The sequence below is a fragment of the Papio anubis genome, chromosome 2 (assembly GCF_008728515.1).
Source record: "Papio anubis isolate 15944 chromosome 2, Panubis1.0, whole genome shotgun sequence".
In the NCBI taxonomy this organism is placed as follows: Eukaryota; Metazoa; Chordata; class Mammalia; order Primates; family Cercopithecidae; genus Papio; species Papio anubis.
The window spans coordinates 95,377,416-95,449,504 of NC_044977.1; the positions used below are offsets into that span (position 1 = coordinate 95,377,416).

General features: G+C 46.4%; 1 protein-coding gene and 1 pseudogene across 1 annotated transcript; both read left to right on the forward strand.

Annotated features, from left to right (window-relative positions):
* Positions 1 to 13,588: 13,588 nt before the first annotated feature.
* LOC116274081 lies at positions 13,589 to 13,794 on the forward strand (annotated as a pseudogene).
* Positions 13,795 to 38,205: 24,411 nt separating this feature from the next.
* On the forward strand, positions 38,206 to 40,760 carry TMEM158 (transmembrane protein 158). The gene is given in 2 exon segments (XM_003894557.5): positions 38,206 to 38,266; positions 38,269 to 40,760. Coding segments are annotated over 2 exon segments (891 nt in total). The 3' UTR covers positions 39,099 to 40,760.
* Positions 40,761 to 72,089: the final 31,329 nt, after the last annotated feature.

Here is a 72,089-nt window from a genome sequence, read left to right on the forward strand (position 1 = left end):
TACAACAAGAATAATACAAATTCAAGAAAACAATACAGTATAACAACTATTTATATAGCATTCACATTGTATTAGGTATTATGAATAATCTAGAGATGACTTAAAGTATATGAGACTCCTCTGTAAAATAGGTATATATTTTTAAAAGTATATGGGAGGATGTGTGTAGGTTATATGCAAATACTACACCATTTTATAGAAGGGACTTGAGCATCCTCGGATTTTGGTTTCTGCAATGAGTCCTGGTCAATCCCCCATGGATACCAAGGAACAACTGTGTGCATTAGTTATACATATACCTATGTGCATGTGTATATATACATATATAACCAATCCCCTGAGGATATGGAGGAGATAGATAGATAGATAGATAGATAGATAGATACATAGGTGGCCGGGCGCGGTGGCTCACGCCTGTAATCCCAGCATTTTGCGAGGCCGAGGCAGGCGGATCACGAGGTCAGGAGATCGAGACCATCCTGTCTAACACAGTGAAACCCCGTGCCTACTAAAAATACAAAAAAATTAGCCGGGCATGGTGGCCGGCGCCTGTAGTCCCAGCTACTCAGGAGGCTGAGGCAGGAGAATGGCATGAACCCAGGAGGTGGAGCTTGCAGTAAGCCAAGATCGCACCACTGCACTCTAGCTTGAGTGACAGAGCGAGACTCCGTCTCAAAAAAAAAAAAAAGATATAGGTATTCGCAAAATCTCCATAGCAATGAAATGGTCTGCAACAAAGCAAAGTAAAAGAATCACCTGTGATTCAGAAAAGCAGGAGGAACCTGAGCCTTTGAAGGTAAATAAAGACCAAGCCAAAGGGCACTTCACACCTTGAGGTCATCTTTAGGGAAAAGTAGCCTAGGATTTCCTCATAGGGAAGCAGACAGTAAGGGGAAGAGGTAGGAATGAACAGTAGACCAAGCCTTAGACCTGAGCAGTAATAGATCCAAAGCCACAAAATTTTGCACAAACCCAAGACTCAGAGGGGATTACACTTTGAGGAAAAGGGTGGAGTTAAAGGTATCCTACCTAGCAGAGGCTGACTTCAAGAAATATTGACTCAGAATCAGTTCTGGTAGAGGAGGAAAAATGAAAACTTCTGAGATTTGAAGGCAAGTGGCCAACCCTCCTGTAGCTGTGACGTCTGAATGTACTCTGAAATATACCAGAATATCCCAAAATAAGAATTTAGAAGGACCCAGGTCCACAGTGCCCAAAGCTCCTGACAGAGGCAATCATGTACCCACAACACAGCCCTCATAAAATTCCCACTGGAAAAGTCCCATCATAAATGAACTCATAATATAAAATCAGAAAACGCCCAAGGAAGCAAGCCATCATGAGTAAGTGCCAAAAGAAAAAAAAAATAGAATTATTAAATATAAACTATGATTTTAATGTGATTAAGTAAATAACAGAGATAATTTGAAACTAAGTAAGAAGCAGGAGCTTATAAAAATAAGCAGACATTTTAAAAAGAACCAAACAAAACTTCTGGAAATAAAGAATGTAATAGAAATTAAAATCTCTGTAGAAGAGTTGAAAAGCAAAATAGACACAACTGCAGAGAGAATCTATAATTTCAAACATAGATCCAAAGAAAATACACAGAATGCAGCCAGAGACAGAAAGATATGGAAAAGTCTGGTTAAGAACATTAAAGGATGGAGTGAAAAGGTCCAATATAGATCTAATCAGGGCTCCAAAAGCAGATAATAGAGAGTGCGATAAGAGGTAATTTTCAAAGATATAATAGCTGAGGGTTTTGGAGAATTGAGTAAAGACATAAATCCCCATATTTAGAAAGTTTTTGAAACTCCCAAACAAGATAAGTCATAAGGTGGACATACTCAGACACATTGTAGTGAAACTACAGAATGTCAAAGACAAAGAGAAGATCTTAAAAGAAACCTGAGGGAAAAAAAAAGACAGATTACTCACAAAGGAGCAAGGATAGATCAAATTTGACTTCTCAACATCAAACATGGAAGCCGGAAGAGAGTGAAATGATGTCTTCAAAGTGGTGATAGAAATAATTGTCAACTAGATTTATAAGCCCAGCAAAACCATTTCTCTAGAATGAGTAAAATAGAGACATCTTCAGTAACGTAAACAGTAAGAGAGTTTGCCACTGACAAATCCTCACTAAAGAGACATCTAAGAGATGTACTCCAGAGAGAAATAAAATATCCTAGAATAAAATAAAATAGCCTAGTGATTTTTCCCACTCCACCAGACCCTCCCTGAAACATTACTTCCTTCCTTCTGCTTTGGAGCAGATTGCCCCTCACTTCCTTGCCCACCTGGAAAATACCTACTCTTCTCCTAGGAATCACTTTTTCTGTGAATCCCTCTCTGAATCCCCACCTAGAATGATGCCTCTTTCCCTTGAACCTCCACTGAACTTTTGGGATTTTTTGTTTGTTTGTTTTTTGAAACAGGGCCCCACTCTGTCGTCCAGGTTGGAGTGCAATAGCGTGACCTCAGCCCACTGCAGCCTACACCTCCTGGGTTCAGGTGATCCTCCCACCTCAGCCTCCCAAGTAGCTGGGACTATGGGCATACACCACCACGCCCGATTATAATTTTTGTATTATTTTGTGGAGACACGATTTTGCTGTGTTGCCCAGGCTGGGTCTTGAACTCCTGAGCTTGAGCAATCTGCCCACCTCACCCTCCCAATCCACTGAACTTTCTATGAACTTTTAGAATACTTCCCTTCACTTATTTATCTATCTTTTTCCCTTCCTACACTGTGATCTCCTTGAGGGAAAACTTTAGGATGAATCTCTATATCCTCGGCTTAGACTATCACTGTTAGCAACGATTATTTCTTGGCAATGGGAATTTTACATCAACAAGCTCATTATTCTCTAGAGAAAGAAAAAAATCAAGTAGGATTCTAAGGCTGATGAAGGATGGAAAAAAAGCAGATGACTGCAGCGGGTAACAAAAAGAGGAGTGGAAAATTGGGAACTCTTAGATGTAGTGATACCCAGGGAATGAAACTGGGCATGGGAGGGGAGTGATGGCAGATGAGTTTTCATTTTAGGCCTTTCTAGTGGTTCAACTTTGTCTCAATCAAGTGTATATGTTTCTTTAATAACCACAACAATAAAAACTTAGCAAATTGTGTAAAACCAAAAATAGAGGACATCCTCGTGAAGCGGGACCTGTTAAGTACATTGTAATTTACCCAGGCCGTGGACACTGTGCAGCATTGAGAAAGGGAAGGTAGTCTCCGTGGATACTGTGCAGCAGTGAGAATGGGAAGGTAGTCTGTACAGAAATGGAAAGAGATCCATGATGTTATGTAAGTGAAGACATTTTAAAAACTAAGTTGATGACCAGTATGGATGTTATGATGCCAATTGTGGTTTTTTAAATCTCTATGAATATGTATATCATCCGACTCAGATCATTTTTTCTTACAAGTGGCAGAGACTCAGCTTTTAAGCAAGAAAAGGAAATGAATTGGTTCCTACAATTACAAAGTCTGGGGGAAGATCTGGAGCTTTAGCTGTAACTCGATCTAGGGGCTCAAAGAGCTCTAGGCTCGGGACGACAGCACCTTGCCCCCAGAGTACCTCAACAGTTCTGGGATGGAGAGGATGGCCCAGCTTGCATATGGGCTGGGGGAGGGGAATGCTCTTAGGACCAGGCCTGGGCCATATCCCAACCCTTGTCCCAGGAGGTGGGGTTAGTATCCCTCAGTTGAGTTTCATAGGCTAAACAAAAAATATAAGCTAGATGGGGAGTGGTCCCCAAAGAAATTGGGTTATTGTTTTCAGGGGACGGTGGAATGGATTTTGGATGGATTAACTCAATTGATGTCTACCACATACACATATGTTACATGATCCTACATGACTGGTAAAAGCTCTGGAAGGAGACACTTAAGCTTGGGTTAGTGGAGAGGAGCAAGTCCCCTTTTTGAGAGGCTTACACAAACCCAGGGGATGACACGTTACTGTACCCCTGCCACTGTTTCTTTCCAGGATCAGTTGTCACAAAACTATCTTGTTCAAAAATTTTGGGCTGTAAGTGGCAAAAACCCTCTCAGATGGGCTTAAGCAGAAGGTAGGGGAAAGTTGCTAAAAGAATCCAAGGGTCCCACAGAATGCTCACACTGTAGAAGAGAACCAGGCACCATTCTCCCCAGCTGCTGGCAGGAAAGACAGAGGCTGTGAAGGACTGCCACTCTTTCCTCTTTTTATTTTTTTAAGTTGACTTTATTGAGGTATAATTTACATAAAATCACATGCACTTTTTTTTTTTTCTTTTGAGTTGAAGTCTTGCTCTGTCAACCGGGTTGGAGTGCAATGGCATAATCTCAGCTCACTGCAATCTTCACCTCCAGGATTCAAGCCATTCTCCTGCCTCAGCCTCCTGAGTAGCTGGGATTACAGGCATGCGCCACCACACCTGGCTAATTTTTGTAATTTTAGTAGAGACGGGGTTTTACCATGCTGGTCAGGCTGGTCTTGAACTCCTGACCTCAAGCAATCCACCCACCTCAGCCTCCCAAAGTGCTGGGATTACAGGTGTGAGCCACCGTGCCTGGTCCAAATGCACATATTTTAAGTGTATAGAAAGGTGACTTTTGACAAATGCCTACACCTATATAATCACTACACCCCCTCAGAGTTCCCTCAGGCCCCTTGCTGTCCAACTCCCCTCACTCCCTGCCCCAGGAAGCCATTGTTCTGATTTCTACCACCTTAGATTTGTTTTGTCTTTCCTAGATCATTGTAAAAATGAAACCATACAGCACGTCCTCTTTTGCATCTCTCAGATGCTCTTTTTGGATATCACAGGGCCCCTGGGCTCTGCGTCTCTCTGCAGGTTTTTGCTGTTCTCTATTTGCCCACTTCCTGTCTGTATATGCCCATGCATGGGGCCAAAGGGGGCCGCCCCTAAATCCCTTTGTCTTTGTCATGTGACCAAGAGTGACCTACCTCATTTCTCAATGACAATCTAAATTTCTGAAAGATAAGATTTAAGGGTCCAGCTCAGGCAGTGTCAGACTGTGTGCCCACCAGCTCTGGCCAGAGGAGCGGGGTCAGAGCAGCCACATGAGACCATAGGGCCCATCCTGTGAGTGCAAAGGTGGCTTCAGGTCTTGGAGAATGAAGAAGATGAGCAGATACCCCTGAAAGAGTCCACCACAATGGAAATTGCTCACTGTAAGTGTCTGGTGGACAGGCGCCCTTTACTGCTAACTAGAAAGGTGGTTTAGAAGCTATAATCAGCAAGCATGCTGATGGAAAAGTTGAGGCTTTGCTGAAAATAAAAAGTCTTCTTGGGCACCTCTAGGGCCCTTTCATTTGGGCAGGAGAATAAGAAAACCACTAGTTACTGGTAAGTATTTGGCACAGGCTGACTCATTACTCCTCATGTGAGGCATGTGAAGTGGGCACTAGTACCCCATTTCATATATGGTAAAAGAGGGGCTCAGAACAAGCCACTTCACTACTCACAGTGCTGTCTTTTCCAGCGAGCAGGCCACAGGAGTGCCCATGAGCAATCCTCAGACTTTCCTTAAAAAAAAAGAAAAAGAAAAAGAAAAAAAAAAAGCAGGCCTGAATCAGCTTTAATAATTAAATGATACTTGATAGCATTGCAGAGTTCTGCTCCTAAGACAGGGCAGAGGGGCCCCTGGAAGATGCTGAAGGTAGGACATTCCCATCACCCACCTCTTCAGTGGAAGCCTCTGATTGTTGGGTTGACCTTGAGCTGTGCAGTGACCCACCAGAATCACTAGAGTGAATCAGCCACTTTTAGAATGCATCTCAATGGCAAACCAGCTGACCTCTGGAATACAGTCCTTTCAAACCCTCCAGGTGCTGCGGAGGGCCTGCTGGAGGCGGCAGGGTAGGGTCTGGCCTCACCGGCATGGATGCTGTGGTTGGCAGCAATAGGCCAGCACAGCAGCCTTTCCCCTGAGGCCCCCTCCTGAGGCCCCCTCTGGGGCTCCCTCCTGCCCTACCCTTGTATGTTAAGCTATGCCTAGGACAACTTAGTAGAAGGGGATATACAAAACAGTTTAGTGGTGGTACTAGAGGAATGGGATTCTGAGTTATTTAAAAACTTTTCTGTAATAGGGTTATTATTTTTACAGCTAACTTGAATTTCCCCAGCCCTTACCAAACTAGAGGAACAGATTGAGGGTCACACTAGCCGTAATGAGTTGCATTGGTTTGGACACCTAACAGATCGATGGATTGATAAGCGGCTGATTAGACAGCAATATTGTAATGTATTTGAAGCCTCATTGAAGCTCAGAGGCACAGAACACTGAAATCAATTAATAATGTCTGCCGGGGCAGTAACAGTATATGAATTTTGTATTTGTCATTCCAGACTTAGAGACTCCAGTTTGCCTAGGCCTATTATTATTATTATTATTATTATTATTATTATTTCAGACGGAGTCTTGCTTGTTGCCCAGGCTGGAGTGCAGTGGCACGATCTCGGCTCACTGCAAGCTTCGCCTCCTGGATTCACGCCATTCTCCTGCCCCAGCCTCCTGAGTAGCTGGGACTACAGGCGCCCACCACTATGCCCCGCTAATTTTTTGTGTTTTTAGTAGAGACGGGGTTTCACTGTATTAGCCAGGATGGTCTCGATTTCCTGACCTCATGATCCGCCCTCCTCAGCCTCCCAATATGCCTATTATTTTTTAAAATTGAGGTATAATTAGCACACAACAAAGTGCAATGATAGGAGTTCAGCTTGATGGATTTTGACAAACGTCTACACCCCTGGAACTACCACCCAAAACAAGATATAGAACATTTTCATCAGCCGGCAAAGTTCCCTTATATCCTCTTAGTTACTGGGCCCCAGCCACATTCTGATTCCTATCACCATAAGTTTTGACTGTTCTTGGATTGCATAGAAATGAATGTGGACTCTTGTATCTGGCTTCCTTCATTCAGCACAATGCCTGCGAGATTCATTCATCCAATTGCTTATATTGTTAGTTCTCTCTTGTAAGTTGCTGAGTGCATTTCACTATATGGAAAATGTATTTATCCTTTCTCCTGTTGAGAGACTTTTGGGTTGTTTTCAGTTTGGGGCTATTATGAATAAAGTTGCCTATGAACATTGAGACACAAATCATTTTGTGGGCATCTGCTTTCATTTCTTTTGAGTGAATATCTAAGAATGAAATGACTGCATTGTAAGGCAGATGTATGTACGTTTAGTTTTATAAGAAACCTTTGGGAAACAGTTTCCCAAAATGATTTTACTGTTTTGCATTCCCACCAGCAGTTGCCCCACATGTTCCCCACGTGGGTGTCACTGTGATTGCAGCCATGCTGGTGGTATGAATGGTATTTCATGACAGCTTTAATTTCCATTTCCCTGGTGACTAAAAATGTTGAGGCCTGTTTCATATGTTTAGTGGCTACTTGTATAGCTTCTTTTGTTAAGTGTTTCTACGTGTTATTGATTATTAAAATAGTTTTATCCTTAAAAGGGAGTGTATGGGAAGCTCCTCTGTGGAGTGGGATCTGGCTTCCATATTAAGTTTAGTTCATTGTCGTTTGGTTGCTGCTGAACTCATAGACTCCCATACCTGACTGCCTGGATCTCTCGCCTCTGGTAACCAGGTGCCTTTTCTTCCTGTGCCTCTGGCCCTTTGAGCTCCCTGCTGCGGGAGCTCTCCCTCAGGCTGCCATGAGAGGCCACTGTCTTGAATTCTGCTTCCATCCTGCCACAAGCTCCTGGTGGCCCTGCCCTTCAGAGCGGCTGTGCCTGCCACTTGGTGACCACCTCACAGTCCCCACTCTGGCTGGTCCAGCCCTGCCTCACCTCCTGGCTCCCCTGTCAGAGCCAGGCTTTTGGAAGTGGCCGCTCTGGGAAGTCTGTGGGTTCAAAGGCATTGATTTGGCCCCCTTTAATAGCAGCTGCTAAAGCGACACGGTGATTGGTAGTCTGGTTGTTGGGCTTGGGTTTTTTCCCTAAGTACATTGCTGGTACTTTTTCCCTAATGAAAAATAAAAATATCAACTATTTGTCACGATTCGTGGCGGGGGAAGGAAAATGTCAACAACCTAGGCAGACAGAAGTGCCGTCTTCTCTTCTCACAAAAGCCTGTCGTCGCCAAGTTCACCGCCTCTTTCCCCAGCACTCTCCCCATGCATTACTTCTTAATTAAGATCACTATTTTAGTTGTGCAGGAGTCATAATCATGGGAATAGAGCTTGCATCTTTGGCTGTGTCTCACTGAGATGCGTTAATGGCACATTCTCCTGCTATGTGCTTCACAGGGAAATGAATAAAATCAATTAGTAACCAGGGCTTTTCCTGCCACGCATCCAGCAGCCTGGGATGTCCAGGCCAGAAAGACAGTGGACACAACTATCAGAGTACCAAGGACCAAAGCCATGAGGGGTGGGGGCGGAGGACAGTGCCGTAAATTTGCTTGGCAACCTGTTTCCAGGATGCACAAGGGTGTTGGGTGGTGGTGTGACCTGGGCTTAGGTTCAGCTATGCCATAAACTGACCATGATCAGACCAACTCTTACTCTCCTCCACCCTGTTTTCACCTCTGTAAAATGGGGACAATGATGTTTGCCTTGTCCATTCATGCATTCAACAAAAAACATGTTGAGCCCTGTGCCAGGTGGTGGGGATAGCACTCAAACAGCACAGACACCATCTCTGGTTTCATGGAGCAGGCACTCTGGGTGGGGAGTTAGACATTAGAATCAGGAAGTTAGTAGCACGTGAGGAGTGTTTAGATGGGGAATATGAGGAGCTATGGGAACCTAGAGGAAGGGCACTGTGTCTGTCCATTTTGTGTCACTGTAAGGGAATACCTGAGGCTGGGTAGTTCATAAAGAAAAGAGGCTTCTTTGGCTCATGTTTCTGCAGGCTGCACAGGAAGCATGGCGCTGGCATCTGCTCGGCTTCGATGAGGCCTCAAGGAGCTTCTGCTCATGGCAGAAGGTGAAGCGGGAGCAGCACATCATCACATGGTGAGAGAGGGAGCAAGACAGAGTGGGAGGTGCCAAGCTCCTTTTGCAACAACCAGATCTCATGCGAACTCATTACTGTGGGAAGGGCACCCAGCCATTTGTGAGGGATCCATCCTCACGACTCAAACACCTGCATGGCCTTTTGGTGCTGCCAGGCCCCACCTCCAACACTGGGGATTACATTTCAACATGAGATTTGGAGGGAACAAACATCAAACCATATTAAGCCCTAAAGCCAGGCATGGAGGACTGGGGAGGACTTCCAGGGAAGGTGGCATCTGAGAATTAGTTAGGCAAAGAGATGTGAGAAGAGCATTCTAGACTGGGGAAAGCATGCATGGAGGGATGGCTTCAGTAAGAGAAATACAGAGTGTGTTAAGGAAAAGCTAAAGGACTTACAGGAGACTGGGCCTGGGAGACATAGTGGGTAGAGAGAAAGGACGACTAGAGAAAGCTAAGCAGAGGCCAGGTTTGGGGGCTTTTCTGAATATCTAGGGAGATATTGCATGTGGAAAATCCTTATAAATCATGGAATGCTGTGCAAACATAAGGAGTTATGACAGCCAGCCTCCCAGAAGGGGCTCCAGTGAGCCTCACCTCCCAGTAGTCCACCTTGTGTAGTTCCCTTCAATTCTGAACCAGGGCTTATCCCATGGAATTGCTAGAATTTGCGGTGGGAGCAGAAGGGTGTGATTTTTGAGGCTAGGTCATAGAATCTACCTTGGTCTCACAGACCCCTCACTCTGGGAAAAGCTGAACTCCACGTGATGGGGTCATCCAAGCAATCCTGCAGAGTGGTGCATGTGAAAAGGAACTGAGGCCTCCCACCAATACCCAGTACCAGTTGGCTTCTATGATCACAGCCTTCAGATGTACTCAGCGCCAGCTGACTGCTTGACTGCAACCTCATGAGAGACACTGAGCCATAACCATCTGACCAAGCTGTTCTCCCAGTTCCTGATTCACAAAAGCCATAGAGATTATCTTGAGGGAAAGGTGCTTATCCCCAGAGCTGTGTGCTGTGACAGGCCAGGCCACCCAGACATTCAATTTACTCATCCTTGACTCAAAAACAAGAAGGAACTGACTAGCATCTCTCAGACCCACACTGAAATTCCTCACTGGGAGAAAAGATGAATTCTGCAATCAACTGTGGCTGTGGGAGATGCACCTCACTCCCAACACAAACATGGCTGCCACCCCTGTGGATGTGAAGAAGAGGGAGTTGTCAGAAAGGCAGAGTTCCTAGGCTGTGCCAATAGCCCTGAAAGGTCTATTACAGAAGCCAAGAACATGGAAAAACTTGGAACTTCTCTCCAATTTTCCAGAGCCACAGGGCAACACATAAAAGCCTCCTCTCTTAGTTAAAACTCCTCTGACTTACAGTTAAGGAGACAATTTACCCAAAACATTCTAGCTGTTAAGACAGGATGCCTCACTTATTTTTGCTTTTTGACTCCTAGTTTAATGCCCCCAGCGAGCTAGCTCTGTAATGGAAAAACTTCCGCAATCTTGTTCTGGGGCTTTCTGGGTTCCTGAGGATGTTTTGACATGAATAGCATCAGCTTGTAGAAATGAACTTTGGTTCTAAGTCTAATAGGGCTCCCCCTCACCGAGTGCAGCAACCACGGTCACCGCTGTAGGAGAACCCAATCCCCACAGCCCTTCTGGCTCGAGATTCCTGATGCAATGCATCACCTGCTTCTGCAGAGTTTCTCACACTTCCTCTCTGAAAAACTGCCACCCCTTTCCCTCCTCTCATTATCATCCCAAAGCATTTACGAAGTGCCTGCTGTATGTATGTAAGAGAAAAATAACAACAACAAAAACCTCACATTCTGCTTGCAGGAACTAAAAGGGAAAAAAACAAAACAAAACTCAGAGTTCTAAGGTCAATAACAAAAAGAGCCAAGGACAATGTACAGAAGTAGAAGAGATAGGGCAACAAAAGGCCATGGAGTACCAAAGCTGGGATGGAAGCTTTCTAAGCCTTCTCATTATCTCAGAGGCAACATAGGATTCTATGTAAGTATCATCCCCAATAGCTGGTCCCTCATTCATACCCTCCCATGGCACGTGTTAATGCACATGGGTGCCTCCACTGCTGTGACAGTTCATGATCAATCTGCAGGGTATAAGGAGAACTTTGCACCTCCAACCTAGCTCTGTCAGCATCTCACAAGGTGACTAGGGACAGACGGTTGCTTCACTAGTATTTCCAACAGCAGACATTGTAGGGGACAACCATGGAGGTATGTGGCAGACTATATTTTCCAAAAATTGCTGCAGCAATATTTTCAGGCCCATATGCTTTTCCAGAACCTTGCCACTCCCCCATCAAGTGTACAGTCTCTTTCTTTCCTCTCACCTTAAACTTGGGATGGGCTTTCAGTTGGTCTTGATGAAGAAAAGGGGCTGAAAGTGACACTTTCTAACCACTGAGGCTGGGTTAGAAAAGGCCTCCACCTGGCCTTCTCTCATGGGATGCTTCGTCCCGGCCAAGATATTATGAAGAAGCTCAGGCCGCAAAAGAGGCCACGTGTAGGTGTTCTGACCAATAGCTCTAGCTAAGGTCTCAGCCAACAGCATCAACCACCACTCTCATGAGTTAACAGGCTTTCAGATGTCAGCTTTCAGGGTCAGGTCACCCCCAACCTTTGAGTCTTCCAGCTGAGCCTCTAAGACAGTGTGGAGCTGAGGTTGCTTGTGCTCACTGTGTCCTATTCAAATTCCCGACCTAACGAAGCCATGAGCCTAATAAGGAATGCTTGTTGTGTTCCATTATGTTCTGGGGTAATTTGTTACACAGCAATAGGAACAAGGTACATAAGTTATTTTATTGAAGTTCAGGTGGATTTAAATAGAGCAATGGAATAGCAATGTTTACTAAACTGTGCCATCATTCCTCCCCTGTGCCCCTGGCATTCACAGTGGTATCCCAAAGGGATACCATTTTTTTTTTCTTTTTTTTTGAGACAGAGTCTTACTGTGTTGCCCAGGCTGGAGTGCAGTAGTACAATCTTGGCTCACTGCAAGCTCTGCCTCCCTCATTCAAGCAATTCTCCTGCCTCAACCTCCTGAGTAGCTGGGATTACAGGCGCGCATCACCACGCCCAGCTAATTTTTGTATTTTTAGTACAGACAGGGTTTCATCATGTTGGTCAGGCTGGTCTCGAACTCCTGACCTCATGATCCACCTGCCTTGGCCTCCCAAAGTGCTAGGATTACAGGCGTGAGCCACCGCGCCCGGCCTCACCAAAGGGATATCATTGTTAAAGAAGCATAGTGCAGACAAGAATTTTAATCTTAATTCATGTTTCTTTCAAAACTTTAAAGGAGTCCAATTTAGGCCATAAAAACTCATTAAAGTTTCCTGTTCTCTATTCTCAAGCACCCTAAAGCTCCTAAATCTATTTCACCCTTCTGCTCCAACACCACTCTCTCATCCATGCTGTCTTTCCCCACCATCTTGGTTCCTTGAACAGTTTTCTGCAAATACATTTCTACATAACACACTCCTTTTAAAGTGCATGGTCCTGGTATGCCCAGCAGCTTTGGACACTCCTGTTATGCCATCATGGCCTTACAATTAATAATCAGCCCATATATATTTTTTCTTTTGGCCTTTAAAGCTAGAGAAGGGAAAAAAAAGTGACCTAAGAAAAAACCGAAATCTAAATAGCCTTGTATCTATAAAAGGATTGAATTTATGAATTTTTAAAAAGTTACCACAAAGAAAACTCCAGGCTCACTGGTAAATTCTACCAAAATTTAAAGAGGGCCATCATGGTGATTCATACCTGTAATCCCAGCACTTTGGAAGGCTGAGGCAGGAGGATCACTTGAGGCCAGGATTGTGAGACTAGCCTGGGCTGAACATAACAAGACCTCGTCTTCACAAAAAATGTGTTTTGATTTTGTTTTTTGTTTTTTTGTTTGTTTGTTTTGTTTGTTTTATTATCTGGGTGTAGTGGTATGTGTCTGCAGTTCTAGATACTCGAAAAGTTGAGGCTGGAGGACTGCTTAAGCCCAGAAGGCTGAGGCTGCAGTGAGCCACGAACATGCCACTGCACTCCAATCTGGGTGACAGAGCAAGATCCTGTCTCAAAAAAAAAAAAGTAGGGAAGCAATAATATGAATCTTACATAAGCGCTTTCAAAAAATAGAAGAGGAGAGATTTCATTTTATGAGGCTAGTATATCCCCAACATCGAAACCTGACAGAGACATAAAAAAAAAAAAAAAAAAAAAAAAAAGGCCACTGATAGCCCTCATGAATCTAGACACAAAATCCTTTTAAAAAATCGGTATATCAGCTGGGTGCAGTGTCTCACGCCTGTAATCCCAGCACTTTGGGAGGCCAAGGTGGGTGGATCACCTGAGGTCAGAAGTTCGAGACCAGCCTGGCCAACATGGTGAAATCTCCTACTAGAAGTACAAAAAATTAGCTGGGTGTGGTGGCAGGCACCTGTAATCCCAGCTACTCCGGAGGCAGAGACCGGAGAATCACTTGAACCCAGGAGGCGGAGGTTGCAGTGAGCCAAGATCGCACCACTTCTCTCCAACCTGGGCAACAAGAGTGAAACTCCACCCCCCAAAAAATGTAAACTTTCAGGGATCATTCTATAGTTTGTTACTAGGGAAATTTCTCTAGATGTGTAGAACACTGGAAACCATGAAGAGGAGGCACAGCATTCTCTCCTGAACGTGAAGCCGGCTCTTGGTGGTGTTTCACTGCAACTGTCATTTGTCACTGATGATCATTCTCTTCCTCTGGGAGAGGGAGAAGACACAGTTTGAGTGGTTCCCATTTTATTTAAAAAAAAGAAAAGATTTTTTTTTTAAATTGGTAAATCAAATCTAACAATGTGTAAAACAATAACATATCATGGCCAAGTGCAAGATTTATTTCACATGAGAAAGGTAACCAATGTACTTATTAGTTATCTATTGCCATATAAAGAAATCATCTTCAAAATTTGGCATCCTAAAGCAATAAACATTTATTATCTCACTATTTCTGTGGGCAAAAAATCCAAGTGATATTTAACTGGGTTCTCTGGCACAGGGTCTGTCATGAGGTTGCCAAGTGTAAGCTGGGGTGGTGATCTCATCTGAAGACTTCACTGTGGGAGGGTCTGCTTCCAAGATCACTGCATCTTGCTGTTGGCAAGATCCAGTTCCTTGTGGCTGTTGGACTGAAGCCTTCAGTTCTTCTCTGGCTACTGGCCAAAGGCCTCCCTCAATTCCATTCCATGTGGACCTCTCCACAGAAGCAGCTCACGACATAGCGGCTGACTCTCCTCAGAGCAAATGAGTAAAGGAAATCACACAAAATGGAAGCCACAGCCTTTTTATAACTTAAATCTCAAGAGTGACATGCCACCAACCCAGCCACATTGTATTTGTCATAAATGGGTCAGTAAGTTCAGGTCATTCTCAAGGAGAGGGAGTTGCACAGAGGCATGAATACCAGGAAGAGGGGATTACAGGAGACCATCTTGGGGGTGGCCAACTACAGTGTAATGCATCCCATTCACAGAGGAAAGGAGGAAACACGATCATATCATGAATGAAGAAAAAGTATTTGACAAATTCAACAGTCATTCATAATAAAAACTTCTGGTAAATTATGACTAGAAGGCAACTTTCTTAACCTTATAAAGAGCACCTATGAAACACTTACAGCTAACATCATACATAATGATGAAAGGACGAATGCTTTCCCCTAAGAGCAGGAACAAGGCAGGGACGTCTGCTCTCACCATTTCTATGTGCCATTTCCCTAGAGGTCATAGCAAGCTCAATAAAGCAAGAAAAACAAATAAAACCTGAAAATATTGGACAGAAAGAAGTAAAACCATCTGTATCTGTAGACAATATAATTGTGTATACAGGAAATCTTAAGGATTTTTTAAAAATGACTAAAACTAATAGCTGAATTTAGCAAAGTCACAGAATACAAAATTATATACAAAAATCACTTTTATTCAAATATACTGTTACAGACAATTAGAAAATATTTTTAATATATACTATTTATAAAAGCATCAAAAACATTAAATATTTAGGAATAAATTTAATGAAAGATATGCAAGGACTCCCTCTGAAAAACTATAAGATATTCAGAACAAGGCTGGGCACGGTGGCTCATGCCTGTAATCCCAGCACTTTGGGAGGCCAAGGCAGGAGGATCACCAGAGGTCGAGAGTTTGAGACCAGCCTGACCAACATGGAGAAACCCCGTCTCTACTAAAAATACAAAATTAGCTGGGCATTGTGGTGCATGCCTGTAATTCCCAGCTATTTGGGAGACTGAGGCAGGAGAATCTCTTGAACCTGGGAGGCAGAAGTTGCAGTGAGCCAAGATCGCACCATTCCACTCCAGCCTGGGCAACAAGAGTGAAACTCCGACTCAAAAAAAAAAAAAAAAATTTCAGAAAAAATTAAAGATTAATGGACTAAAGAAGAAAACTAATCACATGATCATTTCAATAAAGGCAGAAAGTCATTTAACCAATGTCAACAATTTTTTATGATTAAAAATCTAGTTTAGAAAACTGGAATAAAAAGGAATCCCTTTAAATATAGCTGCCAAAAACATACAATAAATGTTCATTTATGTCTGGATGAGAAACCATCCCACAATGTAGTGGCTTAAAACCCCAACAAGTTACATTCTTTATGATTCTGTGGGTCATGAATTTGGAGTGTTACAAGCTGGCCAGTTTTTCTGTTTCACATGGCGTTTGGCCGGGGGTCACTCACTCACCTGTACTTAGACCGTGGCTGGGCTGAGGGGAGGCCCCAGAGGCTTTGCTCGTAAGTCTGGCCCCTCAGGCTCCTGCACATGGCCTCTCCCTTCTCCATTCGGCCTCTCAGCATCCAATGGTGTAGCCCAAGCTTCTTTACAGCATGGTGCAACCTCCAGAAGGCTGGGCCTGGAACCGGTGTAGCATCCCTTCCACCACATTCTAGGGGTCAAAGCAAGTCACCGGCCAGTGCAGAGTCAAGTAGAGGGGAAAATAAGCCCCAGCTCTTGATGAGAGGAATGGCAGGCATGTCCGGGAGGGCGGGAATTGACGGCCATCTTTGAGAGCTCTCTACCACAATTACTGGGTGAAGAGATGAATGAGTAAGTCATCAGCTTCCTTCCAATTCCCACGCTGAGTGAAGAAATGAGGAAATGAAACTACACGTTCCTGCTTCCTTTTAGCCTGTCTTTCCTTTAAGCAGAGCATTACTGGCAACAAACTTTTTGTGTATTTCCTGATCTTATAAGCTCCGGTATGGTATTAGCATAATAGAAAGTGGCTGACAATCTGTAGAATCTTCCTTTAGTGTCCTTTTGGGTCCTCCTGCCTCCTCCTAGCATCTTCTCACGTTCAATTTCTTATTTTCTTCTTTTCTCAAATTCAAGCCTAAGACTAGAACCTCTCATTTGTAGGTAAAAGAAGCTATTTCCACTCTGCCTAACTTATAGACCCCCAAAGAAATGAACCTCTAATAGTAAAAGGTCACAGGAGCGAGGGAATTGTTTTTGAGAACTGGGACCTTCCCACAGAGCCCTAAAGTTCAACCCCACTGATACCTCAAGTCCTCTATTTGGCAGGCAAGTCCTGGCCAAACCCAATTATTATTATTATTATTTGAGATGAAGTCTCGCTTTGACGCCCAGGCTAGAGTGCAATGGCACAATTTTGGTTCACTGCAACCTCCGCCTCCTGGGTTCAAGCGATTCTTCTGTCTCAGCCTCCTGAGTAGCTGGGATTACAGGCATGGGCCACCATGCCTGTCTAATTTTTTTGTATTTTTGTAGAGACAGGGTTTCACCATGTTGGCCAGGCTGGTCTCAAACTCCTGACCTCAAGTGATCCACCCGCCTTGGCCTCCCAAAGTGCTGGGATTACAGGCGTGAGCCACTGTGCCCAGCCTGCGAAACCCAATTATTATCTGGAAGCCGGTCCTTGGGCCTCCACAGGTATTTTGACTTTGACCTGACTCCCCCGGCCATCCTTTCACAGCTCTGCAGCTAAAATAGAATAGAGATTTTATGCTATCCAATAAGCCAAAAGCCCCTTTCTAACTGTAAGCCAAGATCACACAGTCTAAACAGTCTAACAAGACGAGTGTCCGGGAGAGTAGAAAGGCCCTCTCTTTTATACTGAAAGAAAACAGCCCACTCCAGGAAGCCAGGAGCACAAAGCCATTGCAGAAACGTAATACGGGAGTTTCCATCTCTGTGTAGACCTTTCCTTGTTTAAAATGCAATGTATAGAAAGGAAAAAGCTACCAATATTTCCTGGAATTCGGAGCTCGGACAATGCTTCCCTTCGTCTTTATTCTGGGCATTCTGGAGACAGAATTAGCTGGATCCTTAGTACTGGATAAAAGGAGAGAGCGCCGAGTGCCTCCAGATTGCTGCAGCACGTCAGCAGGTGCTAGAGAGTGGCAACGTGTTCCACTCTTTACAGATTTTATTGAAGAGAGCTTGTGTGTGTACCTTCAGGCCCAGGGCTTTACCAATGCCCTCATTCCTTCCTCTTTTAGAGGAGAGAAATAATACAGCATTTGAGAGCTGGAGGAGATGTTTGAGATGACACTCCCTCTTTGACAAATGAATAAATAGAGGCCCAGAGAATTAGAGTGACTGCCCTGAGGTCACACAGCTAACTGGAAATAGGGAAACAACTACAGGGCAGGTCTCCAGTCTTGTAGTGGTAGATTTTGTGCACCATCTAAACAGAGGTGGTCCCTTGCTAGCATAGTACTGTGTCCTTGGGTACGGGGAATTTGATTTAAAATGAGCTTAAGCATCAAGGTTGTAGAAGTATGCTGTCCCACGCAGTAGTAGCCACTGGTCAAATGTGGCTTCTGAGAACTCAAAATGTGGCTAGTGTGACCGAGGAAATGACTAGTTAATTTTAATCTTAATTAGCTTAAATGTAAATGTAAAAAAACTACTACTTGGCCAGGCATGGTGGCTCATGCCTGCAATCCCAGCACTTTGGGAGGCCAAGGCGGGCAGATCACGAAGTCAAGAGATCGAGACCATCCTGGCCAACATGGTGAAACCCCATCTCTACTAAAAAATACAAAAATTAGCTGGGTGTGGTGGTGCATGCCTATAGTCCCAGCTACTCAGGAGGCTGAAGCAGGAGAATTGCTTGAACCCAGGAGGCGGATTTCAAAGATTTAGTATGAAAAAATGTAAAATATCTTATTAATAACTTGAATATTGATCACATGTTCAAATAATCTTATATATATTCAATTAAATCAAATATATTAATGTCACCTGCTTCTTTTTACTTTTTAAACAAAATTTCACATATGGCTTGCACTATATTTCTATGGGACAGTCTAGAGTCAGACTGTCCACATTTACATCCTGGCTCCACTATTTTACCAGTTCTGTGACCTTAGATAAATTATTAGGTAGCTTTGATATCTTCTCTGAAAAATAAAAGAGAGAAAAGAGGATTTTTCCTCCTTTCTTTTCTTGCTCTGGACCTCATCGTGTGATGACATGATGCTTGGGGCAATGGCAGCCACCTTCAAGTGATGAGTAGAAACGTGGCCAATATACAAAGCATGGCAAGGAATAGACAAGGAAGGAAAGGGCCAGGGTCCTTGATACAGGATGGGGCAGGTGAACTAGCCCTGAAAGTGCTAACCTCTGGACTTCTCATTAAGTGAAGAGACAAATTCCCTAATTATTTAAGCCACCGTTCTATAGATGAAAGCATCCTTATACAACAGCTGAGAAATATCACCATGCAATACTACATCCTGGGATGAGATAAATGCATGAAGATGCTACAGTGATGTACAAAGCAAAGATGGGCCAATTCTGCATGGGTTAGAACAATTGGAAACTGGAATATATGATGCTTAGGCTGAGAAAAGGTATGAGACAGGCATTTCAGCAAAGATGGCAGAGGTAGTGGGATCACAGAGATTTGAAATCTGGGAGACAGCCAGGACCTCAGCTTCTGTCTAAATGTGGGACTCGTGCTTGATTTCAGTGGGGGCATGAAAGCTCTGTCTGTGCTATAGGCCAGGGATTATTATTGGCTTTGTTTTATTAACTGGCCAGAGCAAGAATGAGCTGCAAACTTTCAGTTCAATGATGGTATATCCTAGGATTAATTTCAGGAAAGTAAAACTGTCACTCTGGGGACAGAGGAACGCAGAGAGCTGAACAAGGTGTGGAGAAGTGAGGGTTTCAGTCTGTTCTCTACCGCTTACTGTCTGGGTGATGTAAGCAATTCACTTAACCCCTGAATCCCAGTATACTCTAAAGCATATAGGATGCTTTGGGCCACAAGTAACAGAAAACTCCAAGCAACCCAGAAAATTATTCCTTCACATACCCAGAGGTCCAGAGGTTGGGTGGCATTCAGTATACTCTGTAGCTTAAATGGTCATCCAGGATCCAGGTTTTTTCCTTTGCTCCACTCTGTTTTTCTCAACTGGTTTTATTACCAGGTTACTAGCAAGGTCATAGCAGTAGTTCCAGGAGTCACTTCCAGAAAGAAATTTCCAGGCCGACTCTTTCTTAGGCGCAAAGACAACTTTCTTGGAGACATCCAACAAACTTCCTCTCACTTCTCACTGGCCTAATTTGAGTCACATGTCCATGTCTAAACCAATGGGAAGAGTTGGAGTTATCGAATCAGGATCTACCCTTCAAGCTGGAGATAAGGTTACCTTCTGAGTCACATGAGACAGAAATAGATATGGAAGCAAAATTGAGGTTTTGTTCAAAAGGAAAAAAGAAAAATCATGAATGTATGTTCTACAATACAACTATTAAATAGAGACTGTACGACTCTGGATGCCACATACAGGGCACCTCTGAATATCAAATGAAAGCATTAGTTATACTTTTAAAATCCTACAAAATGTAAACACTATGAGATGAATAATCACAGTCTCAAAGGAAATGGTTCTGGGACATCATCCAGCTAATATTGGCCATCAGCCAGCCCATTGGTCATGGTCATCAGCCATTGGTCATCAGCCAATGCCTGCCAATTGGTTGGGTTTAAATTCTCCTTTCATATTACAGCCTGGAGTGTCACTGGGTAACCTTGACTTCCCTATTAAACTATCTTTATCCTTGATCTACCTTACCCTGATTTCATCAAAATTCAAGAAAATGGAGTGCTTGGAGCTGTGGTTATTTAAATTTTCAGCTGTAGGGAAATTTTTCTTCTTCTTTTCTCAGTTTTACAAAATCCTGAGTTCTGGCTCAAATCCATTACATTTCATGATATTGACAGAAGATAATTATAATTTTTCCTGGGAACAATTCCTCTGCCTCTGATTTGCAAGCCTTGAGCAGGCCGGCATGGGGTCATCCAACATTTCCTCTTCCCTTACCCTGTGTTTTCAAGCAGACCTAGACCTAGTTTGCAAGATGTTCACACCATTACAACCTGTTAGTCTTAGGAACTTGTTTTTATGATCATGGCCCCTGGAGTCGTTTTCAGAAAAGAGAAGCCCATCTGGCTCAAAACATATTGGGTGATGTCACTTGCTACTTCTCCGGTCAAGCTCAAATGGGCACATTTGAATTGAGGATTATAAAAGTCACAAAAAATTCTTCTGTGACAACCTCAAACGATGGGATAATGATGACGATCATGAGATTTTGTTGAGCACTTACAATGTGCCTGTTGCTGTGCTAAAAGGCTTACATTCTTTTCCTCATTTATACTCCTGGAAAACCTATGGATTTGGTATTATTATTGTCCCCAGTTTTACAGATTAAAAAATTGAGGCCTGAAGTGTTTGGGGAAGGGGAGTATTAAACAACTTTCCCAAGGCCACACAATTTCCCTCCACTTGACCCTTCTTCTCTTCCTCATCCCCACCCCCATAATCCCCCTAACAATTTCAGGTCCAGTGGGGCCTGGGCTGTCATCAGAGATCAGAGAAGTGATGTTTTCCCTGGATCTGCGCATGACTCAACATCTTGGTAGCAAGTGCTTATTTCGTTTCTCCTTCTTAACAGCACCAACGAGGCCTCCCTAATGCCAGAAACTTCTCTGCCTGGTTATGTAACCCTGCAGGTGAATTCTAAGGCCAGGAAGGCCAAAATGATTTAAGTCAAACCATCAGAACCTGGAAGGGTGGGAATCCCCCAGCCCCTCCAATCAGTATTCTTTAGGGCTTTATAAAGAGTATTTATACGGGAGATTGCCCATGTGCAGCCAAGGCTGTGAATCAGTGATCTAAAACAAAAGAATATGCAAGATGGTCCTGTCTGACGGAAACTCAGTACCAGGGTTGGTGATTCCTCCCAGCTGCTCTGCCTTCAATGTGGGTAAATTTCCAGTAGCCCAAATGACTCCCTAGTCCTGAAAGATGTTTTAAGAGACCTTCATATGCACAAAGGTTGGGTCCAGGGACAGTTAATCCAATTACAAAAAGACTTTACCAAAACATTCTATTAAACAATGAGTATCCCAGACAGTAAACTTCTGATTTGCATTACAAGGACTGTTTCCAATTACCCTTTCAAAATGTGTCGGTGTATTCGTCTATTTTCTGTTGCTGTAAAGGAATACCTGAGGCTGGGTAATTTATAAAGAAAAGGCATTTATTTCGCTCATGGTTCTGCAGGCTGTGCAAGAAGCATGGTGCCAGCATCTGCTTCTGGCGAGGCCTCAGATACTTTTAGTCATGGCAGAAGGGAAATGGAGCTGTTGTGTCACAGGGTGAGAGAGAACAAGAGAGAGGTGGGAGGTCCCAGACTCTTTTTAACAATCAGATCTCACATGAAGTAACAGAATGAGAGCTCACTCATTTCCTCAGGGAGGGGACCAAGCTATCCATGAGGGGTCCACCCCAACAACACAAACACCTCCCATGAGGCCTCACCTCCAACACTGGGCATCACATTTCAGCATGAGATTTGGAGGAGATAAACATCCAACCTCTATCAGTCTGTATGATTCCTCTTATAGATGCACAAAAGCAGGCAAAGCTGACCTCTGCTGTTACAAGTCAGGAGTGGGTTACCCTGGTGGGGGAGCAGCTGGAAGAAGGCAGGAGGAGACTTACTCGGGGGCTGGTCAAGTTCTGTTTTCTTCATCCGCGTGGTGGCTGCATGGGTGTGTTAAGTTCTGAGAATGTTAGCTTTAATCAAAAGCTTAAAATTTGTGTCAGTAGGCCGGGCGCAGTGGCTCACACCTGTAATCCCAACACTTTGGGAGGCTGAGGTGGGTGGATCACCCAAGGAGTTGGAGATCAGCCTGGTCAACATAGTGAAACCCCATCTCTACTAAAAATACAAAAGTTAGCTGGGCGTGGTGGCGCTCGCCTGTAATTCCAGCTACTTGGGAAGCTGAGGTGGGAGAATCGCTTGAACCTGAGAGGTGGAGGTTGCCAGGGTGCACTATAGCCTGGCAAGAAGAGTGAAACTCCATCTCAAAAAATTAAAATAAAATAAAATAAAATTGTGTCAGTCATGTAAGTCAAAGTTCTCTGTAATGTGTTCGTCTCGAACATGGGGGATGCTTCCATCTCTCCCTCAGCTGGACATATGATAAGGCCTTTCCCTGCCAGCCATGGGAGGATATCTGGGGAAGGCTTCAGACTTCTTGTCAAGTCTCCCTTAGGTCCAGGCCAACCATGGGCTCTGAAATGTCTTTTGATGCGCCCATCTTTTCCCTGATGTCAGTTCCCCCTGCAACATCCTGGACAGGGATTTCTCCAGGGAAGATGTAGCATCTCAAACTCCTGTGAACACTTCCTAGGGTGGAAAGATCTAGTGCCCACATAATACATTTTATCCAGCAGAGAAGCAGGCAGAAATTTGAACACGAACACACACACACACTCCTTCATCTGTGCCTTCACCCTTGGCCCACACAAAGAGAACGTCTACGCATCCTGTCTTTGCTTGCTGCATTCTTCAGAGCCTCAGAATACAGAAAGTGATAAAAATAATTTCTTTTAACATGGTAATTTATTGCCACAACCAGCTTCTCAGCATTGTTTGCCAAATTATCCTTTCAGAAACCACTAGCAACAGAACTGGCAGAACCCAGCCCTCTCTCTATGGAGCTGGGCCAGGGAGGAGGGAGGCCAGGGCAATCTGCACAACGCAGAGGCCTGGATCCGGGTCTGGATTTTTCCACCTTCTTGCCAAAGGACATTAAGTGACCCCCAGCAAACCTAGAAATTGTACCTGACCTTGCCCCACACATTTTCCAAGACAGTTTGGGCAATTGCTGGAATGGTGCCTGCAGACAGAAGGCCCAGGGCAGTGAATTTCAATCTAGGGATGGGACTGGGAGTCAGATGGACCCGGATTCAAACCCCAGTTTCTTGGCCCTGGCTGGGTGACTCTGTACCTCTGCTTCCTCACCTGCAACCTAAGAAGGAAAATGGCTCCTGGGTTGCTTGGAACAAAGCAATTACCACATGGAGAGGCTGGTGTGGTGTTAGCCCTTGACGGTGATGCTCTTTTTATTAACTAGCAGCTGTGAGATGCATAGGCAGCATGGGAAATCTAAAGGCCCTGGGTTCCAAGGCTCACCACCTCTTTCTATCTGTGTGACTGGGGGCAAGTTACTTAACCTCTCTGAACTTGATGCCCTTGTCTGCAAAGCACAGATGCACCTACTTTGCAGATCAGTGTTGAGGGTCTGGGATTCCATGTGGTCAGCAGACACTCTGGTGCCCTGCCCAGATGCCCTCAGATGGCTTTTGCTCTTTCTGCATACCCCTCCCCACCTTTAGTGGGCTTTTGCTTCCAATAGCCACACTTGGCAGTCTTTTTGGGAGATGGACATGGGAGGACCACTCTCAAGCCACATACTCTGAGACCTTAAAGTGCCTGCTAATTTCCTCCCCATCCTCACCCAGGGCAGCCCCAGGCTCATGACAGACAGGAGTGGGAGTAGAAGAGCCCAGTCCCCTGGCCTAGAGTGGGGACAAATTCCGAGGTGTAACTTCCATCCAGTGCTCCCTGTGGAATCAGGATGAAGCACCCTCCACAGGGCTGCCGAGGCCTCACTCTGCTTGGCTTCCTCCCCGTCCTGGTCCTGCTTTCCCCACTCCCTTCTAGGTTTCTCCTGGGAGCACTTCCATCATAAAATACTTATATTCAAATAAAATACTTGCTTTTGGAGAACCTGACCCAAGGCAGTGCGAAGCATCATATATCTTGGATATGGCTTCTTGGATACCCTCCAGCTCCTCACACCAGATGTGTCCAAAACAAAATTGCTCTCTCACTTGCCTTCTTCCCATGGTCCCATGTCCACCTCCCAAGTCCCAGACCTGCTCATCATACAGGATTCTTCTTCACCATCACCCTCCACAACTGACTTGATCACAGAGTCCTGCTACTCTGAAACCCTAAATAACTTCCCGATGATTTCCACTTCCTTGTCTCTCCCACCATTGCTTGGTCTAAGCCCTCCTGCCTGGCTTCTTTGCCCCATCTGGACCTGCTCCAGCCCATGCACCATGTTGCAGTCTGAGAGCTTCCAGAAATATCTCCTTATCTCATTATTCTCCTGCTTAAATGCTCACTTTTCAGGATGAAGCTCCACCTTCCCAGCTCCATGCTGATCCCCTGATGATCCAGTCCCTGTATCTCACCAACCCCCCTCCCCTCATTCCCCCTACCTGGTGCATGCACCCCTCCCGGCACCATGCTGACCCACTTAATATGCCAGGCAACCTAGAACACCTTTCCGCTTATTTATTTTTTAAATTTATTTTTGTTTTTTATTTTTTCCTTTCCCCTTATTTAATTTAATGTCTCCTATTTATCCTTCAAAACACAGCTCAGGCATCACTACCTCCAGGAAGCTTTCTGGATGCCCCAGTGTGATTTAGGCAGGTGGTCTGTGCGTGCCTCACAGCAGCCTGTACATGTCACGGCTTTTCATTTATCTCACTATCCCCATTACCATTCTGGACACACAGCAGCCACTGAGTAAGTGCTAATTGAACACAGGACATATGTAAAACTTCCTGGCCTGCAGTTGGGGTTTAAGAATCCACCATTCTCCTCTCTTGCCCCAGTGGCCCCCACACCTTAAATGCACTTTACCAATGATCTCTATTAGCCTGCTCCTAAGAGACACATCTTAGGAGCAGATGCAATCCAGGTCAGAGTCACATCTGTTATTTGCATATGATTTGCCTGAAATATGCATATAATTGGCCTATGCCTACAGAATCCTATCTCTGGCTATTTGATTTTAATGCTGAAGCTATATCATTGAGACACACAGGGGGGTGAAATATCGCCCCCGCCAATTGATTTCCCCGCTCTCTCTTTCAACCTGGAGGTCTTGGCACTGGCAGTGTTGCCCTGGCGGGTGGGGTCTCAGAGGTCTCTGAGGGGTGAGGAGATGCTAGATGAGGCAGGGAATTGGGCCAGGAGCAGGATGTATGGTGCCTTTTTTTTTTTTTTTTTTATGGAGTCTCACTCTGTCACCACGCTGGAGTGCAGTGATGTGATCTCGGCTCACTGCAACCTCTGACTCCCAGGTTCAAGCGATTCCCTTGCCTCAGCCCCTGAGTAGCTGGGACTACAGTGGGCACCACCACGCCTAGCTGATTTTTTTTGTTTGTTTGTTTTAGTAGAGACAGGGTTTCACCATGTTGGCCAGGATGGTCTCAATCTCCTGACCTCGTGATTTGCCCGCCTCAGTCTCCCAAAGTGCTGGGATTACAGGTGTGATTCACTGTGCCCAGCCATGCTTCACTTTTAAAGCATGAGGAGTAGCATGAGTGTGTAAAGGATTCGGCCCAGGGTGAGGCCAAAGATGTTCTTGTGAAGTCTCCAGGCTCTGGAGTTTGGGCCTGGAAGTTTGCTCCACCCAAAGCCTTGGGCTGGTGGAACTTTAGGGGTAAGAAAAGACTGGGGCTGAGTTGGTTGGCAGGCTCGTCTGTGGGAAAATACGGCAGCACACAGCGGAGACTGGGGACCAGCAGCAGCAGGAGCCATGGCTAGAGGCAGTCAGGAGAGATGTGAGTGCCCAGAATACCCAGAGATACATGAGAGATATTTGTGTGCCTATCAGCCAAGGGACAGATTTTTGAGGTGATTTTAATAAAATCTAAAAGGACAAGTTGAGACCAGTAAATTGAAAGACTTTGCCCCTAGGTCGATCCATGGGAGAGTCCCAAGAATAGATTCCCATCTAGCTGGTGACACCTTCCTACCTAGCACTGCCTCCTGCTCATTACCCTTGTCCTCCCTAGGCCCGCCCAGCACCTACCTTTCCCACCATGGATGTCGTGAAAGGCAGCCTCAGGCTGCATGGCCCACCCTCCAGGGGTCAGGCAGACAATCTAGGGTGGGGTGTGCAGTTTGGACCAGCCCACTTGGGCCCACACAGCATGCTTGGTCTCATGCACAAATGGACACAGTGACATTTTAGCAAGTCATACCCAGATAGCATGACATCCTGGGTGGAGTTTGCTACTTCCAAATACGAAGCACCACTAACTGCTGGCTGCTTCACACCTTGTTTCCAGCCTGCACAGTGCCAGACAGATGATCGCACGACACGAAAAACGTTCACCACGAGCCCAAACACTCCTGTATTTGGCTTACATTTTCTGTCTGGCATCTAGGAAAGGCACCTTGCAAGTTAGCCCTCCTGGAGGTAACATAGCTGAAGGCCCAGAAGTGACATTTTAAAGCAGTTGTGCTCTGAAATAGCTTTGAATATGAAAAAAAAAACAAAAACAAAAAAAACCGTCACAAAAAGTATTTTCACCTTCCTATAGTTCCCAGACACCCTCGTTCTAAAATGGCACAAAAATCGCCCTGCAATTTCTTTTTTTTTTTTTTAGACGGAGTTTTGCTTTTGTTGCCCAAGCTAGAGTGCAATGGTGTGATCTCAGCTCACGGCAACCTCCACCTCCCGGGTTCAAGCGATTCTCCTGCCTCAGCCTCCCGAGTAGGTGGGATTCCAGGTGCATGCCACCACACCCAGATAATTTTTTGTATTTTTAGTAGAAACAGAGTTTCACCATGTTAGTCAGGCTGGTCTCGAACTCCTGACCTCAGATGATCCGCCCGCCTCAGCCTCCCAAAGTGCTGGAATGACAGGCATGAGCCACCGCACCTGGTCTCCTAGTTATTTTTCAATGTGGATGCCAGGTCTCCGTCCCCAGAGATTCTGATTCCATATGTCTTGGCTGAGTCCTGACATCTGTGTTACTAAGAAGCTTCCCAGGTGGTTCTGACATGCAGCTACAAATGAAACCCACTGACTTAGCCACTGGCAGAAAAATAAAGATCTGCACTTGAGTCTGCTGCTACCCAGAGATCACTTGCAAGTGGACAAGGATCTCTGAAAACAAGGTTTCCAGGTAGGGAAGGCTTGTGTATCCATTCAAACAACACTCAGGTTTGTCATCATGCAGCCACTAATGTTAAAGTTTCACTAAAGTGGTTTCTTCTACGGGTTTCAATTAAACAGTCTGCCTATTGGAAACAACCATTTGTTATCTTCCTTCGTGTAGAATTTTTGGTAGAAGGAAAGTTTATCTGCCCACCCAACCCCAGCCATTCAGGCATATGATTTGCAGTTATATCACCTCATTAACCTTAATTAGTAAAATTAATTATGAAGCCTGTGGTGCAGAATGATTTGTTTATGTTTATTCTTGCCAAAACAAGTACTAGGCATTTGAAGACCTAGAATTGCGGTCAAATTCCTCATTAAAGTGTGAGAGGAGCAATAAAGTCCGTACATTTTGTGTTTCATCTAAAACTGTCAGACCTCCTCACCATTGCATGGGTTGTTACAATGCTCGGATTAGAAGGTTACCTATCCCGCTGAGGCTCAGCCCAGCTTAATTAACACCTACTCTTTGAATCCCCAACATCACTTTAAACTGGTTACTCTTTGCCTGAATAGACTCTTACACCTGTCTCAGCAATTCTGGGAGAGATGCTTTGAAGTGTCTTTTCAAATCCCCTGTTAATGATCTGGTAATTATTGTGGTGACTTTTCAATGAGGTGTGAAGTGCTCAGGTAGTTGTCAGCCAAGAGAATCCCAAGGTACTGGGGAAGGGGGTCACAGCAAAGAAAAAAGGGAAAAAACCCTGAGCCTGGGTCTGCCTCTCAAGTCACAAGGGCAGCCCCATCTGACCAGAGAGGGGGCCCTGCCCAAGGCTGGCATGACCACCAAGAGCTCCTGTTGGCAGATGAGACCTCTCTGATGTCCTGGGACCAGTCTGACTATAGAATCTGGGGAAACTGCAGAAATGACCCCCAAATTCCCACTAATAATGTAGCAGGCAATGGCAAGTCCCACAGCTGGTGCCACACTCCTGTGCACAGACTGCAATACTGTTCCCAGTCCACTCCCAATTCAGTCCCTCCCTTCACGATCCACAGCCATTTTAAATGGTCTGGTCTGCCATCCGTAGAGTGGCCTGAGCGAGAGCCATTGATTCTTTTCTCCCAGCACTCCTGTTTTCCGATGTACCACATAGCCAGATGGGGTCAACCCAGGTCAGCTGTGCTGGGCACCCCCAACATCTGGAAGTCAAGCATGCCCCCATCTCCACACCTGTGTTGTTGCAAATAGTAAGATTTTCTTCTTTTTTAAGGCTGTATAATATTTCATTGTATGCACATACCACATTTGCTTTGTCCATTCATCTGTCTTTGGAACACTTTGGTTGCTTCCACCTCTTGGCTATCGTGAATAATGCTGCAATGAACATGAGAGTGCAGCTATCTCTTTAAATTCCTGATTTCAATTCTTTGGATGTATATCCAGGAGTGAGATTGCTAGATCATATGTTAATTCCATTTTTCATTTTTTGAGAAACTTCCTTACTGTGCAGCTGCACCATTTTACATTCCCACTAACAGTGCAGTGTTTCAATTTCTCGGGGTCCTTCTTAACCTAGCACTCCAACAACCACTTCTAGACAATCCAAGTTAGGCTACAAAATAAAAGTGATTTGCCATTTTGGAGCTTAAAACAAGACAGCAGATTATCAATGAGCAAGGAACTAAAATAGACAAGATTTAAGAAAAGTTTAGGCCACGGGGGCGTAGTTCAGAACCCTTATGGGTCCTCCCTGGGAGATGCCCCTTCTTGGGACAGAGGTCACTGAGGATATGGGTTTTGGTGGGCAGCGAGATGACTGGGCCTTTGGTGGATTGTGGGACACTGTGAGCCTCTTTAGTTTGCCTATAGAAGAGTAAATAATGTGTTTTCTTGCCATACTGCCACTCACAAGTGAGTGACAAGTGGGCAGCTCAGATCTCTAGGCGTCATTGGTCTAGATTTCCACAGGAGTTTGGTTACAGAAGAGGTCTGATTCCTCTCTCCTGCACACTCCATATCTTGGTCAGCAGCCAGCCAAAAGGCGTGAGCCATGCCGGGTGAGGTGGGTATAGCAGGCCAGGACCACAGGCCCAGCTGCAGGGCAGCACTGGATTCTTCTGGAGAAGCTCATGGCACACATCTCCAAAGTCCAGAGGGCAGAACAAACTCAGATACAGTCAAATGGAGGCTGCCCTCGAGTGCCACCTGGGCAGCAGGGAAAGGGCACAGGAAGCCCTGAGTGACCATGGCATACAGCTTCAAGCAGGCAGTCCCATGGGGATTCTGCTACTGTGTGAAGGACTGCAGGAGTCTGCTCAGCAGCCCAGGTACCAGGAAGCATGACCCAGGATTGGATCCAAGTGATGGCAGGAACAGGCAGAAGGAAGAGAGAAAGAGACATCAGCCCCACCCTCCCCAACCAGGATGTGGTGTGGAGACAGGTTCAATCCCACCAGAGGGGGAGTATGAGCAAGTGGCAGGGTCTAAGTCCACGTGGCCAGAGGCAAAGTCGTCAGCTTAAAGTTTCCACAGTCTCCAGGCACATAGTTAATGTCTTTATTTACTCATTTATTTAATAGTTTTTGAACACTTACTACATGTCAGGTACAGTCCCAAGTACTTTTAAAATGTTAGTTCTTTTAGTCCTCACTACAACCTATGAAGCAGGTGCTCCGTTATTATTCTCATTTTACAGTTGAGAAAACTAAGGCTCAGAGTGGTAAGTATTATGCCCAAGACCATACAGTTCATAGATGATTGAAACCCCAGGACAACCTGGTATCCTTCCAGACCTGGTTCTCACTGGTCCAGGGCCTAGTTAGAGAAGGTCAAGAAGGCTCCACCTACAAATTACCCAGAATCTTCTGGAGTCTGTAGCTGGAATGCTCTTCCAGTTAGAGTCTCCTCTGCTCAGCCTAGTGATCACCCAACAGCCCCACTCAGAACATGGGCTCCAAATTTTTGCCTATTTCCATGGATTTATTCAAACTTAAGGCCAGGGCCGGTGCAGCCTGGGCTTCCATCTCACACCTGAGTCTCCTGGAGTCTCACCCAGGTCCTCAGCAGAGCTGGAAGGAGCAAGCCTTAATTGCATCAGAACGGAAGCTTGCTGAATACACCAGCCCTCTTGGTGCATGCAATCAATCCTCCACCCTGTAAATCTAGTTAGAAGTGTGATTCCGGCAATTATAAAGCCCATCATTTTCCTCTTCTTTCCTAAGTAAATTAGAAAGGCTCATTGCTCTCACTTTGCAACTGGACCTCATTTTTAAAGTGCAGCTATGAAAGCACTGCAAAGGACTGTACTTAGAGAGGCGCTGTGCCTGATGCTCAGTTGGCCAAGGGGCTTGGCTTCTAGCCCAGGTTTTGTTACCAACCAGATTGTGATCTTTGGCACGGCCAGGACCCCTCTCTGTGCCTTGGTTTCCACATGTATAAAATGAGGAGTTTGGATTAGGTAGCCTCTAGGATCTTTTCTAACTGTCATGGCCACTGGATTTGCTTGATTGCCAAGGATGGCCCCATGTAGATAGAAATTTAGCTTCTTTTAAGCCAGGAGCTTGCCCTCCCTATTTTCCACATACAGTGATGAATCCCTGCAGGTGGAAATATACCAGTTTCCACAGTAGGGTAAGGACAGAGAAGAAGCCACATGCCAGTGAAAGTACTGTTCCAAAAAACAGTACTTTCTGGAACTAAAAGTGCTAGCTAGCCATACTCACTGAATACTTACCCTGTGCAGGCACTGAACTGGTTGTTTTATAACAATAAACTCATTTAACCCTCACAATAGAGCAGCTATTCAGCCCACTTCATAGACATGAAAACTGAGACACAGCAAGACAAAGTGGTGTATCCAAGCCAGGTTTGCTAGGCTCCCAAGGCCATGGTCATAGTTACAACTCTCTCAAATCCCCAAATCTCAGGACTTTAGTAGAAAAAGAGAGAACAGACCGACCAAGAGGCAGTCTCAATGTGAAGAGACTGCCAGGCAGAACACGTGCCTGAATGAGCACATCCAAGCAAACTGCAGCTGTCCCACAAGCATGTAGGAGCCCATAGATCCAGCAAGAAGGACTGCGGTTAGAAGGCGTGAAAGGCCATGGTAAATGTGTTCCAATGTTCCTGACTCTCTCAAAATGGGCTTTTGCTTCCTATCTCTTCTACATCTTTGTAAATGGAATGCCAATTATTTCATTTGAAGGGAATGTTAGTGCTGTTTTGAAGCAGCATGAAGTAAATTTTTATGACACTTGTTAGTGGCTGGTGGGGAACATTCAGTTGCCTTGACTTTGATGACCCAGCTTTGTCTCTCAGGTTTGCAACATTGAAATCCTCAGAATTTACAATTATAAATGCTAAATGTCATCTTAATTTGTTATAAGGTGGAGACAAAAACCACAAAATATCACTTACTTTAAAGGCTGTCTCTCCCAGAAAAATTACTTCAGGTAGCACACAAATTTATAGAAATGCATATTACCATATTGCAAAACATTTTTTTTCAAGGAATAGATTCTGTTAGGTTCATCTGATGGATATTAACCCCAGAAATAAGTGTTTCACAGCAGTAATTTCACAGAAACCACTTTTCTGTCCCTATCTGTGTATGTTAGTCAGCTTCCCTGGTCTTTTTCCCCTCTCTCTTCCATATCTCTCCAAGTAATTTATTTAAAAATCCATCAATGTCATACATGAAGGCTCCTAAGTAAGTTGGGAGCTACAGGCTGGGTGTCTGTCAAGCTGAATCCCAGGTTCCCAACCAGCACTAACTGAGCACCTACTCTGAACCAGGTGCCATGCTGAGCAGTAGAGGAGACACCAGTGGAGGAGACACACTTGTTAACAGGAAAACCACAAGCCAGAGCTTCATAAGTAAGGATGGATCAGACTGGGAAAACACCCTTAAGTATTTCAATATTGGCAGAATTTATGAATTGAGACTGAATGCAGAGTATATTCCTGGAAGGGTGAAGAGCTGATGAGTTGGCCCTTGTCCAAGGCCCAGCCTTTCTGCACCTGTTTTCTCGTCAGTAAAATGGGAAGATAACCTCCAACTCGCAGGGTTGTTAGTGATGATGGAGGCCATTCAGCAGGGCTGCAATGAAAAACAAGGTTGTCAGACAAGGCTTGAATCTAGGTTCCACTGTTGTATGACTGTAAAAGTCACTTTATCCTTCTGAGCCTCAGTTTACTTCATCTGTAAAATGGCATAGTAATCTCTTCCTCATGGAACAGTGGTAAGGATGTATTTCAAGCTCTTAGCATAGCACCTGGCACAAGTAACTGCCAGTTAAGGGACAGCTATCATCTGGTAAAGGTGCCAATGTCAGGCTAAACCCAGGAGAGGTGTTCACTCAGCAGGCATTTCTCTCGCCTGAAGGGCACCACAGATACCACGTGGGCACCAATTTCCTCCCAGTTCTCTTTTAGACACTCCATCTCTCCAGAAGAGCAGAAGCTTCTTACTTCCTCAAAATGTCATTGCTGAAATCTTGCCAGATGCACAGCATGACTACAGAAAAGAAATACAGGCAGCAGCCCCTGCCTACCATGCACACAAGGCATCCACACGCAAACATTTAATGTACCAGACAGAATTAAGTCTAAGTAACAATGTAGGCTGGCAACAGTCGGCTTGTCCCAAGGCGGCCCATGATTAATTACCAAATGAATTGTGCAGGCTGTAACTGCAGCCAGAATTCTGCAGAGTCAACCCTCCCTTCTGACCATGGTGGTCAGGAAGGATAAATGTCTACACTCTGGAGATTGGATAGAGACGTGTGGGGTGGGGGGAGGATCACAATGCTTCATGCAAGCAGAGGGCAAGAGACTGTCAGCGTCTTATCAGCTGAACATTGGAGGCTTCCAGACTTCCACTCCAGTGGCCCTGGCAGATGCCCAGATCTTCAGCTGCTCCCGCAAACCAGTCCTCGAGCCTCCCATATGAGAAATGGGATGTATCAGGGAGACAGCCATGAAAAGCACTATTTTCTTCACTTCCTAGTCCTCCCTGAAACACACACTCAACACAAATACCACAACCTCCCATGACTTTGATATAGCTGAACCACTGGCTTCTAGCTGCTTCCTTTTTCTGTCCTATTTTTATGATCCTTTTGTGATTCTTGCTTATTTCTCAGTCTACAACATATGGTAATAATATCTTAATTCCACCCACATGATAAAAGAGAACTAATGAATTGCTGTACCTGCCGCACTCTGAGGTCATTGGATGAAAGGAATTCAAATAACTCAGAGAGACCTTTTTTTTTAAGTTATTACTTCAATAGGCAGTATAAGGAAAAATTAGTTAATACTGGGGAGGAACACAGGAAATGAAGAGAATGAGATTACCATGCATCATTCCTAATAATTTTCTTTGAAGTCCTCAATTATTGTGTTCTAATAATACAGTCCATGTAGAAAAATGTGCTGTCCCTGTTTTATGGACAAACAGAAATTTATCAAAGGCTTCCATTCATTTTATAAATATTACAGGATTTGGGGAAATGGAAGGGATCTCATCTACCTCGCTTCCTTAAACCTGATATAAGGACTGTCTAGATGGTTCTGTCCATCTCCACTGCCTAAGATGCTGCTCATGTCTTGCTGGGTTAACTCAGTCTATTGAATTCACTCACTCATTCCTCAGCTATTTATTGAATCCCTACTGTTTGCCATTGAACAAAACAGGTAGGTTTGCTTTGACAGAGCAGGCATGCAAATAAAGGAAAATACATTAAACAAAGAAGAAACACCACAGTGTGTCAGCTGATGAGAAGTACTGGAAAGAAGTGGGACAATGCATAAGAGGCTGGACAGTGATGGGGAGACCGGGTGCGATGGCTCACTGTAATCCCAGCACTTTGGGAGGCTGAGGCGGGTGGATCACTTGAGGTCAGGAGTTCGAGACCAGTCTGGCCAACATGGAGAAACCCCATCTCTACTAAAACTACAAAAATTACCCTGGTGGGGTGGTGGGCACCTGTAATCCCAGCTACTGGGGAGGCTGAGGCAGGAAAATCACTTGAACCTAGAAGGTGGAGGTTGCAGTGAGCCGAGATTGTGCCACTGCACTCCAGCCTGGGTGACAGAGTGAGACTCTGTCTCAAAACAACAACAACAACAAAGAGTGATGGGGATGGTGGGAATAGGCATTGTTTACAGAGATTGGTCAGAACAGGCATCTCTGAGGAGCCAACATCTGAGATCTACAGGAAGAGAGGAAGCAAGGAAGACAGATGTCAGAAAGAACACTGTCTCAGGCAGAGGAAAAAGCACGGGCAAAGGCCTTGAGTCGAGTTTTCTTGGTGTGTTCATGAAACAGCAGGGAAGCCAGGATGTCTGGAACAGAGCAGGTGAAGAAAAGAAGGGAAAGTGGGAGAAGATGGATCAGAGAGGTGGTCGGAACCACAGCTTATGAACAGGTGTCAGTCAATAGCTCAGGCAGAGTTCTTCACCGGTAGGCAGACTTACTCAGTCAGCCAACACAAGCATGGATCACTCTTTGCCCTGGCCGGCCCTCCAGGTCCCTGCTGAGCTGGAGGGAAGAGCACAAAGAGATCATGGTTGAGACAGGTGGTGAGACTTCAAATTTTCCTCCTTTTTTTTTTTTGTAGAAGTAATATTTGCACATTTTAGAGAATATGAAAAAATGCAGAAAAGAATAATGATGCAGAGGCAGAAAAGTAAAGACATCAGGTAGCTGGGATTAGAATTGTTTCCTCCCTGCTTTCCAACCTTTGTATAAGGCGGTTATATTTATAAAAAATACATCTTTAAAAAGGAACTCAACTGAAAGTTTATTTTCTCAAAATAAAATAGAATGGTACCACATACTTGTTTAACTTATGAACAGACCTTGATGCCTACTGCCATGAGATGAGATGCCTCTAGTTCTTTAAAAAAAAAAAAAAGAATTTTTCAGATGAGTGAGACTGTACTGATATCCTGGCTTTGCCACTAACTGCTGTGGGACCTCAGGTAGGTGATTTACCTTCTCTGAGCCTCAGTTTTCTCATGGTAAGACAAGTATCACATCCATGGGAGTGTTGTGAAGATTAGAGATGATGTGTGTGTGTCAAACACTTGGCACGTGGAAAGTACTAAACAAGCGGAAGCTAGTCAGAGCTGCTCAGAGGTAGGCAAATTGTTCAATCAACAAGTATTGGCTGGCCACGGTGGCTCACACCTGTAATCCCAGCACTTTGGGAGGCCAAGGCAGGCGGATCACTTGAAGTCAGGAGTTCAAGACCAGCCTGGCCAACATGATGAAATCCTGTCTCTACTAAAAATACAAAAATTAGCCAGACGTGGTGGCGCATGCTTGTAGTACCAGCTACTTAGGACGCTGAGGCAGGACAATGGCTTGATCCCGGGAGGTGGAGGTTGTAGTGAGCCGAGATCGCACCACTGCAGTCCAGCTTGGGTGACACAGCAAGACTCCATCTCAAAAAAACAAACAAAGAAACAAAAATGTATTTACTGAGCCTCTACCCTGAGCTAGGTTCTTTTCCTGTTGCTGGGAACAGTAGTAAACAAGATAGAAAATAACTTCCTTGCTATCTTCTGTTCTCAAATTCCAAAAAGATAGCAAATCAATCTAGAAAGTAGGATCTGTGTTACTCTCTGAAGGGTAATTACATTCTGAATGAGGGTGAAGTGACGGAGTCCTCAGCATGGCACCTGCTGGAGAAGTGGGCAGAACGCACGTTGCTAGGATGCAGGGCTTCAGTGGCGCAACTTTGCAGGGAACTGCTTGGCTCCCCAAATAGATATCTTGTCTTTTCCCTTTGCTGCTGCCTTCCCTGCTGCACAAAGCCAGGAGTGTCTCAGGAAAGCTCAGGAAGTCCCTGCCTCTGACTGAAACCCCAGAGAACGTCATCTGCAGTCACAGGCAGCAGCCTGGCTCAAAACGCACCGTTTGAAGACTAGGCCTCCCTCAGCCCTCAGGATCACTTGATACTCCTGTTCTTCAGCGTTCACCAGCCACATGGCTTAGATTAAAACTGTTCTGCCACATCACCGAGCAGCTTCTGTTCCTGATATGCAACGGCTGAAAGGAGAAGTCATTTTTATTGAAAGCAGGAAAATTCACATTGTTCTCCCCGGTAGCACCACTTCCAAGCACAAAAGTGATGGAGGTTTAAACGAAAAGGGAGTCCCATCCCCTTGGGGAAATTAACCATTTCTGTAGAAACCAAGGACCACTCTAGGCAGCCAGCTTGGGCAGCACTGATAGTAACTACATCACAGCAGCCATCACGTGGGAACATCTGGGGATAGATAGACACTGGGTTGGAAGTATTATCATAGCAACCCTGCAAGGAGGTACCACCCACTCCCCAACTCAGATGGGGAAACCAAGGCCAAGTCAGAATAATGGCTTGCTTAGCTGGCAAGAGGTGGAATAAGTTGGGGAGGTTTATTTTGAGGCTGTTTTTGCAACTTTCTCAGCCCCATTTTACTTATTGTTAGAAAACAATGGACAAAGCTTCCAGAAAAGTAATCAGCCAGGATGCCTAGCAATGTAGCTGGATTCTTGGCAGACCCCTCAGAAGGATTAGCTTGTTCAGAGGGAGGGCCGTTTTGTTAAGGCCTGTCTCTGCTCCCTCCACCCCTCCCCTCTCTGAATTAGGAGTACTTGGTACTCATGGAGTACGAGGGCTTCCGACTAAAATAAACTAGGTAATAATTCAATAATTCAATACAAATGTCCACTAAAGAATGATGGGAATGATGAAGGGTCGATGAAGTTTGTTTCCAAGTGTGAGGGGCCGAACTACTAGGAAAGTGCTTTTCAATATAAATGTGATAAATCTGATCTCTTGACATGTTATTCTTGGTAGCCCTCCTCCCGTATAATATCCCAAAGGGAATGAACTGCCCCTTGACGTGGGTTCTAACCTACAACTGTTTCATGAACACGCGCTCACTCGACCTGTCAGGACCTGTGTCCTCCCAGTCGGGACCCCCAGGCGGCAGAGCTTCAAGGCTCACATTCCCCCCAGCCAGTCACTCTCCACTTGAAACTCCACAGAGTTCTCGGAATTTTCCTCGCTTGCTGTGAGGAGAATCCCAAGTGAGTCTGCTGTGTTGGAGCCATTAAAAACCAGCCAAACTACAGATTTGAGGTAAGAGACCCCGTAAAAAGGCAGAGCTAGTGGCGCGAAGTTGTTTCTGGCTCCTGAGTTGACCTAGCTAGGCCCTTTCCCCTCTGTAACTCGACCTCAGTTTCCCCTTCTGTAAAACAAAGGAGGTTCGGTAGCGCTAAAGCGAGACAGCCAAGCTCCCCTCAGGCCTGACAAAAGGATGGTCTCCGGTCCCTCGAGCCTCCCTCTGAGAACGCTATTCACCCGAAGCGCGGGGGCGCCGGGGCGCGTCCGCAGGCTTCCCTGCCCGCCCGCACGCACCCCGGGCGATCCGTTCTTCGCCGCGCCCCCGCACCCAGCCTCGCCCCGGCGATTCCTCTCGCAGCCCCGGCGCGTGGAACCCCGCCCTCCCCCGAGTCCCCGAGCCCGGCCAGCGGAGGGCGGGGCGGGGCGGGGCGGGGCGGGGCGCGCGGGAGGCGGAGCCGAGCCGGGGAATCCTGCTCTGGGCAAGCACCCGGTCCCGCAGAACAGCCCGGCCGTCCAAAGGCCCCGGCACCCGGGGGCGGCGGGGAACCCCAGACGCAACCGGGTCTAGAGGGATCCCCGCGCCAAGCCAGCCGCCGCCACCGCCTCCGCGCCGCCCCCGCGGGCTTGGCAGGCGCCCGACGCGCCCGCACTGCGCCCGGCCGCCGGCTCCCGCGGTCCCACCGTGAGCTCGCCGGCCCGTCGCCCGCTCGCCAGCAGCCAAGCGTGCCGGTCTCCAGGCGAAGCTCGCCGTGAGCCATGCTGTCTCTGCTCGCCGCGCCGTTGGTCGCTGCTCGCCTGTTGCCGCCCGTCTGCGGCGGGCTGCGGACGCGCCTGGCCTCCCTCGGATGCCCAATGCTTCAGTCAACGCGTCCTCCGCGGAGGAGCCCATCACCCCGCGGCTGCTGGCCTCGGCAGCCCCCGGGCCCCCCGAGCGCCCGGGCCCGGAGGACGCGGCGGCGGCGGCGCCGTGCAACATCAGCGTGCAGCGGCAGATGCTGAGCTCGCTGCTAGTGCGCTGGGGCCGCCCGCGGGGCTTCCAGTGCGACCTGCTGCTCTTCTCCACCAACGCGCACGGCCGCGCTTTCTTCGCCGCCGCCTTCCACCGCGTCGGGCCGCCGCTGCTCATCGAGCACCTGGGGCTGGCGGCTGGCGGCGCGCAGCAGGACCTGCGCCTCTGCGTGGGCTGCGGCTGGGTGCGCGGTCGCCGCCCCGGCCGCCTCCGGCCCGCCGCCGCCCCCAGCGCCGCCACCACCGCCGGGGCGCCCACCGCGCTGCCAGCCTACCCCGCGGCCGAGCCGCCCGGGCCGCTGTGGCTGCAGGGAGAGCCGCTGCATTTCTGCTGCCTAGACTTCAGCCTGGAGGAGCTGCAGGGCGAGCCGGGCTGGCGGCTGAACCGTAAGCCCATTGAGTCCACGCTGGTGGCCTGCTTCATGACCCTGGTCATCGTGGTGTGGAGCGTGGCCGCCCTCATCTGGCCGGTGCCCATCATCGCCGGCTTCCTGCCCAACGGTATGGAGCAGCGTCGGACCACCGCCAGCGCCACCGCCGCCACCCCCGCCGCAGTGCCCGCAGGGACCACCGCGGCCGCCGCCGCCGCCGCCGCTGCCGCCGCCGCCGCGGCCGTCACCTCCGGGGTGGCCACCAAGTGACCCGCTCCGCTCCTCCCTGTGTCCGTCCTGTGTCCGCTCGCGCGGGTGCCTTTCCCGCCGGAGACTCGGCCGGTGTGCTTCGTGCTGTAGTTATCGTTAGTTCCTCTTCCCGAGATGGGGCCGCCGAGAGGCCCCAGCGCCTTTGAAAAGCAAGGTTTGTGCTGCGCTTCCAGTTCCGAAAAGCAGATGTTTAAGCCCTTGGACTAAGGGTGGGATCGCAGCTCCGAAGACGGAGAGGAGGGAAATGGGGCCCTTTCCCCTCTATTGCATCCCCCTGCCCAACTCCCTCCCCGCACCCACGTGCCCTATATTCATGGCAGAAAATGACCAAATCCTGTGTATTTGTTTTATATATTTAATAACTGTTTTAAATGAAAGTTTTAGTAAAAAAAAATACAAAACAAAAACATTAAATTGCTATTGCTGTAGTAAGAGAAGCTCTTTGTATCTGAACATAGTTGTATTTGAAATTTGTTGTTTTTTAATTTATTTAAAACTGGGGGGAGGGCATGGGAAGGATTTAACGCCAATATATTGTTACCGCTGAAAATGAACTTTATGAACCTTTTCCAAGTTGATCTATCCAGTGACGTGGCCTGGTGGGCGTTTCTTCTTGTACTTATGTGGTTTTTTGGCTTTTAATACAGACATTTTCCTCCAGAGATGTGTATGTAGCTTTTTCTTCATTTGATTTGGGAAAGGGAATCCAAGAATTGCAAGACATTACCCTAAAACCTGAGCGAGTGAATCTGGGAAAAGTTAGAGAAGGGCTACTACTTCTGTCTCCTTTACCCGTCTGTGAGAGATAGATGGAACCCGTATTATTTGCCCTGATGGCGATTGTCTTGCATCTCACCACACTGGCCCCCAGTTCCCATCCACCCCCCACCTGTCACGGTGGCAAACCGTTTTATATGATTCAACTTTTTGCTCACTGTTCCAAGCTCTGCAAAACACCCAGGCAAGCATCAAAATGGTAAAATCAATAGTTCCTCTGAGCTGGATGGCTTTCAAGAAAATGACTGACTTTAAAAGGCATGTAGATTTCTTTTCAAATGCATGAACTTTAGCAGATGAGCACATTCCAAAAGCTGGTTTTAAAACCTGAGATACTGTTTTGGCGTTTAGATTTTTCAAAAAGATAAACTCTTGGGGGATAAAGTTAATGATCACAAGATTTTCTTCACTTTTGGTTTCCATGTTACAGTATCTGCTATGTAGTAGTTTCAAATTCTTCCAGGTTTTCAGAAGAGTAAGTAAAAAGTCCTTAAAGAGACTTAATATTAAAAATTATTTTAAAAGCATTTTTAAGAGACTTTGAAAGCTACTTTCCCTTGCTTCATCTCGTCTTCATTTTGCAAGCATATTTGAGATTGGTCTAGAGCTATAGTTCTCAAAGCTTGGTCCCTGGACCAACAACATCAGCATCACCTGGGAACTTGGAGACACAAAACTTGGGCTCCACCCAGGACCTATAGAATCGGAAACTCTATAGGGATAAGGCCTAGCAATCTGTGTTCTCACATGCCCTCCAAGGCATTCTGATGCATTTCCAGTTTGAGAACTGCTGTGTTCTAGTGGAATGAAACCCTCAAATGTAGGTTGCCTCCTTTTACCTTGAGATGTCTATTATATCAAATAAATGGGATGCTTATTTTCCCAGCAATATGGCTGAAAGTGTGTGTGTGTGTCACTGATGGACTGGTTAGTCTCAGAAAGTGAGGACAGAGCTTGCTTTGATCTTGTTCAGTTGGAGTCACCCACTGGGTAAAGGAAGTCAGGTCTTGACAAGCTCAGCTGTGAGGTCTGAATTTTCTAGTCAGTTAGATTTGCATAATCTCAGTAGTGAAATGCTTCCAAGTATGTAATTTATGAAGGATTACTCAGGAGTTCTTCTATGACAGGAAAAGAAGTGTGCCATTTTAGCCTGTGAACGTGTGCACATGGCACCCCCAGATTCCAGCCCATTCATAAAGCTTCATGGGGACAGCTTGAGTTGCCAATGATACAGCGGAGTCCCCAGGATAAATCATCATTCTGTTATTTTTGCTTCTCCTGAGAGAAAGTTTACTCCTCGGGAGGGTGGATACCCCTTGTTTAATATCCAGCTGCTGCTGAAGGCTGCCTTCTTGAGTTTTCTGCTTTCATCAAGAGAGCTGCCCGCAGCCCCAGATCTGAACACCTTAATCTTCTTTGGGGCTTGCCTCAGTGGAAGAGACCACCTTGCCCAAAGCCGCACCTCCTGCCTGGGGCACCACATCCGACGACTGATCAACACAGGGGCAGAAAGACCCAGCCCTCTGGCCACACTTGGGACAGCTCTGAAGGGTCCTCCACTACACTCCAGTGCCCCCCGCCTTCCATTCAGGACTGAGTCCCCTCAGGGCTGGCTGAGGTGTCCATGGAAACTTCATGGAGTTGAACTACTCCCTCTGTCCATGTCTGCCTCCTCCCATTCCTTCCCTTCCACAGGCCTAATCCACACTCCCTAATAAGCCTCTTGCACAGTGATCTCTATCTCACAGCCTTCCTCTTGAGGAACCCCACCTGTGACAGGCAATGTACGCAACAACATGCAGAATTGTTCTAGCCATGTGGTCGTTAGGCACATATGAGGAGCACATCACATAAATGCTTCTCATTTGCATTTCTTTTACACAGATCACACATTTATACTTTTTCTCTTCCATCTGGATAGTTCTCTAATAACCAGAATTTATGATGATATAGAAAATTTCCCCTAATGTCACTTCTTGTTTAATGATCACTTTTTGTTGATATACACATCAAAGGAGGATGCCTTGTTTCTTTCCCCCTCACATCACCTTATCATTCAGGATACACCAGGTTATGCTCCAGTAACAAGCAGTCCCAGCTTCTGGTGGCTTGTGCATGAAAGGTTTGTCCCAGGCCAGGCACGGTGGCTCACCCCTGTAATCCCAGCACTTTGGGAGGCCAAGGCGGGTGGATCACCTGAGGTCAGGAGACCAGCCTGGCCAACACAGTGAAACTCCGTTTCTACTAAAAATACAAAAATTAGCCAGGCATGTTGGCATGCATCTATAGTCCCAGCTACTTGGAAGACTGAGACAGGAGAACCACTTGAACCAGGGAGAGCAGTTGCAGTGAGCCGAGATCATACCACTGCATTCCAGCCTGGGCGACAGAGCAAGACTCTGTCTTAAGAAACAAAACAGCACACACACACACACACACACACAAATGGTTTTTTCCTTGCTCATGCTGTGTGTCCAAAGGTGGTAGGAGTTCTGCCCTTTGGAATCATTCAGGGACCCAGATTATGGGGACTCTGACTCAACAAGGGGGCCACCATCATCTAGGTAGGAGGAAGCAAATTCTGGAGGGTCTCACACTGGCAATTCAATGCTCCAGGCAGGAAGTCACATCCTTTCTGCTCATTGATGAGAACTGTCATGTGGCCCCACCCATCATGAGGGAGCCAAGGAGTTCAGATTTCCCAGTGGCCAAAGGGAGAGGAAAAACTGGCATCAGTGAGCAACACTAATGAAAACCACGACTTCCAGCACTGCCATACCTGTGTGATCTGTGGTCACCCAGAAGAATTACAGGACTTGGTTTGGTGAGTAGACAGAGGATCATTCTAGAAGTGCTGGCTCTAGACTCTCCTCCTCTGACACCCATACCATCTGGCCATGCTGGAAGCTACCTGCCACTCCTGGGGCATTTTACAGACAATGGTGGTATCAGCTTGGTAGCTTTCCAAAAACAGGGCAGGGGATATCCCTAAAGAACTGAATCTGGAAGATTTGCACCCTGGATCCCCACAGTCTAGGAATCTTGAGGGATAGGAGAATAGTTAGAAATAAAATGGGGAGAAAGGAGAGTGTGTCAGAATAAGCATCTCAACTCTCCTGGCCTAGCCCCGCCTCCAAACTCATTAGCATCAGGGGCATGAAGAGGTGGGTCTTCACTCTCCTATTCTCTCCTTTCACTGGGGGCCAATACCCTCCATTTCCCAGCTAGATTAAGAGGTTTCGAGCTAAAAGGATTGGGAGAGTTAACAGCGATATAAAATGACATTCAGTTCACAGCTAAGCCTTTTCCTCAGGCCAGAGAAGCCACTAGGAAAAGGAGGGGATGACAGAGGTTAACTCCCCAAATTCACCCAGGTCATCGGGGCTGGTGGCCCTTGTGTGCACCTTGTCATGGGTGCTCAGCAGGGCCTATTCCTGACTTCCCTCTGGTCTCTTGCTTGTAGACCTGTTCAGCCCCCACCCCTGCAACCCTCCACCCCAGGGCAGCCTGGCTCTTTTAGACAGTGCCTTCACCCTTCCCGGCTCTGCTGTGCCTCTTCTGGGACATCTCTCCCAGTGCAATACGGGGCTCATTCTGGGCTGGGAGTGCCGAACCCCTTCACCATGTGTGGTACTGCTGGGGAACACACCTTAAACTGGAACACGGACTTCTTACTGCGTTCTCTGTGGGCGGGCACTTACCAGACATCACCTTCCCTTCTTGGCTCTTCCTTGCTGGGTCTTTGGTTTTAGGGCAAAACTGTTTTGTGCAGCCTCCACATGTGAGGAGACACCTAAGGTCGCCCGGATTCTCCTCACCAAAGCTCCATTCTGCGGAACTTCTTGTTCTTGGTCTTTTCTCTGGTTCTTACTCCAAGTGCAAGTTTCCTACTTGCCTCCAGCTCTCAGACATTTTCAAGAAGCCCACCCCTCTGGTCCTACCATCTCCCATCAGCTCTAAGTAACTTAAACTTTTTTTTTTTTTTTTTTTTTGAGACAGCATCTCACTCTGTTGCCCAGGCTGGAGTGCAGTGGCGCCATCTTGGCTCACAGCAACCTCTGCCTCCCGGATTCAAACGATCCTCCTGCCTCAGCCTCCTGATTAGCTGGAACTACAGGCACACGCCACCACACCCAGCTAATTTTACATTTTTAGTAGAGACAGGTTTCCCCATGTTGGGCAGGCTGGTCGCAAACTCTGACCTCAAGGGATCCGCCCACCTTGGCCTCCCAAAGTGCTGGGATTACAGGCATGAGTCACCGTGTCTGGTAAGTAACTTAAATTTACATTTTTTTTCTCCATTCCCCACATAGCAACACTGTCCTTGGTCAGCTCCTGCTGTTTTCTCTACAGCCAAGGTCTCTGTAGACAGCAGGCCCCCATGCTTTCGCCACAACCTTCTGTTTCTGGTCTTTCTAAGAGGCTGTCTTCTTCTCTGCCCCTCGCTTCTAGCTATCAAGATCACATAACCCTCAGCCCAATCGGTCCAGCCAGTTCACTGTCCCCTCCCAGCCTCGGCATCCTCCAAGCCTGTGCTGACACTGGATGCTTTCTGCCACGCCCTGGGATGGGACAAGGCCCAAGGTTATTTTGAGGAGGGTAGGGATTTCCTGTGGTCTTCTGAGGACAGGTGGTGGGGCTGCTCACTCAGGACAATTAAAGGCCTCTCTCCTCGTCTCACCCTTAGGATTTTCCTGGTGTTCTTATTGCCTGCGCATTCCCAGGACTGTCTCTCAAAGCACTAGAGTGAGCTTCTGTGCTGCCAAAGATGCATTCTTTTCTGTGCTTTCACAGGATCAGTGATAAAAATCCAAATCATTGGCATCTTGATAACACGCCAAGGCCTCATTTTGACTATGGAGACAACACGCCTCCCAGCAAGCTTTTTTGGCACAGTAGAAAATAACCTACCTTCTGGGTGCCCCATCAGGACTCTTTTTGTCTGTGATTAGAGTCCTTGCCAGGCTACTGGCAGTCCTATCAGACTTCCTGAGGGTCAGTGGGCATGCAACAGAAAGCTGCTGGCCCTATCTCTCCAACCCCACAAACACCCCAACCCCAGTCTAGAGGTCAAGTGGCTGCAGGTTCGAGAAACTTGTTTAGAACCTAACAGAGCCCCCAGAGCCCCCTTGTGATGGCTGCACTCCAGGCCCCTCTGAGCCACCACTGTTACCAATGCACTTTTCTATCCCAGGGGTAACATTTGTGATTTCCAGCCTACTGGTAGGGCTGCCTTCTATGGTAGCCACTCTGGACTTAAATCATTATCCACATTGTGTAAGGATCTAGAACTGTGATCTTGCTATTATAGTACCTTGGAATCTTATTTCAGAATATTTATGATCATCAGGAATTCCCTGGCTCAAGTCAATTCCATGTATTATTTGTTCTTGCAAGATAGATGCTGATTTTCTTACCATAGAATTTAACATTAAGCCCTATCTTCCCTCCTGTGTTTCTAGATAACTCTGCAGCTGCTGAGGGAGACCTACACTAGAAAATAGTGGTAGTAATAATTATAGTTACTATATAGTAATCATAATAAATATGATTACTAATAACTGTTCCTTTGGACTGGTGAGGGAAAAAGCAGAAGAAATAGAAGGAAAGGCAATAACTAAGAGGAGAGAAGGAAAAGAGAATTGAAACATCAGTTCTAAGAATAGAAAGATGATCCCCTTCCTCATCCCCCCTGCACACACACAAAATAAGAGCCCCAAATGCTTCCACCGAAAGGCACAGGGGAGAATGGAGTAGATGCCCTGGAGCTGGAGGCTGAGGCGGGGGGAGAACGGAGAGCAAAACATAAACATGGAGGACCCTCCATGGGAAGGTTCCAGGCAGGAGGGGCACACGGGCAGGAGCCTGCCTGCTGGCTGGGAGCAGGTTCTGCTGGCTTCTATCCTACAGAGCTATCCCAAGGGGACTAGCTCCATCCTCTCTCCTTGGATCACTGAGTTCCAGTGTCTCACTCAGCCTGACAGGCACATCCCACCATGCCAGCATAAGGCCATCACCATGTCCCTGAGAGGGGACCTGTGTTGATTACTACTGTGCAGGTCCGTCAGAGACTGAGAATGGATATTTCACTGTACAGCATTGCCTGAAGTCATAGAATACCTTGCTAAGTAAAAAAGAAAGAAAAGACCACACATCTTCCTACTACCCAAAACTAAGCTCTGCAAACATTTTGGTGCATGTAGTCGCAGTCTTGTTTTACACATGTGTGTGTGTGACCATAAGTAATTATTCATACTAAAAAATGAAAATGGCCAGGCATGGTCGCTCACACCTGTAATCTCAGCACTTTGGGAGGCCAAGGCGGGCAGATCGCCTGAGGTTAGGAGTTCGAGACCACCTTGGCCAACATGGTGAAACCCCATCTCTACTAAAAATGCAAAAATTAGCTGGGTGTGGTGGCAGGCACCTGTAATCCCAGCTACTTGGGAGGCTGAGGCAGGAGAATTGCTTGAACCCAGGAGCGGAGGTTGCAGTGAGCTGAGATTGTGCCACTGCACTCCAGCCTGGACGACAAGAGCCAAACTCCATCTCAAAAAAAAAAAAAAAAAAAGGAACTGTATTGTGCATAACTGCTTTTAAAACTTGTATTTCTTTACTAGACCAGTGTTATATCATAGAAAAATTAGAAAATACCATTCATAAAACAAATGAATAAATATCTCCAGTAACCCCCAGTACCCACAAGTGAGCATGGCTGATATTTATTGATGGATATTCAAATGTATGTATTATGCATATTTTAACCCCAAACTGAGTACCTGCTTCTTAGCGTGCTGCATTCCTGCACTCAGCAGCTCTTTGACAGTTCCCTCCCTCTGCAGAAGGTCATAGAGGGCTTCTCACGGCAGGTGTGTGAAGGTTGTGTTCTTGACGTGTGGGTCAGACATCAGCTGCACAGGATATTGAAATCTATCAAGGCCAAAGACGTAATGGAGATGGGGGAGGGAGGATTGGATCTGCTATATTTCCCTTCCAAGTTTATCATCTCCAGACACATATGAAAGGCAGACCAAACTTTCCACCCCTCCTGGCAGAAACATCTCTGGCTTTGTGTCTGAGGTTTCAGATGAGGTTGATAAGGAATGGAACACAACTTTAGAGGATGAACAACTTGATTCATCTCAAGTCATAACTGTGAACAGCTTCGTATTTCCTGGGTTTATTTGATGTCTTTGGTCCGAAAATGAATTCTGAGATCCAATAAGCAGGAAGGATATTGCTTCCGTGTCATGCTGCCCCAAGAGCTGTCCCAACATATGGCCGAGTTAAAGCTGCAGCCAGAACCCCTCTGAAGTCAGAACATCCAGAGGTTCACCAGAGAGGAAAAGATCTCACCAGAGGTTGGGGAATCACCAAGGACAGGAACCACCAAAGGGTCAAAATGTATTCGGCAGCACTCACAGTCCGTGGAAAGTGTTAAGGTCTTCCAGAATGGATCGTGACTTAGACTGGGTTTCCGAGAAGCAGGGCCTGAGGTGGAGAGTCTCATCCAAGCGTTGAATTGGGGGATGCTTTCAGGAGAATCGGAGTGAGGGAAGCAGGATGGGACAGGGGAAGGAGCAAAGCAAGCACATGGTCTCAGCTGATGTGGGTTTTAGCCTGACCCCAGGGGAACCTCTGGAGCAGGCTGTGCACCACAGTTGCTGCGCCTTGAGACAAAGGACTGGTCTTTCGTATTTCCACTTTAACCAATCACTGGCCAAATTCTGGGTAGAGGCGTCATTATAGCCTCCCTGGCAGCTTCCATTTAGCTGGGCCCAACTCTCTAGAAGGGGAGGCAGCTGGGAGAAGTCTGCAGCCTACACTCAGAGCAGCCTACACTCAGAGTAAAAGGAATGTGGAAGGAGTGCCTGCAGCGTTCACTGCAGAGCTCACAGTGTTCTTCAGTCCCATTCCCATCAATGGTGGAGTCGGGGGGTGTCCAGAGGACATGAAGTTTAAATGTGCCTGTCGAAGTTTCAGCTCCCTCTCCAGCCAACAATGCTAACCTCCAGGCCTTGCCAGTCTCGGAGAGATCTGGCTGGGTGGTCTTGTCTCTGGTGTCCTGCACTGGGGCCCACTGAGGTGCAGTTGGCTCTCTCATGCTGGCCTTCCCTAATGAGGTTAGAAGTCCCTGCCATCTGCCATTGCATGCAAAGTCTTAGCTCCCAGTATGTGCATTATAAGGGAAGCCCCTCGGTATTAGGGAATTTGCTGAGGCCACCAGCAGACTGGTAATAGCATGGGACAGGACCCCAGGACACCTGTTTGCAGCACCTGCCCTGCCATGAATGAGCCATTTGGCTGTGGCTCGAGCGTCTGTCTCCTCTGCTACAGAACAAGGGGGTTGGGGCAGGTGAGTCCCCAGTCCCTCAAAGGCCCGCAGTTTTGTGTTCAGACTTTCCCTCCCCATCTTCCAGGCCCAGTCAGACCACATCCACCACAAAGACACTTCCCTCGAGGACTTTTCCAGCAGGTGGACTGAAACAGAGGCCAAGGCCTCTCATTTTTCTGAGTGATTTGAAGGGGAAACATGTACAAGTAAGAAAAGAGGATGCTTAAGATATCAGAATGTATTTTGCCCTGGATTGTCTAAATTGGCTGTTTGCGTGGCTCTGATAATCTATAAAATCATTATGATGTTTGCATTTTTCTATTCAAATGACCAGGGCCATGGAGTAAAGATTTTGTTTCAAGTCAATGAGGTAAACAAGAAAGAAAAAATGTTTCACATTTTAAAAATGACTTATTTGTCAGTTAGCAATGACTATCATGCTCTAAAGTAAGGAAGAGAAGAAATTAGCATAGGTTGTAGATGCCAGGAACTTGATCTTCCAAATCCTCACAGCAATCTCACGAGGGCTGTGCCTCCAAAGTGCACAGTGGGGCAGCTAGGATGTCCTCCCTGGGTGTGGGGAGAATCCTGGAATTTTACCATCTTGGTGTCTCAGAGATGTGTCCACAAATAGGCCCTCAAGAACTCTCTGTTGAATTGCATTATGAGCAAAAATTGTGTGTTCCTGTGGTTTCCTTGTAGGCCTCTTCCAGCCCAGGCTCAGAAAACACTGGGGAGATTTCCTGTGTGGCCTGACTAAACAAGGTTTTAAGAGCCCCCAACACCTCTGTGGGAACTGCCATTCCTGTCGCCAAGTGACACCCCCTCCAGATAGGCATCTGCAAGGAAACAGCAGCTGCTCTGGTCGCTTTGTGAACCCTCACCTCAGTTTAGAGCACCTGAGGGCAGATCCAGGTGTGCGTCCCCACCTGGCTGACAGAGAGCCAGCCCAGAGAAACAGGAGATCCAGGCAGCTGTCAGCGATGCCAGAGAAGCCCTCGCTCCACTGCCTTTTACCCAGGATGTCACAGACCCACCTCCTGCCCTACACACATGCACCCCACCAGCATCAACATGCAGGCAGACACAGCCACTCCCAGATGCACCTCCCCTGGTGCCGAGAAGAGTTTTCAGGTACAAGGAGGGAAAGGAACAGGGGTTTGGGCATCGCAGACCTGAGTTTGTTTGCATCTTAGTTCTGCCGTTTTACCTTGCTGGGCATTCTCTTCCTCATCTGTAAAACAGAGAAAATAATACCCCCCCCAGCAGCCGAGAGTTGGGAAGAGTAATTATGAAGAACCCCTAGGGTGCTCGTTGGCACATAGGAAGTGCTTCATGAGTGAGGTTTACTAATACTGATTGTTGAAAATCTTCAGGGCTGTTGTTCTTGATCTTTTACAAGCATCCCCTCTCCCACTACCTAGTCTGGTTCACTCTGGGGCCCTGGGGATGTGAAGGGGAAGGTTTCTCAGGGCCTTCTGCCTCCCCTCTGACCATCCCGCTGAAATGGAGAGTCCTGGCACCACGTAGGGCTGGGGCCACAGGCTCTGCCACTGCGCTGGGGCAAGGACCCTCCACGGTTTCTGATCCTTCAGTGTGGGGAGGGGACTCTCCAGGTTCACATCCCCTCAAAGAGTATCTCTCTTGTGCTGAAGCAGCAGACAGATGTGGGGTCCTCCAGGAAGGCCTCGGCACTCCAGGAATGGCCCAGCCCCACTCATACAGCTCCCCAAGTCCCTTCTCAGTGTAGATCCATGACTGGCCTGATTCCAGGCTCAAATAAGCCCATGTTCATTACAAGTCACCTCCACCTCATTCTAGAACCCCCACGTCACACTTAATTTGCCAGAGGAGATGGCCAAAGCCCTGAAGTTTCAGCTCAGCCTAACAATTCCCTTTAGAGGGAAGTCAAAGGCCCAACATCGTTAGACATTTTAGCTCATGGAATGATTCCAGCAGAATGGAGTGAGAAGTGGGACCAGCCAGGTGGGGCGGAGGTGGTGCCCAGTGAGGCCAGACTAGTCTATTTCAAATACTAGCCCTGATACTGGCCAGCTGCTTTCTAGGCCTCAGTTTCCTTTTCTATAAAATGGGAATAATAACAGTACCTCTCCCATAGGTATTATTGTCATGAATTTAAAGGAAAATATACCTAAGAGTTTACTTTCTCTCCACACCCCTTTAGAAACACATGTCCCAGCTGGAGCCCTGGCTCCCCCAGGACTATCTTGTAGCTTAGTTGGTTCTGTTTCGGGTGATGAAAAACTTTTGAAACCAGAGAGTGGTGGTAATTTCACAACATTGTGAATGTAATTAATGCCACCAAATCATATCCTTTAAAAGGGTTAAATATGGCCGGGCGCGGTGGCTCAAGCCTGTAATCCCAGCACTTTGGGAGGCCGAGACGGGGGATCACGAGGTCAGGAGATCGAGACCATCCTGGCTAACACAGTGAAACCCCGTCTCTACTAAAAATACAAAATCGCCAGGCATGGTGGGATTACATGCCTGTAATCCCAGCTACTCGGGAGGCTGAGGCAGGAGAATCGCTTGAAACCGGAAGGCGAACGTTGCGGTGAGCCGAGATCGCGCCATTGCACTTCAGCCTGGGCAACAAGAGCGAAACTCCATCTCAATTAATTAATTAATTAAAACATAAAAGAATTGCATGTTATGTATGTCATACCACAATTTTAGAAAACATTTTTAAAACAATAAGAATAAGGGAAAGGCTTACCTAACTCCAACTGAGAACTGAACATGGGTCATAAAAGATGGGTTTTGTCCCCTTCCCAGTGGAATGACCCAGAAACAGCCTGCGCCCCCTGATACAGGGGCTCCCTGTGGTGGCTCCGCCTACGCCACCCCTCTCCTGGGTTTTACTCCTGCTTGAGTAACGGAATGGCCTAGCGCAGTATAAAGGAGAGAGTTGAGGCTTCTCTCTCTTTTGTCACCAGCACAGACAGATGTGGCAATGGTGTTCAGCAAAGAGAGCTGAGAGCAGACTCGATGTCCGGCCATGAGGCAGGCGATGGAACCCCCGGTTTCTGCTCCCAGTGGACCCAAAGCAGCCCCACTGGGGCAGCAAACTCCCAAATTCCATGCAGGCATGACTGCAGGGAACAAGGGAGAGAGCGGCCCTGTCACCTTCTATTTCTGCCAATTCCCTGTTCTTTTCTCTCAGGTCTGAGGCGTGCAGGAAAAGAGTGATAAAACCATTCCCTCACTCTCTCCTGCCACTGAGAATTATTCCTTTTGTTCCAAAGAGTCTCGTGGGCTGGAGGCAGCCACAGGGCTTGGATGGAGTTCATTATTGGGCACAGACCCAGGGCAGAACATAAAAGATTCAGCCTTGACATTTTACAGATGGAAACAAATTTCTGCGCTGTCATGGTGGGGCTCAGAGAGAGCACAATTTAACACAGGCACAGAATCAAAACTCTTTACAATCCTGGACTGGCGGGAGCAGCAGTACCGCCTGCAGGAGACCAACACTGGCACGATCAACCCCATGACCTTCAACAAGGCTCTCATGCTCCCTGAGCCTCAGTTTCCCTATCTATAAATGAGGGGACGCTAAACACCTGCTCTAGGGCTATTGGTACCTAGTGCTCCCATGGCACACAGCCTATCTGAACCTACATCTAGGTTATCAGCTCTGTCACACTTTGCCAGGGACCACTGATGTGTACTGTTATAAATAGCTATTGTTTATTGAAATGTTACTATGTTCTGAGAATTTTTAATCATGCATATAGAAGACTTTGGTGGTGCCCCAGCCATCCCCCCTCCCCATAACCATTTCCATACATGTTGGCCCAACTTCAGAATGCCATCATTTCCAAATCTGTCTGAGGACCCTTTCTGGTTGCTGGTGCCCACCGTGCCCACATGCCAAATAAGTGAGAGAGCTAAGGCACTAAGGCACCCCAGGAGTGGTCCTCCCACAGTGACTGATGGGAATCTGTGGATAAATATCCCAGCTCCCTCCTCCCCTCAGGCAAGGTCCTACTGAGAGGGATGGCATGCAGGTGCCCTCAGTGGCAAAACACTTGCTGGATAAGTCACTCTTGCCATCTTTTTCCCCACTCCTGGCTCACATCCCTCTCCCCAAGTGGTTTTTCCTGGAGTCACTTCTCAAATAAACTACTTACGTCTGAATCTCTCAGAATCTATTTATTGGGAATCCAAAACATAATCTCATTTATTTTTAACAACGAACCCAAAGAGCTAGATACTTTGATTTTCCTTTTACAGATAAGAAACAGGCTTAGAGACATTTAGTGTCTAAGGTTGCACGAGCCCTAAGCGCAGAGCTTAAATTCTTACATCTGGCCACAGGGCCCCAGCCAAACTAGCAAATGTCATGTCCAAGGCAGTGGCTTGCCAGGGAAGCCTGAGGCTGCAGAGGGTAAATCCCCTCCCCACCCACTTTACCCTCCACCTAAACACATGCACGCACACACAGGCACGTACACACACACACCACCAGAGAGATAGAGAGCCCATCCCATAGAGTGCCCGCCACCAGGTGGTGCCCTTGCTGGGAGGTGCAGGCTGGCCCTGCAGAGAATCTACCCACAGGCCAGTGTTGTCATCAGGTCTAGCTGAGCTACTTCGAAGAACCAAGCAGTCTGCCTTCTGCCTTCTGTCTTTCTGAGGGAGGCTGGAGCCCAGTAGGCAGAACCTGGATTGGGAAATTTTTAAAAGCTCCCAGGACTTCTGAGCTGTTGGAGCAGCACGCACACGTGCACTTCCCCAGCTGTTAGCAGTGGGAGGACAAGCGCGCTTTTCTCTAAACCTGCTTGGAAAGTTGAGTTTCTAGAAACTCTCTCTATGGTCACTCAGGGTAGCAAATTCCATCTTCCTGGTCCAGCTCCTGTACTGTGGAACATAAGGACCCCCACCCACCCACACCCCCACAACCTCTGCCTTCTGCCCACCTTGCCTTGGTGTGAGGATTGGGCTTGGGACGGCGGGATCAGGGGCAACAGGACAGTTTCTTTGGTGGAGCTGCCCCAAGGTTCTGGCCCTGGGCTGACCTGTGTTATTCGGAAGTGCAGCAAGAAGGGACAGAACTCCTTTCTCTGGGGTGGTTCCAGCCCCTGCAGGAGACCACTAGGACCCAGCATCAATCTCCCCAAAAAGCACGAAATGACCATCCGTGATTTAAAGGGGCACCACTCCTGTTTTTCTGCTGTTAAAGTTCTGACTCCAAGTCGGGCGCAGTGGCCCATGCCTGTAATCCCAGCACTTTGGGCAGCCTGGGGGACAGAGTGAGATCCTGCCTCAAAAAAAAAAAAAAAAAAAAAGGTTCTGACTCCAGACTGATATGTCAAGATACAAGATTCTGTTTTTGTTTGTTTACTTACGCTGTAAAAACCAACTTTAAATTCCTAAATATATCCACAGAGCCTCTTATTTTCTTCATATTTATTTTAATGTTTAAAAATGTATCACTGTCTATCTTAGGTCGGGTTCCCAGAAGCAGACGTTGAGATGAGTTTTGTGTGCAAGTGATTTATGAAGGATGTGCTCTCAGAGAAGCCGAGCTGGGGTGCCATCTCAGGCTGAGTCCCAGGGAGAAAAGCTTCAGCCTGCCCCACAGGGAACCCCAAGTATAAACAGCACCTCAGAATCCCCCTGCCTCCGACCCTTGTGCACCTGCACAAGGCTTACATTCCTACATTACACCAGTCACTGGTGAAGGGCTGCCCCAGGAGTGTAAATTCTCAGGCAAGGCCTCCTCCAGCAGCCCAAGACTGGATCTATACAGAAGAATTACAGGTGCTGGCTGCTGGAAGTGGTGATGAGGCCACACACTCACGCATCAGTAAAAGCAGATCCGAAGACTGGGTACGGTGGTTCACGCCTATAATCCCAGCACTTTGGGAAGCCGAGGTGGGTGGATCGCCTAAGGTCAGGAGTTCGAGACCAGCCTGGCCAACATGGTGAAACCCTATCTGTACTAAAAATACAAAAAAAAATTAGCCAGGCATGGTGGCACACACCTGTAGTCTGAGCTGCTCAGGAAGCTAAGGCAGGAGGATCACTTGAGCCCGGGAAGTCGAGGCTGCAGTGAGCCAAGATTGTACAACTGCACTCCAGCCTGAAAAAAAGGTGTGAGATTCCATCTCAAAAAAAAAAAAAGAAAAAAAAAATTAAAGAATCTTGTGAACAAATAAGATGCACAGACAATCACAGTGATACACATACACATGCACATATACATAGAAAACAGATGGGGAAAAATTAAACCAAGATGTTTACAGTGGTTATCTATGGCTGGTGAAATTACAGAATCATTTTTATTTTCTTCTTTATAGTGTTTCCCCCCAAGTTTTCTACAATGAAGTCATATATATTACCATCATAATTGAAAAAAATAAGTATGTTGTTTTGGAAGTCATGAGTATCCTGTGATAAGGGTAGAATTTGCTCAGATATGCAAAACACAACTGTCAATAAGATCCCAACCAGCTCTTGAAACCCCATTCCCACTGCATGAAAGAAAATTTTTGATCTTGTTGTTACGGTATTTCAGCCTCCTCTGGTTTAAAATAATCTCTTTTCAAGTAATTACATAGTGTCTGGGTCTCTCCATCAATGCAAGGATTTTCCTTTCTCCGCTTCGTTCCAAGATGGCAGTTGGATGCAGGGGAAGCTAACTTAGCTTCAGGTCTTGGCCTTGTGGCGCAATCACATGCTGCCTGCAAGGTTGGGGGCGTTACCTTGCTGCCTCAGCCTCATCTGGCTTTCACTGTGACTCCTGATCCCCAAGGTCTGCATGGGAAAGCTATTTGATCACTGGTTTGAGAAGTCCATTCTGCAGCTCTAAGTTCAAATGGTATTTTACTTTTTTTTTTTTTTTTTGACAGCTTCTCGCTCTGTCGCCCAGGCTGGAGTGCAGTGGTTCAATCTCGGCTCACTGCAACTTCTGCCTCCTGGGTTCAAGGGATCCTCCTGCTTCAGCTTCCTAACTAGCTGGGACTACAGGTGTGCTTTTTGTATTTTTAGTAGGGACTGGGCTTCACCATATTGGCCAGGCCGGTCTCAAACTCCTGACCTCAAGCGATCCACCGACTTGGCCTCCCAAAGTGCTGGGATTACAGGCGTGAGCCACCACACCCGAGCAAGCCCATATATAGTATGTCAGGTGAGTTGTGTCAGGCCCAAGTCGCTGAAGTGCCTCCCTCAGCCATTTCTGCTCTGTGACTTGGGCACCATGTTGGATGCAGTGTTAGCCTGACCCAAAGTCTCTCTTGAGAGATTTGAAGACTCCTCAGGCTATACCCAGGGAAGTGGGAGCACCAGCCCGTATGTTCTTGGAGTCTTTAAAACTATCTCAGTGTTTCTATTGTCTCTTGTACCTGGAGCTTTGATCCTGATGGGTGGGGCGGGAAAAACCAGCACACTCACAACCTGCCCCTGGCCTGCCTTTTCTTGTCCCATTTCTTAACTTCTTCTCCAAGTTTCAAAGCAGCTGTCCTTCCTCCTGTAGGGTAGAAACTTCCTGTTTGTCATATTTGCATTTTTCTTTCCTCCATGATTCACTCAATGATCACTCAATTTCTCTGAGCTTTGATTTTTTTGATACATAAAAACCCCAGCCTTGGGGGTTTTAAGAAAACCCTTTCTCTCTCTGCAAAGTCTGGCATTTGAGACTATTGTCTTGCTATCAGATTTTAAGTCTACTTTGAAACTTAAAGCAGAAAAATGAAGCCTTTCATTAATGCTGTCACCACCCTCTTCTTCCTTAGAGAGATTTACCGCTGCTTCCTGGCCCAGACTTAATGGCACAAAGGCTATAAGAATGAGTGATGAGGCCGGGCACAGTGGCTCACACCTGTAATCCCAGCACTTTGGGAGGCCAAGGCAGTGGATCACCTGAAATCAGGAATTTGAGACCAGCCTGGCCAACATGGTGAAACCCCATCTCTATTAAATACAAAAAATTAGCCGGGCGTGGTGGCACATGCCTGTAATCCCAGCTACTTGGGAGGATGAGGCAGAAGAATTGCTTGAACCCAGGAGGCAGAGGTTGCAGTGAACCAAAATTGCACCATTGCGCTCCAGCGTGGGCAGCAAGAGCAAAAATTCCATCTCAAAACAAACAAACAAACAAAAGAATGAGTGATGAGCTGGACATGGCAGCTCACGCCTGTAATCCCAGCACTTTGAGAGGCCAAGGCAGGTGGCTCAGTTGAAGTCAGGAGTTCAAGACCAGCCTGACCAACATGGTGAAACCCCATCTCCACTAAAAATACAAAAAGTAGCCAGGTGTGGTGGTGGTGCATGCCTGTAGTTCCAGCTACTAAGGAGGATGAGGTAGGAGAACCTCTTGAACCCGGGAGGCAGAGGTTGCAGTGAGCGAGAGTGCCTCTGCACTCCAGCCTGTGTGACAGAGCAAGACTCTGTTAAGAAAAAATAATAATAATATATATGTGTATATATATATACACACACACACACATATACACATATATATACACACATATATATATATGAGAAACCAGATTTGTCAGCCTCTTTCTTTGGCTTCTCAGCTTCCTCAAACTTTGTGGCAGGTTTGCATAGACCTGCCCACTGTGAAACAGCTGGACTGCCTCCTGCTGTCTGTAACCATTTCCACACATTTCCACAGCCTTCATCATTAAAGTGACTCTACTTCCTCCGCTGATGCCTGCTGCATCTTTCCACTGGTATGTCATGTCACATCCTGCAGTGATATCCACATTACGATGACTTCTTGCTTGCAACAAGCTCTCTGAACTGCTCCTGGAAAGGTTGTATTTCTATAAGCACTCAAATAAGTCATCAAGCTCTGGAACTGTAACCATGAGGAAAATATTGAAAACTACCTCTGCAATCAAATAGCTTACTCCACCTTCCTGACTTATGACTGATTATTTGTTAGCTCTGTAAGGGTTCCCAGAAATACTATATCATCCCCATAAAATATAAACCAGCACCTAAGGTGATGTGTCCTGGCTCTGATGTGTATTTCCTGCTACTGTATTACTGTGCCATATCTAGTTCACCTATTCATTGAGTTAACACCTATGTATGGACCATCAGCTAAGTGCTCAGTCCTAATCTTTGTGGAATAAGTGCCCAAGTTGAGATTGAGCCTTCTTTTTGACAACCTTGATGATCAGAACGGGAGTGGGTGAAGAGATGGGTACTGCTCTTTTAAAACTTAAACATAAGCTGGGCACAGTGACTCGTGCCTGTAATCCCAGCACTTTGGAAGGCCAAGGCAGGAGGATCACTTGAACCCAGGAGTTGAAGACCAGCCTCTGTAACATGATGAGATCCCGTCTCTACAAGAAATAAAAAAATTATCCGGGCATGGTGGTGCATACCTGTAGTCCCAGCTACTCGGGAGGCTGAGGTGGGAGGATTGCTTAAGCCTGGGAGGTGAAGGTTGCAGTGAGCTATGATTGCACCACTGCACTCCAACCAGGTCAACAGAGGATGACCCTGTCTTAAATAAATAAATTAAATAAATAAATAAATGTAAACACATTTTTCTGCTTTCTTAGAGCCAGGAGTTCAAATGTACCTTTGAAGGAAGTTGGTTTCTTTTGGGAAAAACCTCTAATGGGCCTATTAGTCAAGACTCTGTTGATTGTTGAGGGCATAAACCCATTTCAAACCAGCATGGGCCAAAAGGGGAATTTCCTGGATTAAGTAACCAAATCCCAGGAAGTGGGGGTCTGCAGCTGGGCTCCGAGAGAGGCAAGAGCCAAGACTTACTCTGGACTTTCTCACTCTCCCTCTGTTTCTTGTCTCTGCTGCTCTCAGCTCCTTGGCTTCTTCTATAAGTCTAAGGAAGATGCCTTCAGGAGAAGAAAGGGCCCCATTAGGGAGTGTGCAATCCAAGTCAGCCGAAGGGCAAAGTTATGTAAAGGTTTTTTTTAATAACGTTTTTATTGAAGGATTAGAAAAGTGCACAAATCAAAAATTCCCAATTTGATGAATTTTCGTAATAAGTTAAAGACACTTGTCTAGCCAGCACCAAGATCAAGAATCAGAACTTACCAGCACACACAGCCCCACTAATTTCCCTTGCAGTCACGACCGCAGGTCAGTTGTAGACTTTTCTACAGGTATGATGTATGTCAATGAAAGTGTCAAGCAGCATAGTTTTGCATTTTGCCTGTTTTTGAACTTTATGCAATGAATCCAGGCAGTTTGTACTCTTTTCTGGCTGGCTCCTGTGGCTCACTACCATGTCTGTGAGATGTTGTGCTTTCCCATCGCTGCATGGTTCATGCTTTCCCATCGCTGCATGGCATCTCATGGAGTAGAGGTGCCATTCTACTGATGACAGACATGTAGGCAGTTTCCAGGTTTTGGTAATTTCAGATAGGGTTACTATGCCCATTCTTGTATATTATTATTGTTATTATTATTATTATTATTACTATTATTATTATTGAGACAGGGTCTCACTCTATCACCCAGACTGGAGTGCAGAAGCACCATCATGGCTTACTGCTGCCTTGACCTCCCAGGCTCGAGTGATCCTCATACCTCAGCCTCCCACATAGCTGGGACTACAGGCACGTGCCATCATGCCTGGCTAAATTTTGTGTTTTTTATAGAGATGGGTTCTCACTATGTTGCCTAGGCTGGTCTCGAACTCCTGGGCTCAAGCAATCCTCCAACCTCTGCCCCCTGAGTAGCTGGGACTAGAGATGTGTGTCACCACACCTGACTAACTTAAAAAAATTTTTCATAGAGATGGGGTCTCCCTGTGTTGCTCAGACTGGTCTTGAACTTCTGGCCTCAAGTGATCCTCCTGCCTCAGCCTCCCAAAGTATTGGGACTCCAGACGGGAGCCACAGTGCCCGGCCTTCTTGCACATTATCTTCGGTAATCACACACATTCTTTGGGTTTACTGCATACCCAGGAGTGTGTGTCTGTGTCATAGAGTCTTTATGTGTTCTCATTGAGTAGGGGAGTTATCGTTCCATGTTCTCTCCAACACTTAAGATGGCCAGCCTTTTAATTTTAGCATTCCAGTAGGTGTGTAGTGGTAATCCATTGTGGTTTTAGATTGAACTGCATTTCATATCTTTATTAGCCACTTAAATACAGTCATGCACCACATAATGATGTTTTGGTCAATGACAGACTGCAAATACAACAATTATATTACATTATACACTTATAATACCATATTTTTACTATACCTTTTCTATGTTTAGGTGTGTTTTGATACACAAATACTTATTGTGTTACAGCTGTCTACCGTATTCAGTACAGTAACATGCTGAACAGGTTTGTAGCTTCAGAGCAATAAGGCTACACCATATAGCCCAGGTGTGTAGTAGCCTATACCATCTAGGTTTGTATAAGCACACTCTATGATATTTATACAATGACAGAATCATCCAAACCATTTCTCAGATCATACCCCTGTCATTAAGTGGTGCATGACTGCATTCTCTGTTGTGAACTGCCAGTTCAGGTTATTTGCCCATTTCCCTACTGAGCTGTTGACATTGCCTATTGGCATGGAGGGGTTCTTTAGGTCCTGTGAATCCTCTGTGAGATGTATTTATCACAAATGCCCTCTCAACTATGTGGCATCCTTTTCATACTCTTACCTTCTGATGGTCGGAAGTTCTTAAATTTAATGTAGCCCAATTTATCAAAAATTCCCCCGATGTTTAATGCCTTTTGTGTTATATTTAAGAAAACTTTGCCTGTTGCAGAGACTGAATTTTAAAGATGATTTTAGGTAGAAAGAAATGAATTTTTAAAGTAAGAATCACTTAGAGAAAAAATTGTCAGCAAATTGTTTATGTATATCCAAGTTGTAATGTGAACATTTCAACTCTAAAACATATATTTTAGACTTAACTGGACTCTGAAAATAAAGTTAACTGCCCCTGTTGTTTTTTTTTAATTCATCATGGAATATCAGGGTTGCAAAGTCTGAAGTCTTGCCTTTCATTGATCTGACTCAGGTCAACAAATACTCACTGAGTCCCCCTCTGCGCCATGGTTTCCTGGGAATTAGGAATGAGAAATGATCATGTTGCTCGGGGCCTGGTCGGGAGGATAGTGTGCCCGTCATCTTGATGCTGCTGCAGTGGAAGTGTGTTCCGGGCATCTGCAGCCTCAAAGGAGAAGAGTGCATCTGCTTGAGAGAGAAGGCCTGCAGAAGAAGAGAGATACTTAGGAATTGGATCTTAAGCAACTGTATGAGAGCTCTCAGGTGGATAGGGATGGAGGGTGGGGATTTGGTTTGTTTGTTTGTTTGTTTGAGATGGAGTTTCCCTCTTGTCGCCCAGGCTAGAGTGCAACAGCACTATCTTGGCTCACTGCAACCTCCGCCTCCCGGATTCAAGTGATTCACCTGCCTCAGCCTCCTGAGCAGCTGGAATTACAGGTGTGTGCCACCATGCCCACCTAATTTTTGTATTATTAGTAGAGACGGAGTTTCACCATGTTGGACAGGCTGGTCTTGAACTCCTGACCTCAGGTGATCCACCCACCTCGGCCTCCCAAAGTGCTGGGATTGCAGGTGTGAGCCACCGCACCTGGCCTGAGGGTGTTTTATTCCAGGGACAGGGAATAGGTGATCTGTAGTTTGTGCTTATAAGGGACTGGGCTTGAATGGGGACATTTACAGCCTGCCTTCAAGGCTTCTATGTGCCTCGGGCTCAAATTCCAAAACAAAACTTCCAAACATCCTCTTTCTAGACCTGCGGTGGCAACAGGTGACCCACTGGGAAATCTAGGATCCTGGACCCAAGGACCTGAGCCAGGATGCTAGGTGGGCTGTATTGCCCTACTCGGTAGCATCTCATTGCCTACATCTGATCTTTGAGGGAGTTGCTGGCTTTTAACTCACCAGAAAAGGGGCCTCTTGCAGAAAAATTGATTTGGAAGGCCTGTACATGAAGAGGAAGCTGTGGAAAAGGGCTGTTCCTTTGCTGAACCTCCTAGAGTAATAATTACTGTGTAATATGACCTATCCTTTATTATAACCACGTTTTTATTTTAAATGCCTGGCTTCTAGTGACAATGTACACCTGGAAAAATGAACAAGTTTGAGGCTGGTTACAAAAGGAAAAAAAGATGCTCACTAATGGTGTTGAATAATTAAGACGGAACAGAAACAGAACACACTTGATTAAGCACCAGTGGGGTCTGAGGCTATTCTAAACATTTTACTCACTGTATCTCATTTTATTTTATTTTATTTTATTTTATTTATTTATTTTTTTTTTATTTTTTGAGACGGAGTCTCGCTCTGTCGCCCAGGCTGGAGTGCAGTGGCCGGATCTCAGCTCACTGCAAGCTCCGCCTCCCGGGTTTACGCCATTCTCCTGCCTCAGCCTCCTGAGTAGCTGGGACTACAGGTGCCTGCCACCACACCCGGCTAGTTTTTTGTATTTTTTAGTAGAAACGGGGTTTCACCGGATTAGCCAGGATGGTCTCGATCTCCTGACCTCGTGATCTGCCCGTCTCGGCTAGGATTACAGGCTTGAGCCACCGTGCCCGGCTGTATCTCATTTTGTTTTTGTGACACAAAGGTAGGGTGTAATAATCCCCATTTTACAGTTTCCATGAGCAAACAGAGCTCCAGAAAGGTTAAGTCACCAGGCTGGACAGTAACAGAGCCAGAATTCTCACTTGGGTCTGAGTCTGACCTCCTCTAGCTATTGCAAACAAACCAATGTACCTGACAAATGTGGGGCCCAGTTATATCACTGCAACATAATTAAAAAGGATAATTGCCCCAGGGAGAAGAGTGGCACATGGTGATGAAGTCCCCTGAAGGGTAGCAAATTGCTTGTGAGTGCAGGGGAACTAGATGATGACACCAGCAGGTTCCAGCTGACAAGTGCCTCCTTGCTTCCCTATGAGTTTGCTCTTCCCAACAGTCACACAGGAGCGTCCCTGTCTTTCTACTGTCCTGCCTCCAAGTGTTCCCATCTTAGCCTGTCCTTTTAGTTCATTCTCCAGACTTCTAAATTGGTTCTCTTTTCTGTCGATTAAAAATATATATATATCTTTGATTCTAAGCCTGTTACATACAGTGATTCTTAACCGGACGGTGATTGGTGATGACTCACTTACCAGCAATGTGGGAGTGTCCTTACATTCCTGCGGGCTTGGAAAGTATTCCCTGAAAGCCTTTCCATGTCTTGAAGTCCATTCATTTTCCTGGCGTTCTCCAACCTTACACATCATCTGTCCTCCTATCTGCTTACCCGCAGTGTAATCAAGGATCTCACAGGCGTGTTTGATGCTCAGAGAACTCAGGGATGTTTCAGTCAGGGGCTGTCCCGGGGCTGCCCTGCGTCTTAGTCATCATGTTCCGATGGGTTTCTGTACTCCCTTCATTCATGAGAACTGTTAGTTCAGTGCCTTTTTAGGAAAGGATCACACAGCTGGAGAGCTGGAGAGGTTTTGGTCTGCATAATAAGTGGGAATCAGGAAGAGATGACAAACACAGTTGAGGGGCTGGGTTGGGGGAAGAGTGGAGATTAAAACAGGTAGAAAAGGTGGCTGAATGCTGGGCAGGAAAAAACAGAGTCACAGAGAAAGGCTGTCTTGAAAGGAGCTAGCCTTGGAGGAAGGCTTGCAAAGATGATTTCACCCTGCATGGAAAAGATGGTTGCAGTTGTATTTTTAAAAGATGAATGCAATATCTCCCACCTCTCCCCAACCCCATGCTTTTCTATTACCTTATCATTTCTCCATCAAGAGGTGGAGAATTCCCCTCCTCTTGATGTGGGGTGGGCTTTTGTGACTGGTTTGTTTGTTTTTTTGTTTGTCTTTTAAGACAGACCCTCACTCTGTCACTCAGGCTGGAGTGCAGTGGCACGATTGCAGCTTCACTGCAGCCTCGACCTCCACAAACTCAAGCAATCCTCCCACCTCAGCCTCCCGCGTAGCTAGGACTACCGGCATGCACCGGCATGCACCGCCATGCACAACTAATTTTTGTATATTTTGTAGAGACAGAGTTTTGCCATGTTGCCCAGGCCAGTCTTGAACTCCTGAGCTCAAGCAGTCTGCCCACCTCAGCCTCCCAAAGTGCTGGGACCACAGGCATGAGCCACCGTGCCCAGCCTCTTTGTGATTGTTTCAATTAACAGCATGCCATTGAAGTGATCCTGTGTGACTTCAGAGGCTTGGCTATAAAAGGGACCCATATTCCATCTTATTCCCCGTGATCCTCACTCCTAAAGTCTTGCGCCCTGGGTAAGCATTTTGACTCTCCTGAGGCCATCAGTCTGTGAGGAAGCCTAAACCAGTCCACATGGAGAGGCCACTGAGGCCCTGAAACCATAAAAAGAAGCAGAGGTACCCAGCTGGCCACCTGCTGCTTCAACCCTGGCTCTCCAAGCTCCAGCCACTGTCCGAGAGTAACCACACGAATGACTGGAATGAGAACCACTCCAACAAGCATTTCCAAAACTCCTAATCTACAGAAATCCTGAGAGATTACAAAACAATGACCACTGTAAGGCACTAAATTGGGAGGTGATTTGTTCTATGGCACTAGCTAGCTAAGCAGGAGTTCTGGCCAGCTCTATATTGGGCAAGATAACAAAGTGGAGTCATTGCAAATCATTTGAAGAAAGAAACACGTTTACTTGTCTTTTCTGGATTTTCTAGGCCAAAGCATTTTGGATTAAATCAATGGCACCTTCACCAGCCTATGGCCTAAAAATGATGCCCTCCTTCCTTATAACCGCATGGTAAAGACCCAAGCCCCATCATCTTGACCACTGGCTATCAGCAACCCTGTGGTTCAACCTGCTGCTTCTAGGAGTCACATGGGGTGTCCTTTCAGGCCTGTGGACACACTGCAGTTTCTGCTTCTCCTTTGCCCCACTTCCTGCCCCAGCTGCCCCCCTCCTGGCCAGAATATTGCCCACAAGGTCATTTGGTGGAGCTTTCCCATTGCCATGTCATCAGTGGTTCTGGCACTGAGGCAAAGTAACCAGTCCTGACCACAACCAGTGCCCCAAGGTGCTCCCTGGACCCTAAAGCAGTTGTGCTTGGGCCCAGGGTCTCCAAAAATCTTGTCTGAGCAACTTCAGTCTCTAACCCTTTTCCTTTCTCTATTATGGTTCAAAGAAGAGATGCCATAGCATCCCTCTGGTGGTCCTTCTGTCTCCTCCAGCCCAACCTCCAAATAAAACTGATCCCTCTTCCCCTCACTGTAGATCAAAAGATCCCATACAGGCCTGGAGCAGTGGCTTATGCCTGTACTCCCAGCACTTTGGGAGGCCGAGGTGGGTGGATCATCTGAGGTCAGGAGTTCAAGACCAGCCTGGCCAACATGGCGAAACCTTGTCTCTACTAAAAATACAAAAATTAACTGGGTGTGGTGGCACACACCTGTAGTCCCAACTACTGAGGAGGCTGAGGCAGGAGAATTGCTTGAACCCAGGAGGCGGAGGTTGCAGTGAGCTGAGATCAGGCCACTGCACTCCAACCTGGGCAAAAAAGAGTGAAACTGCATCTCAAAAAATATTTTTAAAAAGATTCCATGCATACAAAGAGAAGCTGGGTTGCGACGGGGTGGTTTTTACACATTGGGGCCCCGCGCAATCCACCAAAAATGCTTCCTAACTGGAATCATCTCAACCAACAGCCTCATCTCCACAGAGTATATCTGACTTCTGAAGAGTCAAAACTTTTAAAAAGGACTATTTAAGTTACATTTCAGAGAAATGGGGGTGAGAGAATTAAGACATAAAACCTGCTGGCAATAAAACTCTTCCACTTATGGGAATGTTTCCTGGTGGATTTTGTGGGAGCATTACTGCACGTTTCATTACAGACTTGAGCAGACACTGGTGCCATTATGGAAACATATCATAACACGGGGTTCTCTGCAAACCACTTTGCTTTAAAAACGCGTTTAAATTATGCTGTGCAGGCTTTACGCCATAGACCTGAAATCAGCTAAGAGCTGGTTATCCCAGAGTCCTGGTCTACATGATTAGTGGGATCCATTAATAGATGGGTACATCTATCAGGTCACTGGGAATCTGAAAGGACCGCTTTGGTGGTATGGAACATTTTTGTAACCATGCAGAACAGAATCTGAGCTGAAATCTGCAGCTCTCAGCTGTGTACCTACTTGGAGTCTCTAGATAGGATACTAAAGATGAGGAAATTATTTGTTGAGACCTCATGAAAATTAAAGACATGGGAAAGAAATGAAAAGAAAAGCTATGGCTTTAAAGAGTCTGCAACAGGAAAGAGAAGTTCAGTGTTAGTGAACGTCAGTGCAGAAGAAGATGGAGTGGAAATTTTGAAGCAGGAGCCACTATTATCACAGACTACAAATGACATCTCACCAGAGAATCACCCAAGGTGAGAAGCAACATATTCAAAGGAGCTTTTACTCACCATGGCCACTGTGAAAATACTTTCCCCAACTCCTACCCACCCTGAGGCTTTTCAGAAAATCACCAAAACGTCCTTGACTAACAGCAGTACCTCACCCCTGCCACAGAGATGTCTGACCCACCATCTCTTTCCTCCCCTGCCAGGCAACGGGTGCCCTCCTTCAGCCCATTCCTCCTTTATTCTGTCTCCACTACTCATGGATCAATCCACTCCCAGACATATGGCTGCTACCCAACCACTTGTCCAACAAGATCCCAGCTTTGTTCTGTACCTGCCTTCCTCCATGGCAGTTATATGATTTGTAGGGGATGAGCCCACCCTCCTCTCCCAAAGAGTGGGTGCTAATTAGTGTAAGCCAATGTTGGTGGCACCATTACCCTCACCTGTGATTGGGTTAGGCAGGAACATATCATACAATTTTGGCCAATGAAATATGAGTGAATGTTTATGGGGAGCTTTTGGGAACGATTTTTGTTTTGGTTTGGTTTTTTAATAGCGATAGGGTCTCATCATATTGCCCAGGCTGGTCTCAAACTTCTAGGCTCAAACAATCCTTCTTGGCCTCCCAAAGTGCTCGGATTATAGGCATGAGCCACTGTGCCTGGCCTGGGAATCATTTTTTACTGGTAAAGAGACATACAGAAAGAGGCGCCTCTCCCTTTTATCACTTAGGCATTGTTGGGTCTGCTGATGATGCTAGAACTCTGGTGGCCATTCTGGGACTAAGGAGAGCCAACCTAATGATAAAAGAGCAAAAACAGGGAAAGAATCCAGGGGTTTGGTCATGTCATTGAGCTGCCAAACTATCAATGTTGGAGACACCCCGGCCTGGGTATTTTTATTGGTTAGTCCATTGTCAGTTGGTATTTCTGTTGCTTGTATCTGGAAATATCCTAACTAATATAACCATTGAACTTACTTCTTCCTCCATTCTTCCAGCTCTTGCCCAGTTGGAGAAAGCAGCTTAGGGATTCTCTGTCTCTATATTTTTCCTTTCTCTTTTTCTTCCTTTTGTGAACCCAAAGGTAGCTATAAGAATTGCTGATAGGTTTAAGAGACAGTTCAACCTTGCACCTGTATCATAGAAAGAGAAACCCCGAAGTTTTAAAGTTAAATGACACGACATGTTCCAAAGGAATTGTTCTACTTCTCAGGGGTCACAGATCCCTTTGAAAATCTGATAAGAAGCCCGGACGTGATGGCTCACGCCTGTGATCCCAGCAATTTGGGAGGCCAAGATGGGTGGATCACTTGAGGTCAGGAGTTTGAGACCAGCCGGGCCAACATGGTGAAACCCCATCTCTACCAAAAATACAAAAATTAGCCAGGCATGCTGGTGGGCACCTGTAGTCCCAGCTATTTGGGAGGCTGAGGCAGGAGAATTGCTTGAACCCGGGAGGTAGAGGTTGCAGTGAGCTGAGATTGCACCACTGCACTTTAGCCTGGGTGACAGCATGAGACTCAGAAGGAAAGAAAGAAGAAAGAAAGAAGGAGAGAAAGGGAGGAAGGGAGGAAGGGAGGAAGGGAAGAAAGGAAGGAAGGAATTCCGCAAGGGGAAATCTGATAAGAGCCAAGAGGTAGCTCATTAGAAAAGTGCCCATGCACACCCGAATGTGCCCAGATGCTAAAGCTTCCAGAGGGACTTTGGAATCATGAGTGGGAACCTCCACAGCCTAAGGTTTGTTCATGGTGCTGTGTGCCCATCCTCATCTAGGCTTTTTTACTCGAGAAATAGGAAGGAGAAAAATTTGGTCACCAAAAATCAGGAGAAGGCTTTAGAAGAAAGCAGTGGGGCAGGGCGGGTGGCGCATGCTGTTCTTATGGGATAAGTCACAAAGAGGCTGGACTGTGTTCCACAAAGGTTTATGGAATGAAAAGGGGAAGAGAGGAACTTTGGGAAATAACCAAGTGGAAAAAGGAAGAAGGGCTGCAGGCACCCAGATGGTAGATGCCCATGGCAGGTGGTGAGCTCTCTGCATAGCTCCTCCAAGAGTCACGGAATTCACCAAACTCGTGAAATGTTGAGAAAGGTTAGGTTTCCTATGGAAAAGAGTGGTGGGGCCTAAAATTTACATTTGGGTTTGCTGTGAGGCAACACACACAGACATACAGGGTGAAGGCAGAGAAAAACAAACAAAAAAGTCTTTTGAGACAGGGTCTTGCTCTGTTGTCCAGGCTGCAGTGCAGTGGCATGATCATGGTTCACTGCAGCCTTGACCTCCCAGGCTCAAGTAATCTTCCTGCCTCGGCCTCCTGAGTAGCTGGGTCTACAGGTGCACACCACCACACCTGGCTAATTTAATTTTTTTTTAATTTTAAAATTTTTTAGTAGAGATGGGGTCTTACTATGTTGCCCAGGCTGGTCTCAAACTCCTGGGCTCAAGTGATCCTGCTGCCTTGGGTTCCCAAAGTACTGGGACTACAGATGTGAGCGACCACACCCGGCCCAAAAAAGTTTTTAAAAAAGGATTAGGAATTAGAACATGCAGAAACTGTGAGGCAAACTCTGAGTTTACTTAACCCACTACACACTGTATTTAAGTCAAATTTCCTAATCTCCAAGGGGCAGGAAGACCCCCAAATGGCATTCAGATCACACACACACAGCCCTGAGTTAAGCAGCATGCCCAGAATGACACAGTTCCTAAGGGATGAGCTGGGATCCCAAGCCTATTCTGACTCAGATCCATCAAAGGAAAGAAAAATGTTTTAAATGTTATTTTTCTTAATCACTGGTACTGCCATAATATTGACTTCAATTATTATTATTATTATTATTATTATGTGTTTTTTTGAGACGGAGTATCATTCTTGTCGCCCAGGCTGGAGTGCAACGGCACAATCTCGACTCACTGCAACCTCCACCTCCCAGGTTCAAGCAATTCTCCTGCCTCAGCCTCCCGAGTAGCTGGGACTACAGGCACGCACCACTACACCCAGCTAATTTCTGTATTTTTAGTAGAAATGGGGTTTCACCATGTTGGCCAGGCAGGTCTCAAACTCCTGACCTCAAACGATCCACCTGCCTTGGCCTCCCAAACTGCTGGGATTACAGGTGTGAGCCACTGCAGCCAGCCCCTATTTTTATTATTAAATATAACTTTGCAATAATTCAGCTACATTCATTATTCTTTCACCCATATTAATCAAGAGTCTATTAGATGTATAAGATATTCAAGGTTGGGTTTTGGTTTTCAGATTCTGACATTCCTCTCTTCTACCCCTGGGATTTCTCATCAAAGGGACTGTACTCACAAGGAATGAGAACCAAATGGGAAATAAGGTAGTGCTGCATGAACACAGAGGAAGACCCAGTAACTAGGGTGACCATATGCCCTGGTGTCACGGGAACATGCCCAGTTTGTGCCTATTTTCTCAGTGTCCATGTTAATAACTGGCCCTCTCTTCACTCTCAAGATGCCTGGTTTGGATCATGAGTTGTATGGTGTCCCTACTGAGAATCCCAGCACAGAGTTCTGGTACAAGCTGGTGTGGAGTAAGCAGTTCAGGTTAGAAAGCCTAAAAAGAACCCTTGATTCTAACGCACCAGCCCGACTCCCCATGAATCTCAGGTACCCGAATCTGAAGCTTCCAACCTTAGGTGGAGAAAGTAGACTAGAAAGAGAGGTAAGTCTTGCCAAGTTGTGTGCACTACATGGAACAGAAAGTGAAGGAGAAAAGGATGGCTGGGCCTGCACGGAGAAGACAAGTTTTGCTTATTTATACTTACCACACGCGGATGGGAAGGGCAAGGGGAAACTCTCTAGTGTGCCCTCACCTCTGACACTCAGTGACCCGACCCACTGGTAAACTGCCACCCAATCCATGTCTCAGGATCTGACCACTCATGTTACCAATTCTTCCTCCCCTAGGAGGAGCTAGGTGTCAGGGCAGCCTGAGAAGCCCCGCTCTCCCTATAACAGGCTATAATAGTGTATAATGTATACTATCACAATATGTAACATATCAGGATGTAATAATAACCTGCTAGGGTGCCTTCAAAGTGGAATAAGACAGGTTTGTGTGTACTAGGAGCATCTATGGTGTGGCCATAAAGTCTGGAGATGTGGATCATATTTTATTTTTGTATAGATTGAAAAGCTCTTGATGATGCTATGTATGTTGACCTATGTCACCTTGCTTTGCAGACACTGTGTAGTTTATCAGAGGAGCAAAAGTATGCACACAAATGCCCATGATGCAAAGTAGAAAGCACTAAGAAGCATAAAGGAGACACAGACTATGCTAGAGGGTTGGAAGAGGAGACTCCTGACTTGGCCAATAAGGGAAGACTTCATGGAGGAAGGAAGGGTCAAGTGAGACTTTAAAGTGAGGGTGGGGCTTCAATGTGTGGAAGTGGAAAAAAAGGGTATTTGCTTCAGAAAGACTTTTTTTGGTAGCAAAGAGAAAAAGAAAACCAACTCAGACTATTTCATAGAAAATAGGTTTCCTATAGGAAATACATGGACTAGAGTGAAAATGAGAAATTTGGCAACTGAAACAATTCCAGGAGCCTGACCTTCCCTTAACAAGTTTTCTCCTCCCTTTGCAGGTTTTCTCTACTTTTCTGTCTACTCCCACTCTGCCATACAGTACGTGTTTGTTTTTTGCTTTTGGCAAACACAGACTATGGACTATGTGCCAGGCACTGTTCTAAGGGCTTTAAGCAATTTTAACTCATGTAACCCTCCTAACAACCCTGTGCGGTAGCTATGACTATCATCCCCTATTTTACAAATGAGAAATAGTTGCAGAAAGGCTAAATGACTTAGCCAAAGACATATGGCTTGTTGTGGTGGGGCCAGAATGCAAAACCAGGCAACTCAGTTCCAGGGCTCTGGTCACACCCAGTGGCTCTGCCGCCTCCTGCTTGGTCTGATGACAGCTGAGGCAGCCTGGTCAAATGCCCGGGATGTGGTCTGATGGTAAAACCTCTTCCCAGCAGTAACAGTGATTAGTTGTGCTAATCCGATTTCCTAGCTCTCAAGTGTGGACAGAAAAGGCCAGTGGATGGAGGGAAGAGAGGAGGGCAAGCCCACAGCAAGCCCCCAGCTCCAGAGTGGAGAGTCCCTGCTCCTTCCATTGTGGTCCCACAGGCATTCTACACTGATCTGGCCTTGGTAGACCTAGTTCTGCGGTTTCCTAGGCTTGGATCTTAGGCTTCCCTGCCCTCCTGAGCGTGAGGATTTCTGCAATAACTGTGCTCACTCTTAGTTGAGGTAGTTTGAGGGAGTTTATGTTTCTTGGAATCTAGAGAGCCCCACCTCTACTCTCTACTCTGTAGAGCCCAGAAGGACTACTAGTGCTGGCTTGGATTTTAACTCACTGGGTGAACTGGACAAATCACTTCCATTTTTTCTCTGCCTGGTTTGCTCTAGCTACACAAAAGCAAAGACCCTCGTGTGCGGTTAACTGGAATAAGATATAGGTGGAAGGGGATGCACTGGATCATACAATGGCTCTGGCATTTTAAAAATATGGGAGGCAGGCCAGGTGCAATGGCTCATGCCTGTAATTCCAACACTTTGGGAGGCCAAGGCGGGGGAATCATGAGGTCAGGAGATGAAGACCATCCTGGCTAACATGGTGAAACCCCATCTCTACTAAAAATACAAAAAAACAGCCAGGCGTGGTGGCGGGCGCCTGTAGTCCCAGCTACTCAGGAGGGTGAGGCAGAAGAATGGCATGAACCAGGGAGGCGGAACTTGCAGTGAGCTGAGATTGCACCACTGCACTCCAGCCTGGGCGACAGAATGAGACTCCGTCTCAAAAAAAAAAGAAAGAAAGAAAATATGGGAGGCCAAGCACAGTGGTTCACGCCTGTAATTCTAACACTTTGGGGAGCTGAGACCATAGGGTCACTTGAGGCCAGGAGTTCAAGACCACCCTGGGCAACAAAGTGAGACCCCAATTTGTAAATGTTTAAAAAATTAGCCAGGTACAGTAATGTATGCCTGTAGTTCCAGCTACTCAGGAGGCTGAGGTGGGAGGATAGCTTAAGGCCAGGAGTTCAAGGCTGCAATGAGCTACAATCACATCACTGCATTCCATCCTGGATGACAGAGTAAGACTCCATCTCTTAAAAAAAAAAAAAAATCAAGGGAAAAAGGATTATTATAAGGACTGTGAAATTGGGCAGCTCTTGCTAACCACCATTCGTGCTTTAAAGAGAGAAAATAGCAGGCAAGGACAAGTCATCATCAGTTCAAACTGTGAAAGTCAGAGGGCTTCCTTGGCAGTGGTTAAAGGCTCATCTGTTATAGCCAAAAGGTAGACCATGCTGAAGGGCAACCTTAGGACCCAACTGTAAGAATAGTAGAACTTCAGAGCATTAATTTCTCAGCTCCATCAAAATCAGAGACTCGAATCAGATCTAGCCCAAGTGCCATCACCCCATAGTGGGAAAGCTGTCCACTTCTCCCCTGAGGGAGATTGACCATGGGACATCAAATGACCGTGTTGCCAGAACTGCCCGTCA